General features: G+C 39.3%; 1 long non-coding RNA gene across 1 annotated transcript; it reads left to right on the forward strand.

Annotated features, from left to right (window-relative positions):
- The first annotated feature begins 12087 nt into the window (after positions 1–12087).
- On the forward strand, positions 12088–49938 carry LOC128638130 (uncharacterized). Its single transcript, XR_008399049.1, has 2 exons — positions 12088–12167; positions 49624–49938. It is a non-coding gene; the product is annotated as an uncharacterized LOC128638130 (long non-coding RNA).
- The last annotated feature ends 22151 nt before the right edge of the window (positions 49939–72089 follow it).

The following is a 72089-nucleotide window of genomic DNA, read 5'->3' on the forward strand; positions in this document are numbered from 1 at the left end:
TAAATGGACTTTCTAAAGATACCATTATTTTCATCATATCTTATCATTTACTTTAAAAAAATTTATAAAATATTAGGAAAAAATGGAAAAAAACACACTTTTTCTAACTTTGACCCCCACAATCTGTTACACATCTACAACCACCAAAAAACACCCATGCTAAATAGTTTCTAAATTTTGTCCTGAGTTTAGAAATACCCAATGTTTACATGTTCTTTGTTTTTTTTTGCAAGTTATAGGGCCATAAATACAAGTAGCACTTTGCTATTTCCAAACCATTTTTTTTCAAAATTAGCGCTAGTTACATTGGGACACTGATATCTGTCAGGAATCCCTGATTAACCCTTGACATGTATATATTTTTTTTTAGAAGACATCCCAAAGTATTGATCTAGGTCCATTTTGGTATATTTCATGCCACCATTTCACCACCAAATGCAATCAAATAAAAAAAATTGTTCACTTTTTCCCAAATATTTTCACAAACTAGGTTTCTCACTGAAATTATTTACAAACAACTTGTGCAATTATGGCATAAATGGTTGTAAATGCTTCTCTGGGATCCCCTTTGTTCAAAAATAGCAGAAATATAGGACTTTGGCGTTGCTTTTTGGTAATTAGAAGGCCGCTAAATGCCACTGCGCATCACACGTGTATTATGCCCAGCAGTGAAGGGGTTAATTAGGGAGCATGTAGGGAGCATCTAGGGTTAATTTTAGCTTTAGTGTAGTGTAGTAGACAACCCCAAGTATTGATCTAGGCCCATCTTGGTATATTTCATGCTACCATTTCACCGCTAAATGCGATCAAATAAAAAAAAACTTAAAATTTTTCACAATTTTAGGTTTCTCACTGAAATTATTTACAAACAACTTTTGCAAGTATGGCATAAATGATTGTAAATGCTTCTCTGGGATCCCCTTTGTTCAAAAATAGCAGACATATATGGCTTTGGCGTTGCTTTTTGGTAATTATAAGGCCGCTAAATGCCGCTGCGCACCACACGTGTATTATGCCCAGCAGTGCAGGGGTTAATTAGGTCATTTGTAGGGAGCTTGCAGGGTTAATTTTAGCTTTAGCGTAGAGATCAGCCTCCCACCTGACACATCACACCCCAGGATCCCTCCCAAATAGCTCTCTTCCCTCCCCCATCCCACAATTGTCCCCGCCATCTTAAGTACTGGCAGAAAGTCTGCCAGTACTAAAATAAAAGGTATATTTAAAATTTAAAAAAAAATTGTAAAGCATATTTACATATGCAGCTGTGTAGGATCCCCCCTTAGCCCCCAACCTCCCTGATCCCCCCCCAACAGCTCTCTAACCCTCCACCTCTACCTTACTGGGAGCCATCTTGGATACTGGCAGCTGTCTGCCAGTACCCTGTTTGCAAATACAAATGTTTTTTTTTTTGTTTTTTTTTTAAAAAAATCCATTTTTTCTGTAGTGTAGCTTCCCCCCCCACAGACAAATCCCCCACCCACTCCCAGATCCCTTAGATTTATTTTTGTTGGGGATTGTATCCCCCCTTACTGCCAGTTTTATATAATTAATTTGCTGTAGTGTAGCGGTTCCCACCCGCTCCCTCCCCGTGCACGCGCCCACCCACCGGCCCCCGTGCACGCGCGCGCTCCCGTGCGCGCGCCCAACAACCCCGCCCCCGATCTCGCCCCCCTCTCTCTTCAATTTGTCACCGATGGCCGCCCACCCGCCTCCCACGGTCAGCTCCCACCCACCAACGATTGCGGCCATCGATGCCGGTGCAGAGAGGGCCACAGAGTGGCTCTCTCTGCATCGGATGGGGGAAAAAGGTTATTGCAGGATGCCTCGATATCGAGGCATCACTGCAATAACCGTAAAGCGGCTGGAAGCGATCAGGATCGCTTCCAGCCGCTTTAATCCCCAAAGTCGTACAGGGTACGTCGCTGGTCTTTAAAGACCAGGTTGTGTGCGACGTACCCTGTACGACTCGTGTCGTTAAGGGGTTAAACCACTTTCCTACGGTGAAGTAGAAATAAAACAGCGGTTTGTAACTAGGAATGGGCAAATGCTTTGTAACATTTAAAAAATGAAACAAATTTTAACATATTTGTTTATTCGTTTCTAAGTTTGAATGGTAGTACAACATTCTAACATTTGTTTAATATAATAGTATTTCTACTGCTCTATTTAAATCGAATTATGCAATATTCAAATTAGAAAAATTTGAATCAATATATTTGTAATAGTATTTCTAATGCTCTCATTAAATGTAATATTCGAATTATGCAATATTTCAAATAGAAAAATTTGAGTCAAAATAGTTGTAATAGTTTTTTAATGCTCTTTTTGAATGTAATATTTAAATTATGCAATATTCAAAATAGAAAAATTTGAATCAATATATTTGTATCTATTATGTATCAATTTACTAAATTCCCTACCACATGATCTATCGCATTTCTGAATAGAATTTGTTAAATTGAATGGTACATTCAAAATTTCGAATGTGGATAAGTCGATCTAATTATGAACATTTGAAAGTAACATTCGAAAAGCGAAAATAACATTCGATTTCCAAATTTTAAAGGATTTTCATTCTTATCAACATTCGATTGTCCAAAACGACTGTCCACAGGACTACTTGTTCTACCAAGCAAGTTGCTCTTTCTAATTTACTTAATCAAATTTTCTTTGTTCGCTTGGTATCTTTTGTTGAAAGGCAAGGATGTAAGCTCAAGAGCATGCACATATCTGGACAGTATATGGCAGCAGCTTTGTAGCAATGTTATCCATTTAAAGAGCACTATTTCCTGCCATGTAGTGCTCCAGACACATATCTAGGTATCCCTTGAACAAAAAATATCATGGGAACAAAGCAAATTTGATAACAAAAGTAAATTGGAAACTCTTTTTAAAATTGTATGCTCTGTCTGAATCACAAAATATTTTTTTGGGGGTTTAATATGCCTTTAAGAAAATGTTTATTAATCATTTATATTAATAAGAAAATATTTATTAATCATGTATATTAATAAGAAAATGTTTATTAATCGTTTATATTAATAAGAAAATGTTTATTAATTGTGTATATTAATAAGAAAATGTTTATTAATCATGTATATTAATAAGAAAATGTTTATTAATCGTTTATATTAATAAGAAAATGTTTATTAATCATGTATATTAATAAGAAAATGTTTATTAATCATGTATATTAATAAGAAAATGTTTATTAATCGTGTATATTAATAAGAAAATGTTTATTAATTGTGTATATTAATAAGAAAATGTTTATTAATCATGTATATTAATAAGAAAATGTTTATTAATCGTGTATATTAATAAGAAAATGTTTATTAATCATGTATATTAATAAGAATTTTTTTATTAATCATGTATATTAATAAGAAAATGTTTATTAATCGTTTATATTAATAAGAAAATGTTTATTAATCGTGTATATTAATAAGAAAATGTTTATTAATCGTGTATATTAATAAGAAAATGTTTATTAATCGTGTATATTAATAAGAAAATGCTTATTAATCGTGTATATTAATAAGAAAATGTTTATTAATCGTGTATATTAATAAGAAAATGTTTATTAATCATGTATATTAATAAGAAAATATTTATTAATCATGTTTATTAATAAGAAAATAGGGGAAGTAACACTTACAATAATGAATACAAGAATTTATGTTTGCACTCAAAAGCAAAAAAAGCACATTTTATACCTGCTTTATGGAAATTTAAAACTTTATCTGCCTCTCCAAATAACTGAATCTTTTGTTGTTAAATGAACAGTAAATTCAAAATTACATTTTTGTGATTCAGATGCATTTTTAATAACTTTCCAATGAACTTACTTTTTCATATTTGCTTTGTTCTCTTGGTATCCTTCATTGAAACCCAGGTAGGCTCAGGATCATCACTGTACTACTAGAACCTAGTTGAACAAATCGGGTGAGCCAATGACAAAAGTCATATATGTGCAGCTACCAATTACCAGCTAGCTCTTAGTAATGCATTGTTGCTCCTAAGCCAATATTAGTATGCTTTTCAAGAAAGGAAACCAAAAGAACAAAGCACAGTTGGGAATAAAAGTTGCATGCTCTATCTAAATCATTAAAGTTTTGTTCCTAGTAAATTGGAAACATTTTTAAAAGAGCAGGGGGGTTCCCTGGTACAACAGTAAGCTATCTCAGTGCTTCTTAAAGGGATAGTAAACCACAATATTTTCTTTTATGATTCAGATAGAACATACAATTTTAAACACATTTGCAAATTACTTCTGTTATCGAATTTGCTTCATTCTCTTGTTATCCATTGCTGAAGGGACAGCATTGCACTACTGGCAGCTAGCTGAACACATCTAGTTAGCCAATCACAAGAGACAAATGTGTGCAGGCACCAATTAGCAGCAGCTCCCACTAGTGCATGGTATGTGCATATTCATTTTTTAACAAGGGTAACTAAGAGAACAAAGCAGATTTGAAAATAAAAGTGAATTTAAAAGTGTCTTAAAAAGGCATGTTCTATCTGAATCATGCAAGTTTAATTTTGACTTTCCTATCCCTTTAAACAGGGGGTCGGGCCCCACGGAGAGCTCCTTAAACATTTTTGAGAGTCCCTACAAGATTTGATCATTTACTAATAACATAGAGACAGGAGAGCAGGGGGGTTCCCTGGTACAACAGTAAGCTAAGTTGCAATAACTAAGCCAAACAGCAGTGAAGCAATTAGGTATAAAGGAATAAGAGGATGCTGTTGATATCGGGTTTTTCATAAATGTACATTGGGGTCGATTTATCAAGCTGCAGCGGACAGGGGCGCATAGCGGGCTGAAGTTCGCTGTTATTTTACATGGAAGGTTAGACATCCCCTCGCTTGCAATCCCGCCCCCTGCCTGTGCACAGCCAATCACGCATGGGCAGGAGCTGTCAGTTCTCCCGGTCAGACGAGACTGTTAAATACGGACTGCAGATTCTCTTGTGAGAACCTGCAGTCATAGGCAGGCGAATCGACCCCTTTGTGTTTGGCTAATTGTCTTCAACTCTTCACACAGCCTTCTTCATAAAGGAAAATGTATGCAAATACAGTTATTTGATTAATGTCATGGGACACCTGGGCTGTGTTCATATGTGTGTGTATGTGTATGAGTGTGTGTGTGTATGTGTGTTAGTGTGTGTGTATGAGTGTGTGTATTAAAAGTAGTAAAAATAGAGAGATAGCGCCTCATTGTGCAGATATCTCTATACAGTGTAAGGGTATAGTAAAAACCAAAAAGCAGGTACTCGCAAGCGGAGTGGCACTTTTCGTTAAAAAAGTGCAGACAAGCGGGCTGACATTTCCAGCAGTCAGTACGCTGACCAATGCAGTATGGTGTAGGTTTGTGGATGTCTCACGATCAGAGTGGCCTCCGGTAGAGCCCTGATGATGTTGGGAGCCGTACTCAGCAAGGTGCCTCTTTTACCCAGCCGGGATCAAATCCTCTTAAGCAATGGCCGATGGCCAATGTGAACTGTTAAAAGACTATTTTATCACGTCTCTTTGTATATAAAATGGGACACAGTCCAGACTGAGTGGTTAGGAAATATGTTTAATGGAGCTGAAAACGCGTTTCTCGGCCGTTAGCTCCTGGCCGTTTCATCAGATCAATTACATACATTGTTAAAAGGTACATTTAAAAAGGTGTGCGTGTCACCTGATTGGATAAGAAAAAAACAATGAGCACATTGGTAACATTGTTACAAGGAGACGATTTTGTTAAACATTTTTCTAAATGATTGAGAACAGGTAGCTAATACCAAAGGTACATCTATTAGTATCTTAGTACACTAATTTTTAATTGTCCTTACTTTTGGTGCACCCTATTTATATTTTGTACAACTATTTTTACAAAATATATACCCCCTTCCACATGAGAGTGTGTATGTATGAGTGACTGTGTGTGTATGTGTATGAGTGTGTATATGTGTGTTAGTGTGCGTGTGCATGAGTGAGTGTGTGTATGTGTGTGTGTTAGTGTATGAGTGTGTGTTAGTGTGTGTGTGCATGAGTGAGTGTGTGTGTATGTGTATGAGTGTGTGTATGTGTGTTAATACATGTATGTGTGTGTGTATGTGTATGAGTGTGTGTATGTATGTGAGTGTGTATGAGTGTGTGTGTGCATGAGTGAGTGAACGAGTCAGTGTGTGTGTATGTAAGAGTGAGTGTATTTGTGAGTGTTTTTGTTTATGAATTAGTAACATTTTTCCATATATTGCTTAGTTTGAGGTAGGCACAAAGCTAAAAAGGAGCCCCAATTTGAAAAAACTTAAAGGGACACTTAAGTCAAAATAAACTTTTATGATTCAGAAAGAACATGCAGTTTTAAGACACTTTCTATTTTACCTCCATTATCAAATTTTGCACAGTCTTTTTATATGCACACTTTCTGGGGAACAAGATCCTACTGAGCATGTGCACAAGCTTACAGGGTATATAGTCTGTGATTGGCTGATGTCTGTCACATGATACAGGGGGCTGGAAAATGGGAGAAATTTGTCAGAAAAAAATCTACTGCTTATTTGAAATTCAGAGTAGGTGTTAAATCATTGTCTTTTTATTATGCACTTGTTAATTATGCAATTCTACTGCATTGAGTGGTCCTTTAAGAAGCTCTGTTCTTTCTGAATCATAAAAGTTTACTTTTGATTTTACTGTCCCTTTAAAGAAAGAAGTCATTGGAAAGGACATGAAATCTCACTATATTTGTGCAGTGTATAGTACTGACATGGAAGGTTGGACACCCCTGAGTACATTTTTTCTACAAGCAAAACCTGTGAGACCCACACCTGTTTGTGCATGACCTCATAGCCCTTCTGTGAAAACAGCAAACACCAAATGTAAAACTGACCATTGCCACCAGTAACAATGTGGATCGACTGCAGATTTCAAAATCTCTTACCTCTTTCTACAACAGGGAGAAGAGAAGCAAGTTATATGACATATGCATGTTTAAAGCCATATTCAGTGTGAGATTAGTTTAAAGGGACAGTCTGATTAAAGGGACAGTAAAGTAAAAATTTAACTTTTGTGTTTAGGATAAAGCATACAATTTTAAACAACTTTTCAATTTATTTCTGTTATCAAATTTGCTTTGTCCTCTTGGAATCTTTTATTGAAGAGTATAACTAGGTAGGCTCATAAGGGCTCAGGAGTGTGCATGTGCAGACATCCCAACTCTCCTGGAAGGTCTGGGAGTCTCCCGTATTGAAAAAGCTGCTTCATGACACCTGCAAATTAAACACAATCTCCCAGAAATAGCGGTGCCAGAGAAAATCAAATTTGTGCCTGCACTTTCCATTTCTACTTCTAGGTGTCACTGTTCCATTATAGCTCAATGTAAATAGTTAAAGCGTTCCTCTCTATACATTCCTGATCTCTACTCTAGTGCAGTGCGAGGCAGCAGCAGACCTGGTATATATAGGTGAGATGTACTGACTCCCATACCTCATATTGTGCAGACTCCCATATCTCTATATTGTGCAGACTCCCATACCTCTATATTGTGCAGACTCCCATACTCTATAATGTGATAACATTTTCAACTATTTCATAATCAGAGCACTGAGGAATTCTGAATTGGAGTTGGGGGGCCTGGGGGGTACAATAGTGAGGTGGTACAGTGAGGTACTACACAGAGGTGGTATAGGGAGGTGGTACATTGAGGTACTATAGTGAGGTGGTACAGTGAGGTACTATACAGAGGTGGTACAATAAGGTACTATAATGAGGTGGTACAGTGAGGTACTATAGTGAGGTGGTACAGTGAGGTACTATATTGAGGTGGTGCAGTGAGGTACTATAGTGAGGTGATACAGTGAGGTACTATAATGAGGTGGTACATAGAGGTACTATACAGAGGTGGTACAGTGAGGTACTATAGTGAAGTGGTACAGTGAGGTACTATAATGAGGTGGTACAGTGAGGTACTATAGTGAGGTGGTACAGTGAGGTACTATATTGAGGTGGTGCAGTGAGGTACTATACAGAGGTGGTACAGTGAGATACTATACAGAGGTGGTACAGTGAGGTACTATACAGAGGTGGTACAGTGAGGTAATATACAGAGGTGGTACAGTGATGTACTATATAAAGGTGGTGCAGTAAGGTACTATATAGATGTGATACAGTGAGGTACTATATAGAGGTGGTACAGTGAGGTACTATTCAGATGTGGTACAGTTAGGTACTATACAGAGGTGGTACAGTGAGGTAATATACAGAGGTGGTACAGTGAGTTACTATACAGAGGTGGTACAGTGAGGTACTATACAGAGGTGGTACACTGAGGTACTATATAGAGGTGGTACAGTGAGGTACTATACAGAGGTGGTACAGTGAGGTACTATACAGAGGTAGTACAGTGAGGTGCTATACAGAGGTGGTACAGTGAGGTACTATAGTGAGGTTGGCATGCAGGGAGGTACTATAGTGAGGTGGTACAGTGAGGTACTATAGTGAGGTTGGCATGCAGTGAGGTACTATATAGAGGTGGTACAGTGAGGTACTATAGTGAGATACTATACAGAGGTAGTACAATGATGTACTATATATAGGTGGTACAGTGAGGTACTATATAGAAGTGGTACAGTGAGGTACTATAGTGAGGTTGGCATGCAGGGAGGTACTATAGTGAGGTGGTACAGTGAGGTACTATACAGAAGTAGTACAGTGAGGTACTATAGTGAGGTTGGCATGCAGTGAGGTACTATATAGAGGTGGTACAGTGAGGTAGTATATAGAGGTGGTACAGTGAGGTACTATAGTGAGATACTATACAGAGGTAGTACAATGATGTACTATATATAGGTGGTACAGTGAGGTACTATATAGAGGTGGTACAGTGAGGTACTATAGTGAGGTACTATACAGAGGTGGTACATTGAGGTACTATAGTGAGGTGGTACAGTGAGGTACTATACAGAGGTGGTACAGTGAGGTAATATACAGAGGTAGTACAGTGAGGTACTATAATGATGTGGTACAGTGAGGTACTATAGTGAGGTGGTACAGTGAGGTACTATACAGAGGTGGTACAGTGAGGTACTATACAGAGGTAGTACAGTGAGGTACTATACAGAGGTAGTACAGTAAGGTACTATACATAGGTGGTACAGTGAGGTAATATACAGAGGTGGTACAGTGAGATACTATAATGAGGTGGTACAGTGAGGTACTATACAGAGGTAGTACAGTAAGGTACTATACATAGGTGGTACAGTGAGGTACTATACAGAGGTGGTACAGTGAAGTACTATAGTGAGGTGGTACAGTGAGGTACTATAATGAGGTGGTGCAGTGAGGTACTATATTGAGGTGGTGCAGTGAGGTACTATACAGAGGTGGTACAGTGAGGTACTATACAGAGGTGGTAGAGTGAGGTACTATACAGAGGTGGTACAGTGAGGTACTATACAGAGGTGGTACAGTGAGGTAATATACAGAGGTGGTACAGTGATGTACTATATAAAGGTGGTACAGTAAGGTACTATATAGATGTGATACAGTGAGGTACTATATAGAGGTGGTACAGTGAGGTACTATTCAGATGTGATACAGTTAGGTACTATACAGAGGTGGTACAGTGAGTTACTATACAGAGGTGGTACAGTGAGGTACTATACAGAGGTGGTACACTGAGGTACTATATAGAGGTGGTACAGTGAGGTACTATATAAAGGTGGTACAGTGAGGTACTATACAGAGGTGGTACAGTGAGGTACTATACAGAGGTAGTACAGTGAGGTACTATACAGAGGTGGTACAGTGAGGTACTATAGTGAGGTTGGCATGCAGTGAGGTACTATAGTGAGGTACTATACAGAGGTAGTACAGTGAGGTACTATAGTGAGGTTGGCATGCAGTGAGGTACTATATAGAGGTGGTACAGTGAGGTACTATATAGAGGTGGTACAGTGAGGTACTATAGTGAGATACTATACAGAGGTAGTACAATGATGTACTATATATAGGTGGTACAGTGAGGTACTATATAGAGGTGGTACAGTGAGGTACTATAGTGAGGTACTATACAGAGGTGGTACATTGAGGTACTATAGTGAGGTGGTACAGTGAGGTACTATACAGATTTGGTACAGTGAGGTACTATACAGAGGTAGTACAGTGAGGTACTATAATGATGTGGTACAGTGAGGTACTATAGTGAGGTGGTACAGTGAGATACTATAGTGAGGTGGTACAGTGAGGTAATATACAGAGGTGGTACAGTGAGATACTATAATGAGGTGGTACAGTGAGGTACTATACAGAGGTGGTACAGTGAGGTACTATACAGAGGTAGTACAGTGAGGTACTATACAGAGGTAGTACAGTAAGGTACTATACATAGGTGGTACAGTGAGGTACTATACAGAGGTGGTACAGTTAGGTACTATACAGAGGTAGTACAGTGAGGTACTATACAGAGGTGGTACAGTGAGGTACTATAGTGAGGTACTATATAGAGGTGGTACAGTGAGGTACTATAGTGAGATACTATGCAGAGGTAGTACAATGATGTACTATATAGAGGTGGTACAGTGAGGTACTATACAGAGGTGGTACTTTGAGGTACTATAGTGAGGTGGTACAGTGAGGTACTATACAGAGGTGGTACAGTGAGGTACTATACAGAGGTAGTACAGTGAGGTACTATAATGAGGTGGTACAGTGAGGTACTATAGTGAGGTGGTACAGTAAGGTACTATATAGAGGTGGTACAGTGAGGTAATATACAGAGGTGGTACAGTGAGATACTATAATGAGGTGGTACAGTGAGGTACTATACAGAGGTGGTACAGTGAGGTACTATACAGAGGTAGTACAGTGAGGTACTATACAGAGGTAGTACAGTAAGGTACTATACATAGGCGGTACAGTGATGTACTATACAGAGGTGGTACAGTGAGGTACTATAGTGAGGTTGGCATGCAGTGAGGTAGTATAGTGAGGTTGGCAATCAGTGATGTACTATATAGAGGTAGTACAGTGAGGTACTATAGTGAGGTTGGCATGCAGTGAGGTAGTATAGTGAGGTTGGCATGCAGTGAGGTAGTATATAGAGGTAGTACAGTGAGGTACTATAGTGAGGTTGGCATGCAGTGAGGTAGTATAGTGAGGTTGGCATGCAGTGAGGTACTAAATAGAGGTAGTACAGTGAGGTACTATAGTGAGTTTGGCATGCAGTGAGGTAGTATAGTGACGTTGGCATGCAGTGAGGTACTATATAGAGGTAGTACAGTGAGGTACTATAGTGAGGTTGGTATTCAGTGAGGTAATATATTGAGTTTGGCATGCAGTGAGGTAGTATAGTGAGGTTGGCATGCAGTGAGGTACTATATAGAGGTAGTACAGTGAGGTACTATAGTGAGGTTGGTATTCAGTGAGGTAATATATTGAGTTTGGCATGCAGTGAGGTAGTATAGTGTGATGGTTAGTTAAATCTGCAATAAAGAGGTTTAGGTGTGAACCACAGCTGCTGAGAAATATGTAAGTGGTGTGATGTAGCAAGGATAATATGGGGAAGAAACATAAATTACATTCCATGTAATATGAAAACCCACATAATATCTCAGCTAGTTAATATATGGTAACAATGCTGCTATTATTTTAAGGCTGCTTCTTATGGTACTGTTCGCAACTTATGCAGCAAAAATAAAGACAACAAAATACCAGAGTGATTGCACTTATCAAGATATGATAAAGGTAAGTAAGGTTAAAGACAGTACCAGGAGGTACTAAGCAGAATTAACGGAATAAGGGAGAAGGCAAATGTCAGAGAAACTCCGTTAAATAAGAAGATATATCAGACACAAGATGTTCGTTGGTATTATGTACATAATATATATTTGCTTACTCATGAGTGTGGAGAAGAAGGTAGCAAGTTACCTAAGTAGAAGCACAGCGGCTGTAACAGGTCTGTTTGAGAGCGGAGACCCGAAGAAATGGTGGAGCTGCAGCGTGGTGATGGCGTGTGACATCACCGCAAGGAGTTCCGATGAGAGAAACAGCTGACAGGATCAGAGCGTACTCGGTTCAGTCTTACAGTGCTAGGACTAGAGAATCAGGAATTCACAAGAGAGGCTAAGGGAGGAGACTGTAGAATGATTACCACGGTCCAATACCAAGCACTGTGGAAGGTGAGAGGTGACTTTTTATAGAGCTGTAGAACATGTTTTGTTATTTAAAGGCACAGTAACTGATACAGAGGTATATATGTATAGCACTTGCAAGGAGATCATGACATATAGTGAGGTTGGCATGCAGTGAGGTAGTATAGTGAGGTTGGCATACAGTTAGGTACTATAGTAAGGTTGGCATGCAGTGAGGTAGTATAGTGAGGTTGGCATGCAGTCAGGTACTATAGTGAGGTTGGCATGCAGTGAGGTAGTATATAGAGGTATTACAGTGAGGTACTATAGTGAGGTTGGCATGCAGTGAGGTAGTATAGTGAGGTTGGCATGCAGTGAGGTAATATAGTGAGGTTGGCATGCAGTGAGGTAATATAGTGAGGTTGGCATACAGTGAGGTACTATAGTAAGGTTGGCATGCAGTGAGGTAGTATAGTGAGGTTGGCATGCAGTCAGGTACTATAGTGAGGTAGTATATAGAGGTATTACAGTGAGGTACTATAGTGAGGTTGGCATGCAGTGAGGTAGTATAGTGAGGTTGGCATGCAGTGAGGTAATATAGTGAGGTTGGCATGCAGTGAGGTAATATAGTGAGGTTGGCATACAGTGAGGTACTATAGTAAGGTTGGCATGCAGTGAGGTAGTATAGTGAGGTTGGCATGCAGTCAGGTACTATAGTGAGGTTGGCATGCAGTGAGGTAGTATATAGAGGTATTACAGTGAGGTACTATAGTGAGGTTGGCATGCAGTGAGGTAGTATAGTGAGGTTGGCATGCAGTGAGGTAATATAGTGAGGTTGGCATGCAGTGAGGTAATATAGTGAGGTTGGCATACAGTGAGGTACTATAGTAAGGTTGGCATGCAGTGAGGTAGTATAGTGAGGTTGGCATGCAGTCAGGTACTATAGTGAGGTAGTATATAGAGGTATTACAGTGAGGTACTATAGTGAGGTTGGCATGCAGTGAGGTAGTATAGTGAGGTTGGCATGCAGTGAGGTAATATAGTGAGGTTGGCATGCAGTGAGGTAATATAGTGAGGTTGGCATACAGTGAGGTACTATAGTAAGGTTGGCATGCAGTGAGGTAGTATAGTGAGGTTGGCATGCAGTCAGGTACTATAGTGAGGTTGGCATGCAGTGAGGTAGTATATAGAGGTATTACAGTGAGGTACTATAGTGAGGTTGGCATGCAGTGAGGTGGGCACCTCCCTGAAATTAGTTTTTGCAGGTTGGGAAGTCTGCGTGTGTCTTTAGTACTCTATGGCAGCAGTGTTTTGCAACATTATTTGTTACTTTGTTATACAATGTTGTATTGCGCTCAACTTGTAATACCAGCGCACATTTGCGTGTGCTGGTATTACTGAGTGGAGCGCAAATATCGCACTCGTGTAAGCGCTATTTTGCACTCCACTCGTAATCTGGCCCTATATATATATTAAAGGGACAGTCTAACCTTGGTCATCTTAAAGTCTCACTTTAGATTAAGCTGCACACAGCCTCCTGCACCTTTTCTATATCATGCAGCAGGAATGGTAAAAAAATATTTTAAAATGAATATAATTTCTGGTCACTTGACTGTACTGAAAAGGCTGCCAAGCTCATCCCACTGATGATATCATTATCTGGGCTGCATATGGCATCCAATCACAAAGGCTCACTAGTTACAAAAGACTCACTAGTTGGATTCAATAGACTGTCAGTGCTATTCAGCAGAGTGCATAGATGCAACACAGACCGTGATGTTATCAGTGGGATGAGCTTGGCAGCCATTTCAAACTGGCCAGATACAATATTCATTTTAAAATAACCTTTTTACTGTTCCTGCTGCATGATATAGAGAGGGTGCAGGAGGCTACATCTTAATCTAAGGTAAGACTTTAAGATGACTAAGGTGTAGACTGTTCCTTTAAGTGTGTAATAATAAACCAGCTGTGATTTTAATATTGCACTTATGTCACTTGCAACACTTCAAAGGATGACTATTGCCACAACATTTCAGTTCCTGATAGGGTTGTCAGGTGTTAGTCCAGTAAAATATCTTAAAAAATTAGTCACTTAACTGATGGAGTCTGATCTGAAATCTGACTCTGGCATATTGATGATAAACTTCCTTAGCTGTAGGTCTGATCAGAAGTCTGATATAGGCATATAACTGAAAGAGGATGTAGGCAATGGGGACTGTTCCAAAATCCAGCATGGAAGACAGTTGGCAAAGCTAGAAATAGCAAAACTTCAATAGGAAAGCCTGTTTGCATGTGCTGTAGGAGTGCTCCCCCTACTGGTAAAATGTTCACATACAAAATCTATAAACAAGATTACGCAATCTAGAGCTCTCATTTTAATGTGCTGTGAAGCAGCTGTGCGCTTTGCCTTCTAGAAGTGCCACCTTTTATATATATATATATATATATATATATATACTGTGTGTGTGTGTATATATATATATATATATATATATATATGGGGCTAGAATAATGCTTGAGTGCAACACAAAATAGCACTGGAAAATGTAACTCTCATATTTATACATATTAAGGCCTAGATTACAAGTGGAACGCTCTTGATAGTAGCAAAGGGTGTGTTACCCATATTTTGGCCCTGTGCTAACAATAACGCACAATCTGGTATTACAAGTCAATGGTAAAAAAAGTTTTAAGAGAGAATATTAGCATGGCTGAAATATATATATATATATATATATATATATATATATATATATATATATATATATATATATATATTCCAAATGACAGCATTCAGGGTGTTTGGTGAAATTAGAACATCAGGAACTCCAGGATTTTAAAGGTAAAAATAATCTTTATTAGTATATAAAGTTAAAATTCCAAAATAAGGGCACAGCACACACAACACTGTACACAGTGCATATATATATACACTAGCTGTTGCTCGTGGCTTCGCTCGCGTGGAGTTTGTGATTTGTAAAAAATAGTGAAAAACCTGACCACTCGCAATGACATGTGCCCTCACGTGTGTGCCCGTTCAGGTTGCACACTCGCTGACATGAACTTCTTGAGTTTTCGTTAATTCTCGGTGTTTCTCATAATGTAAATACCAATTTTCATATCTGTAACATCTTTGGTTTTTGAGATATAGGTATCCTCATAAATCACCCCTCTTTCGACCCCCCTTAAGTGAATGTTGGGGAAATCGTAAAACACGTGTTTCTTTATTTTTCAGGGAGAATCTAAATACCAATTTTCACGTCTGTAACATAATCGGTTTTTGAGATATAGGTATCCTTCTAAATCAGCACCCCTCTTTTCACCCCCCTTAAGTGGATTTTATTTTTGAGATATAGGTATCCTCATAAAAAAGTTCACCCCCCTTTTTCCCCCCCTTAGGGACGTAATTTCCAAAAATCCTTCCTTAGTGGGTGCCTATGTCATAAAAGCAACATGCCTTCCAAATTTCACATTCCTAGGTTAAACGGTTTGAGCTGGGCGTTGATGAGTCAGTCAGTCCTTTTTTTTTATATATATATATATATATATATATATATATATATATATATATATATATATATATATATATATATATATATATATATATATATATATATATATATATATATATATTATATATTCCTGCATACTCCTGCCCCTGCACACCCTTACTCCATTAACACCGCTGGTGACATCCACAATCATCCATTCCTTGCACACAGCGAACCTCAAATAAATGCTTCTTTAATTAATTCATGTTTACTTTATAGCAGTAAATTTCTGATGTTTCGGTCCCAAAGTCAGACCTTGATCAAAGTTACAAACAACTTATGGGAGAAACAACCCTGAGTTTTCTCACAACTGGTTCGCTATTTTAACTAAGTGCTCTCTGGATTTAAGGTTAATTGCTGTTAAGGAGGTGGGGAGGGGGATTAGCAGTTATTAGGGAAGATTCAAACATTTGAACAGCCTAATTTGATTGTACTTCTGGAGGATAAATCAGTTAATTGGTTAGAGAAGTTAACCACTGAAATAGATTAATTTATAGAGATAGAAGGTCAAAAATGTGATGTGCTTTTAAAATTGAAATAGAAGCATTTTTACAATATACTTCCAATATCAAAAATACTTCTAATAAAAATGATTACTGTTTCTGTGGCATATGCACATATCCTATGAGGACCTGTGCACCAGTATTTAAAAACCACACATTCTCAGAGGGTCAGCAGTAGCTTGTATGACACACATTACATCTTCAGAAGCAACACACACCACAGCCAACTAACTCTAAGCAGGCCTGGTATTTGAATACTGGTGCACAGGCCCGCACAGGATATGTGTGTATGATGCTAGAAAATAGTAATTACTTTTACTAGAAGCATTTTTGCTAATGGAAGTGCTTATACTTCAAACTGAAATGCATCCATGCACATTTCAATTTTGATCTTTCTATCCCTTTAAGAAAGATTTAAAGATGTTTAAAAAGAAGTTTTCAGAAGTTAAGAGATTATACTGAGCACAGGGTATATAGATAGTTAACAGGACAGGTTGACTAAGTTAGAGGAGGGGTGAAAGCACAGGGAATATATTAGAATTGCTGACACAAGCAACAGTAGTAGTAGTAGTGAGGGTGAAGAAATTATGCCCAGTAGCACTTCCCAGAAGTAGGTTTTTCATGGTGGTGCACAAAGCATAGATACAGGAAGGTCAGGAGGGGTGGCAGTAGGAACAGGATTAAGAAATGCTGAAAAAAGGGGGAACAAAAATAAATTAATAAAATTATGGAATTATTGGAAGACATAGATGTAGATACAAGTAACTTTTTGAGACCAGCTTTTCCTATAAGACCCATTTTATACTGCACACTGAAGGTACATAAAGATCTGGTAAGTTAATGAAGACCTCCACTATTAGATCTTTGACTTAGCGCACCTTTAAATTAGAGCACCAGCAGGAGTTATTCAGTGCACCAAGTTAGAAGTCAATTATGTAAGGGATTTAGCGCACCCACACTCTCTGACATACAGATGTTACCGCAACCTTGACTTTTGCTTTCAACTTGTTATATTAACACAAAAATAAAAGTTTATTTATTTAATCCCTTAAGCCACTAGGATGTAGGTACTACATCCCAGGGTAGTTTGCCTAGTGTACCCTGTAGATGTAGTACCTACTTCCTCCCTTCTGCCTCATGCTGCAGTCCATACAGGGCTGAAACGCGTAGATGACTTAACCTTTATTCAGCAGAGTGATCTAGTGATTTTTGCTTTTCACCCTTTAACATCACTGTGGCACTGACTGTTCACCTACATCGTTAAGTGTGGCAGAGTGAAGCTGACTGTGCTAATATACCTTCAAGCCATTATAATCATCCACTGGGGAGCCCACTACAGAAGTTATAAATTATACATTGAAGAAACTGGCCACAAGGAGGTAGATTTATAATATGTCGGATGGACATATGTATATCCGCTGTAGCAGACCATGTCCGCATGACATTGCTAAATGCTGACAGCATACACTGTCGGCATTTAACATTGCACAAGCATTTCTGGTGAAATGCTTGTGTAATGCAGCCCCCTGCACATTTGCGGCCAATCGTCCGCTAGCAGGGGGTGTCAATCATCCCAATTGTATCCGATCTGGATGATTGCAGTCTGCCACCACCTGGTTTTACGACCACTGCTTCTCAACTTAAAGGGACAGTCAAGTCCAAAAAAACTTTAATTTTTCAAATAGGGCATGTAATTTTAAACAACTTTCCAATTTACTTTTATCAACAATTTTGCTTTGTTCTCTTGGTATTCTAGTTGATAGCAAACCTAGGAAGGCACATATGATAATTTCTAAGCCCTTGAAGACTGCCTCTATTTTATTTACTTTTCACAGCAGGGGAGAGCTAGCTCATGTAGGCCATATAGATAGCATTGTGATCACGCCCGTGGCTAGTGGCAGACACTGCACTAATTGGCTAAAATGAAAGTCAATAGATAATAACTAAAAGTCATGTGATTAGGGGCGGTCAGAAGATGCTTAGATACAAGTTAGTCACAGAAGTAAAAAGTGTATTAATATAACAGTGTTGGTTTTGCAAAACTGGGGAATGTGTAATAAAGGGATTATCTATCTTTTTAAACAACAAAAATTCTGGTGTTGACTGTCCCTTTAAGTTTCAGGTGGACCTGAACCTTTGGGGGTAGGTTGCAGCATCCGCTGCTTGATAATTCTACCCCAAAGTGTTAAAAGGAGCCGGTAACATTTCTTAGAGGAACGTCCTCCCGTTGGCTGGTTACTAAGTATTAGGAAGAGCCGGTAACTACGTTTCAAAGAAGGCGTCCTTCTTTTGGCTGAAACAGGTGACGTGATCGAAGACATGCTCACAAACAGATTGTAACGATAGTGGACGAATAGCTGTACAGACCACTTCACATTCTAGCACATCAGCATTCTCCTTACACTACTTATAATGGAGCCATCATTCCTCACACTTTGTGAACACTTTGTTATCATATCCTAGACTTGTAAAACACTTCTGCACAAGAGAAAAACACTGAATATATAATAAAACACATGGATAGATATATAATAAAATACAGGATTAATTTTATTCTCTAGGGATAAAAGTTAGCCGTATAATGATTAAATGTGTGTGTCTGTGAAGCTAAAAAATGTTGAAAGTAAAAAAAAGTTTTTCTCATAAATTGAAAGAAAAAAACTTAAAAGATTAGCAGAAGAATCAAACTGAAACAGCTGCACAAAGAACTTTTCTACCAAAGACTGCTTCAGAAGAAGCAAATACATCAAAATGGTAAAATTTTGCAAATGTATGAAAAGAAGACTAAGTTGCTGCTTTGCAAATCTAATCAACTGAAGCTTCATTCTTAAAAACCCAAGAAGTGGAGACTGATCTAGTAGAATGAGCTGTGATCCTCTGAAGCGGGGACTGTCCCGCCTCCAAATAAGCTTTATGAATCAAAAGCTTCAACCAAGATGCCAAAGAAATGGCAGAAGTTTTCTGACATTTCCTAGAACCAGAGAAGATAACACATAGACTAGAAGTCTTCCTGAAATCTTTAGTAGCTTCAACATAATATGTCAAAGCTCTTACAACATCCAAAGAATGTAAAAATCTTTCAAGAGCATTTTTGGGATTAGGACACAAGGAAGGAACAACAATTTCCCTACTAATGTTGTTAGAATTCACAACCTTAGGAAGAAATTTAAACGAAGTCCGCAAAACAGCCTTATCCTGATGGAAAATCAGAAAAGGAGACTCACAAGAGAGGGCAGACAATTCGGAAACTCTTCTAGCTGAAGAGATAGCCAAAAGAAACAACACTTTCCAAGAAAGTAGTTTAAAGGGACAAAATAAACTTTCATGATTCAGATAGGGCATGTAAGTTTAAACAATTTTCCAATTTACTTTTATCACCAATTTTGCTTTGTTCTCTTGGTATTCTTAGTTGAAAGCTTATCCTAGGAGGTTCATATGCTAATTTCTAAGACAGTGCAGGCCGCCTCTTCTCTCAAGGCATTTTGACAGTTTTTCACCACTAGGGGATTTTAGTTCATGTGTGTCATATAGATAACACTGTACTCACGCACGTGGAGTCCCTATGAGCCAGCAATGATTGGCTAAAATGAATGTATTTCAAAAGAACTGAAATAAGGGGGGCGGATTGCAGAGGCTTAGATACAAGATAATCACAGAGGTTAAAAAGTGTATTTATATAATTGTGTTGGTTATGCAAAACTAGGTAATGGGTAATAAAGGGATTATCTATCTTTTAAAACAATAAAAATTCTTGTGTAGACTGAACCTTTAATATCCAAAGAATGCATAGGCTCAAAAGGAGGAGCCTGCAAAGTCTTCGAAACCAAATTAAGACTCCAAGGAGGAGAGATTGATTTGATAACAGGCTTGATACGAACCAAAGCCTGAACAAAACAGTGAATATCAGGAAGCTTAGCAATTTTTCTATGAAATAAAACAGAAAGAGCAGAGATTTGTCCATTCAAAGTACATGCAGACAAACCTTTATCCAAACCATCCTGAAGAAACTGAAAAAAAAGAAAAATTCTAGGAATTCTAAAAGAATGCCAGGAAAATTTATGAGAACATCATGAAATATAGGTCTTCCAAACTCAAAAATAAATCTTCCTTGAAACAAACTTACGAGCATGTAGCATAGTATTAATCACTGAGTCAGAGAAACCTCTATGACTAAGCACTACGTGTTCAATTTCCATACCTTCAAATTTAACGATTTGAGATCCTGATGGAAAAATGGCCCTTGAGACAGAAGGTCTGGTCTTAGAGGAAGTGGCTAAGGCTGGCAACTGGACATCCGAACAAGATCTGCATACCAAAACCTGTGAGGCCACGCTGGTGCTATCAGAAACACATACAATTGTTCCATAATGATCTTTGAGATCACTCTTGGAAGAAGCACTAGAGGCGGAAAGATATAAGCAGGTTAAAGCATTCACCATCTCCACCTGAGGATCCCTGGACCTGGACAGGTACCTGGGAAGTTTCTTGTTTAGATGAGAAGCCATCAGATCTATTTCTGGAAGACTCCACATCTTTACAATCTGACAAAATACATCCGGATGTAAGGTCTGATGGCTGAGATAATCCGCTTCCCAATTGTCTACACCTGGGATATGCACCGCAGAAATTAGTCGAGAGCTGGATTCTGCCCAAGAAAGTATCCAAGATACTTCTTTCATAGCTAGGGGACTGCAAGTCCCTCCCTGATGATTAACATAGGCCACAGTTGTGATATTGTCCATCTGAAAACAAATTAATTTTTGCTTGTAAATATACAAAATGTTAATTGTTGGATAAACCATATCTAGTCTGGAGGTCTTCGAATTATTTAATTTGAGTCCCTGTTTCTTCTAAAAATTCGTGTACATAAATAACTCCTAAAAGGAATAGTGGTAAACCATGCTAGGAAATCAGTATTTCCTATTAAGGGCAAACAAGTAGTGTATAAATTAGAAATACCTAACCATTTACACGTACACCTCCATGTTTGGAGGTTCAGCAAAGGGGGCAGAATCCTTCCATAGTTTATTGGCCTGTCTTACTGGCATATGTGGGAGCATAGTTAGAGACCAGGATGCCGCTAGTTCTTCTTCTAATGCCCATATTGTAAAGCGGCTTGCCTCACTTAACCAATCCAAAGAAAATTTACAAAGGGCCAACTAATTGTAAAGTTGTAAGTTGGGGAGACCCAATCCCCCTTGTTCTATCCAACTCACTAACTTTGGTGGGCCTATGCAATGTTTCTTCCCTCTCCAAATAAAGTTAAGGATTTTAGAATTCAAAAGATGTAAATCACTTTTCACCAAGAGAACCGGGAGCATCTAAAGAACTTATAGTAGCTTAATGAAAGCTGTTATTTTAATTAGATTCACTCTTCCTGACAGCAAAATTGGTAAGGGCTTCCAACTATCTAATTGTTCTATAATTTTATCAAGAAGGGGTCGGTAAATATAGGAATACCATAAATTAGGATTAAGTGATAATTTGATACCAGAGGCGTAACTAGAAACCACAGGGCCCAGGTGCAAGAATCTAAGAAGCACTCCCCCCCACCCAAAAAATTGAAATTTAATAAATATCTTCTTTTTTTAAAAAACATTTAACACAGAAAAAAAAATGTGGATCAGATTATATGTCTGCAAAAGGAGGTACCCTGTGCCCACAGTCTGTGAGATGGTCTGACCCCCTATTAGCTTGCTTGTGAGATCAGTGCAGCATGTGTAGTTCTCTAAGTGTGCTAGTTCATAAGTGTAGGGAGTTATAACAAGGGAAATATTATATATATATATAAAAGTCCAGTTATAGCTGCACTCACTCAGTCCAATAGCAACTGCCAGGGTGCTGCGTAGAAAACGTATAGCAATTTCTTTTATCCTTCCAAAGAATAAAAACACTGCACTCACCGGTATATACAAGCAAAGATCCAATTTAATCACATCACATTAGTATCAAAACATACAAATACCCCCAAACGTTTCGGTACTGGACTGGTACCTTTCATAATGGGTTTGAAATCCGTATCCAAATGTTCTCTTGGATACGGATTTCAAACCCATTGAGAAAGGTACCAGTCCGCTACCGAAACGTTTGGGGATATTTGTATGTTTTGTGATGTGATTAAATTGGATCTTTGCTTGTATATACCGGTGAGTGCAGCGTAATATATATATTATTATATACAGCAAAGTATACAGAACAGCAACTGGTATATTATTGGAACATATTTGGAACTCTGCTTACACTGCTCTCTATCTCCTCTCTCCACAGGTATGTGCATAGAACAGAATCCATTTTAACCCTGCATCTTACACTTTAACTGCCTTTCCCCCTACAATCTTTTATCTTTGGTATGTGCATAGAACATAATCCATGTTAACCCTGCATCTTACACTTTAACTGCCTTTCCCCCTACAATCTTTTATCTTTGGTATATGCATAGAACAGAATCCATTGTAACCCTGCATCTTACACTTTAACTGCCTTTCCCCCTACAATCTTTTATCTTTGGTATGTGCATAGAACAGAATCCATGTTAACCCTGCATCTTACACTTTAACTACCTTTCCCCCTACAATATTTTATCTTTGGTATGTGCATAGAACATAATCCATTTTAACCCTGCATCTTACACTTTAACTACCTTTCCCCCTACAATCTTTTATCTTTGGTATGTGTTTATTACCTTAAAATTTTGCTTTCTCTGTCTTCCACTTTGATAAGATAGGTGTCATATGCTTTGTCTGTTTAGGCCTTGTTTGATCCTGCAATAATTTATGACCTTTACTAATTAGAATCATGTGACTGTTATTACCTTTAAATTGAATACCCAAGCTTGTTACATCAAGCTTGCTTGTGAGATCAGTGCAGCATGTGCAGTTCTCAGAGGCCTAGATTTGGAGTTTGGCGGTAAAAGGTCTGTTAACGCTCCGCAGGCTTTTTTCTGGCCGCACCATAAAATTAACTCTGGTATCGAGAGTTCAAACAAATGCTGCGTTAGGCTCCAAAAAAGGAGCGTAGAGCATTTTTACCGCAAATGCAACTCTCGATACCAGAGTTGCTTACGGACGCGGCCGGCCTCAAAAACGTGCTCGTGCACGATTCTCCCATAGGAAACAATGGGGCTGTTTGAGCTGAAAAAAAACCTAACACCTGCAAAAAAGCAGCGTTCAGCTCCTAACGCAGCCCCATTGTTTCCTATGGGGAAACACTTCCTACGTCTGCACCTAACACTCTAACATGTACCCCGAGTCTAAACACCCCTAACCTTACACTTATTAACCCCTAATCTGCCGCCCCCGCTATCGCTGACCCCTGCATATTTTTTTTAACCCCTAATCTGCCGCTCCGTAAACCGCCGCAACCTACGTTATCCCTATGTACCCCTAATCTGCTGCCCTAACATCGCCGACCCCTATATTATATTTATTAACCCCTAATCTGCCCCCCTCAACGTCGCCGACACCTGCCTACACTTATTAACCCCTAATCTGCCGAGCGGACCTGAGCGCTACTATAATAAAGTTATTAACCCCTAATCCGCCTCACTAACCCTATCATAAATAGTATTAACCCCTAATCTGCCCTCCCTAACATCGCCGACACCTACCTTCAATTATTAACCCCTAATCTTCCGATCGGAGCTCACCGCTATTCTAATAAATGGATTAACCCCTAAAGCTAAGTCTAACCCTAACACTAACACCCCCCTAAGTTAAATATAATTTTTATCTAACGAAATAAATTAACTCTTATTAAATAACTTATTCCTATTTAAAGCTAAATACTTACCTGTAAAATAAACCCTAATATAGCTACAATATAAATTATAATTATATTATAGCTATTTTAGGATTAATATTTATTTTACAGGCAACTTTGTAATTATTTTAACCAGGTACAATAGCTATTAAATAGTTAAGAACTATTTAATAGTTACCTAGTTAAAATAATAACAAAATTACCTGTAAAATAAATCCTAACCTAAGATATAATTAAACCTAACACTACCCTATCAATAAATTAATTAAATAAACTACCTACAATTACCTACAATTAACCTAACACTACACTATCAATAAATTAATTAAACACAATTGCTACAAATAAATACAATTAAATAAACTAGCTAAAGTACAAAAAATAAAAAAGAACTAAGTTACAGAAAATAAAAAAATATTTACAAACATAAGAAAAATATTACAACAATTTTAAACTAATTACACCTACTCTAAGCCCCCTAATAAAATAACAAAGCCCCCCAAAATAAAAAATTCCCTACCCTATTCTAAATTAAAAAAGTTACAAGCTCTTTTACCTTACCAGCCCTGAACAGGGCCCTTTCCGGGGCATGCCCCAAGAATTTCAGCTCTTTTGCCTGTAAAAAAAAACATACAATACCCCCCCCCCCAACATTACAACCCACCACCCACATACCCCTAATCTAACCCAAACCCCCCTTAAATAAACCTAACACTAATCCCCTGAAGATCTTCCTACCTTGTCTTCACCATCCAGGTATCACCGATCCGTCCTGGCTCCAAGATCTTCATCCAACCCAAGCGGGGGTTGGCGATCCATCATCCGGTGCTGAAGAGGTCCAGAAGAGGCTCCAAAGTCTTCCTCCTATCCGGCAAGAAGAGGACATCCGGACCGGCAAACATCTTCTCCAAGCGGCATCTTCGATCTTCTTCCATCCGGAGCGAAGCGGCAGGATCCTGAAGACCTCCAGCGCGGAACATCCATCCGGACCGACGACTGAACGACGAATGACTGTTCCTTTAAGGGACGTCATCCAAGATGGCGTCCCTCGAATTCCGATTGGCTGATAGGATTCTATCAGCCAATCGGAATTAAGGTAGGAATTTTCTGATTGGCTGATGGAATCAGCCAATCAGAATCAAGTTCAATCCGATTGGCTGATCCAATCAGCCAATCAGATTGAGCTTGCATTCTATTGGCTGTTCCGATCAGCCAATAGAATGCAAGCTCAATCTGATTGGCTGATTGGATCGGCCAATCGGATTGAACTAGATTCTGATTGGCTGATTCTATCAGCCAATCAGAAAATTCCTACCTTAATTCCGATTGGCTGATAGAATCCTATCAGCCAATCGGAATTCGAGGGACGCCATCTTGGATGACGTCCCTTAAAGGAACAGTCATTCGTCGTTCAGTCGTCGGTCCGGATGGATGTTCCGCGCTGGAGGTCTTCAGGATCCTGCCGCTTCGCTCCGGATGGAAGAAGATCGAAGATGCCGCTTGGAGAAGATGTTTGCCGGTCCGGATGTCCTCTTCTTGCTGGATAGGAGGAAGACTTTGGAGCCTCTTCTGGACCTCTTCAGCACCGGATTATGGATCGCCAACCCCCGCTTGGGTTGGATGAAGATCTTGGAGCCAGGACGGATCGGTGATACCTGGATGGTGAAGACAAGGTAGGAAGATCTTCAGGGGATTAGTGTTAGGTTTATTTAAGGGGGGTTTGGGTTAGATTAGGGGTATGTGGGTGGTGGGTTGTAATGTTGGGGGGGGGTATTGTATGTTTTTTTTTACAGGCAAAAGAGCTGAAATTCTTGGGGCATGCCCCGCAAAGGGCCCTGTTCAGGGCTGGTAAGGTAAAAGAGCTTGTAACTTTTTTAATTTAGAATAGGGTAGGGAATTTTTTATTTTGGGGGGCTTTGTTATTTTATTAGGGGGCTTAGAGTAGGTGTAATTAGTTTAAAATTGTTGTAATATTTTTCTTATGTTTGTAAATATTTTTTTATTTTCTGTAACTTAGTTCTTTTTTATTTTTTGTACTTTAGCTAGTTTATTTAATTGTATTTATTTGTAGGAATTGTGTTTAATTAATTTATTGATAGTGTAGTGTTAGGTTAATTGTAGGTAATTGTAGGTAGTTTATTTAATTATTTTATTGATAGGGTAGTGTTAGGTTTAATTATAACTTAGGTTAGGATTTATTTTACAGGTAAATTTGTTATTATTTTAACTAGGTAACTATTAAATAGTTCTTAACTATTTAATAGCTATTGTACCTGGTTAAAATAATTACAAAGTTGCCTGTAAAATAAATATTAATCCTAAAATAGCTATAATATAATTATAATTTATATTGTAGCTATATTAGGATTTATTTTACAGGTAAGTATTTAGCTTTAAATAGGAATCATTTATTTAATAAGAGTTAATTTATTTCGTTAGATGTAAATTATATTTAACTTAGGGGGGTGTTAGTGTTAGGGTTAGACTTAGCTTTAGGGGTTAATCCATTTATTAGAATAGCGGTGAGCTCCGATCGGAAGATTAGGGGTTAATAATTGAAGGTAGGTGTCGGCGATGTTAGGGAGGGCAGATTAGGGGTTAATACTATTTATGATAGGGTTAGTGAGGCGGATTAGGGGTTAATAACTTTATTATATTAGCGCTCAGGTCCGCTCGGCAGATTAGGAGTTAATAAGTGTAGGCAGGTGTCGGCGACGTTGTGGGGGGCAGATTAGGGGTTAATAAATATAATATAGGGGTCGGCGGTGTTAGGGGTAGCAGATTAGGGGTACATAGGGATAACGTAGGTGGCGGCGCTTTGCGGTCGGAAGATTAGGGGTTAATTATTTTAAGTAGCTGGCGGCGATGTTGTGGGGGGCAGGTTAGGGGTTAATAAATATAATACAGGGGTCGGCGGGGTTAGGGGCAGCAGATTAGGGGTACATAAATATAACGTAGGTGGCGGTCGGCAGATTAGGGGTTAAAAATTTTAATCGAGTGTCGGCGATGTGGGGGGGCCTCGGTTTAGGGGTACATAGGTAGTTTATGGGTGTTAGTGTACTTTAGGGTACAGTAGTTAAGAGCTTTATGAACCGGCGTTAGCCAGAAAGCTCTTAACTCCTGCTATTTTCAGGCGGCTGGAATCTTGTCGTTAGAGCTCTAACGCTCACTTCAGAAACGACTCTAAATACCGGCGTTAGGAAGATCCCATTGAAAAGATAGGATACGCAAATGGCGTAGGGGGATCTGCGGTATGGAAAAGTCGCGGCTGAAAAGTGAGCGTTAGACCCTTTAATCACTGACTCCAAATACCGGCGGTAGCCTAAAACCAGCGTTAGGAGCCTCTAACGCTGGTTTTCACGGCTAACGCCAAACTCCAAATCTAGGCCTAAGTGTGCTAGTTCATAAGTGTAGGGAGTTATAGCAAGGGAGTTAGACAAAGGAGTGGACAACAGAAATAAGTACTTTCATATCACCAAACTGCACAAATGCTACACTTTCTAACGTCTGCATTAACCTTTTCCTCCCTTTCCTTAACGTCACAGCTCTTCCTTTCACAAACAGCACACATACAATTCATATTTCTCCTTCTCTTCTACCTTCCCCCCTCTGCAACACACATGAACTCTATTCCTATCTCACATCCCTCAGCCAGCCATTCTTCACTGATCCTAAACTTAAACACTCGCATATAACACATTCTCATCTCCTTTCGTTCACCACCTTTCTTCTTCTTGCAGCTGGGGATGTCTTGCCTAACCCAGGTCCACCCTCTGCTTCCATCAGATCACTATGCCAAATAACACCTCATATACCTTGCCCACGTAACCCTCAAAACCTCATTAACTGCACCTCTGTTAGCACACCCCAATTCTCGTGTGCCCTTTGGAATGCACGCTTTGTATGCAATAAGCTTACATCTATTCACAACCTATTTATCTCACGTTCACTTAATCTGTTAGCCCAAACTGAAACTTGGCTTTCCTCCTCCAACACAACTGCTGTAGCCTCTCTTGCCTATGGCGGCCTGCACTTCAGTCACACTCCCAGGCCAGGAGACAAACAAGGAGGGGGAGTAGGAATTCTCCTGTCTCCACACAGTACCTTTCACTGCATTCCTTTACCCCCTCTCTTTCCTTTTCATCTTTTGAAGTTCATGCTATCCGCATCTTCTCCACTCTGGCTCTTCGTGTTGCAGTTATTTATCAGCCCCTGGCCCAGCATCACAATTTCTGGACCACTTTGAAGCCTGGCTTCCACATTTTCTCTCTTCTAATGTCCCATCTCTCATCTTAGAGGACTTCAACATACCCATTGATAATCCTAACATGCCTGCTACCTCTAAACTTCTATCCCTCACCACCTCTTTTGGCCTGTCCCAGTGGACAACATCTCCAACCCACTGTGAAGGCAACTCAATAGACCTGGTCTTCACTAATCTCTGTGCCGTTTCCAACTTCCTTAACTTCCACTTTACTCTCTCTGACCACCATCTACTAACTTTCTCTTTTACTCTACCTGCTACATCTTTGCAAGCCCCCAAGAACCTGCTACCTTACAGGAATTTAAAGACTTGGATCTCACAGACTTTTCCGCGCAACTGAATCCTCTGCTTTCTGACATTTCATCCCTCTCTGGCCCAAACCTCGTTGCTTTACAGTACAATTCGGCACTAAAATCAACACTTGACATAGCTGCATCCTCCACTGTTCGTCGAACATCAATCACTTAACGGCAACCGTGGCACACCAAACAGACTAGATATCTTCAGCGATGTTCACGTGCTGCTGAACGGCAGTGGAGGAAATCACGCACCTGTGCTGATTTCTGGCATTATAAATTCATCCTTAAGTCCTACAACTCTGCGCTCAGCCTGGCCAAACAAGTCTATTTTTCCTCCCTTGTGTCATCTCATGCATCCAACCCCAGAAAGCTGTTCTCAACCTTTAACTCCCTTCTACATCCGCCTGCACCCCCGCCCACTACCAACATCACTGCTCAGATTATTGCTGATCACTTCAAAAATAAAATTGACACCATTAGGAAAGAGATCTGCACCTCACACCCTTCAAACCCAGCAATCCTACTTACCCCTTCTATTAACAAAAATCTATGCTACTTCCCCCCTGTAACAGAGGAAGAAGTCTCTGTACTCCTATCCTTGGCTCATCTCACAACCTGCCCACTTGACCCTATTCCTTCACAACTTCTTCCCTCTCTCTCTGCTTCACTAACCCCTGCCCTAACTCATCTCTTTAACCAATCTCTCACCGCTGGCACATTTCCGGATACATTCAAGCATGCGTCAATCATACCAATCCTAAAAAAGCCCTCGCTTGACCCCTCCACCCCTTCTAACTATTGACTGGTCTCCTTACTTCCCTTTGCTTCAAAATTATTGGAACGACTGGTCTACAATCGGCTAACTCAATTTCTCACAACTAACTCTTTACTTGATCCACTACAATCTGGTTTCCACCCTAAACACTCAACAGAAACTGCTCTTGCTAAAGTAACAAATGACCTGTTATCAGCTAAAGCAAAAGGCCACTACTCCTTACTAATTTTTCTTGACCTATCCGCTGCTTTTGACACAGTCGACCATCCTCTCCTCCTAAAAATACTACATTAATTTGGCATCCGAGACACAGCCCTCTCCTAGTTTGCCTCATATCTCTCAAACTGCTCGTTTTCAGTTTCCTTTAACAACATATCTTGCGATCCTATGCCTCTCTCAGTTGGAGTACCGCAAGGCTCTGTCTTGGGTCCCTTGCTTTTCTTTCTCTATACATCCTCCCTTAGAAAACTTATAGCCTCCTTTGGATTCCAGTACCACTTATATGCTGATAATACCCAAATCTATCTTTCCTCTCCTGATATCTCTTCCTCTTTACTCAACCAGATTTTCAACTGCCTCTCTGCAATTTACTCTTGGATGTCTTCACACTACCTCCAACTCAATCTGTCCAAAACGGAGCTGCTTCTTATTCTCCCCTCTTCAAGACATCCAACACCTGACATTTCTCTGACAGATGGAGACTCTATTCTCAACACCTCACCCCAGGTTCGCTGTCTTGGGGGTCACACTAGACTCAAAGCTCACATTCAACCGACATATACAAGTGCTTACCAAATCCTGCTGTTCACACCTACGCAACATTTCCAGAATTCGTCCCTTCCTTACTCAAAAAACGACAAAAATACTTATTCATTTGCTCATTTTGTCCCGCATTGATTATTGCAACCGACTCCTAAATGGCCTTCCAAAACACCGCCTCTCCTCCCTCCAATCTATTATGAATGCTTCAGCTAGACTCATCCACCTAAGTCGCCGATCTACATCAGCGATTCTGCTCTGCCAGTCTCTACACTGGTTCCCCATACACTCCAGAATACAGTTTAAAGTATTAACCCTAACTTACAAAGCACTAAACTGTCAAACCTCTGTCAACCTCTGACCTATGTCTCTCCACTCCTGTTATCTCTACGTCCCACTCCCGCCTCCAAGACTTCGCACGTGCGGCTCCTGTCCTCTGGAACTCTCTACCCCACTCCATAAGACTGTCTCCAACCTTGTATAGCTTTAGACGCTCCTTGAAAACCCACCTATTCAGAGAGGCGTACCATATCTTCTCCATCCCTCATCCGAACCAAAATAATACATGAACTGCCTGACTTACTACTGCAACTACAACTGATGTAACAAGCTACCCCAACCTTATGTCTCTGCACCCTAAACCTGTAGACTGTGAGCTCTCCGGAGAAGGCCCCTCTTCCTCCTGTACCAGATTTGTTTAGTTTTATGTTTCGTATTTTTATCAAAAATGTTGTCATTGTATACCCCTATCATTATACCCAGCGCTAAGGAATTTGGCGTTGCTATACAAATATAGTGATACTGTTTAACCCACCTGCACTGTATATAGTGAGTTAGTGACACAGTCTGTAATCTGCCGGTGAGATGGCTGGCCTAACCCTACCCACCCCAATACTTTATAAAGTGACCACAGTAGTCTGTGACATGGTAATCCTGAATTATTATGTACTTTTGGAAGTTCTACTGTACATGAATACCAGGTGGTGTCATTGGCGCCTATTTATCAAGCTCTGAATGGAGCTTGAGGGCCCGTGTTTCTGGCGAGCCTGCAGGCTCGCCAGAAAAAGCTGTTATAAAGCAGTGGTCTAAAGACCGCTGCTCCATAACCCTGTCCGCCTGATCTGAGCAGGCGGACAGACATCACCGCAATTCAATCCGATTGAGTAAGATCGGGTTGATTGACACCCGATTGGGTCTGCAGGGGGCAGCGTTGCACCAGCAGCTCACAAGAGCTGCTGGTGCAATGCTGAATATGGAGAGCGTATTGCTCTCCGCATTCAGCGATGCCTGTCGGACCTGATCCGCACTGTCGGATAAGGTCCGACAGACATTTGATAAATATCCCCTATTATCTTTTATAAAGGACCCATTTTATTTACTTTGTCTATTTTCAGGTACGTAGGAATTAGAAAGTAAAGTCAAAATTAAAATTCCATGATTTAGATAGAGCATGACATTTTAAAAATAACTTTCTAAGTTCCTTCCAGTTTACTGCGCACTCCTGAGTCTACCTGGCTTTACTCTTGAACAAAGGATACCAAGATAATGAAGCACATTTGATAACAGAAATAATTTGAAAAGTTTTTTTTTTTTATTTTGTTGTATACATGCCTTAACACAGATGTATTTTCTATAAATAAACCTGCAGATCTCCGTCAGAAGACTAGCACTGCCCTGTGACATTTAAATAGTAATTTTAAAGATTTAGCAAATTGTTTTGTACCCAAAAGCTTAATGTAGTAAGTTAAACATGTATTACGTTATAGAGTAATACACAAAATATTTAGAAATAAAGTATTTGGGAAAATGTTTTAATTTTTTTTTTTAAGCTGGGCCCCCTACCCGTGGTAGTCCTGCCCCGTTGCAGCATAAAGGTGAGAGACAATTTGACTTAGTGCATGTCTAATAGATTTATACTCATTGCTTTTATTAAGTTTTTTTACAGTTCATGCCAAAAATGCAATAGTAGCAAAATATGTAGAAATAAAATATTTGGACAGGAACAGATGATGTCCCCATATAAATCATGAATAAATTATTTTTTCCTAGCAGGTAGGGTAGAGAAATGATGAACAGGAAGTCAACAGACTGAGTGAATACAGCAGTTTCCAGCCTCAGATAACTAGGCTGCTATATATATCACTTACCAACAAATAGTGTATACAACACAAACATCCTACATAACCTTCCCTGTACCAGTGCTCTCACATTTTGCATGATCATTTCAATTTGAGAGATCGGTACCCATGTTCCTCCCGCTGCAAGTGAAACCAGGAATTTTCCCGCTATGCGACTGGACTGCCCCAAACCCACCAATAGCACACTCAACCCCACTTTTCCCATGACTGATCTTACTCATGACACACCCTAACAGGTCCTTTACCCATCTGTGCTACAATGTCTACTTTCACTTAACCTGGTTACTCCCAGCCTTCTAGTCCCAGATACAAGCTGGGAAATGTTGGTAGTTATGTTTCTCCTTAAAAAGTCCATCTGCTTGTTCTTGTGAATTGCAACCTCTTTTTTGCTAGCCCTTATGGTATTTTTATAATCTATAACAGACATCATGTGATTCAGAGACTATAGCATGATGATCACTTTATAGCTATAGGGACATAGCAATACATTTCTATAGTGAGAGATAAAAAAATCTTTTTAAAGTAGTCAGATCCCCAAAACTCAGCTGAAATATGGTTATCCCATAATATGGTCTGATGCCTTCTGTGTGGCTAAAAGAGCTGCCATACTTCTTAGATTCCTGCTTAGCAAGCACTGATGCATAGTCCCCTTTTTCAAATAACTTGGGCATTTCAGTCTATTAACAGGGGGAGTTTGGACAGACATATATATGTTATTATATATATATGTGTTTAGTTGACATCTTATACACTTATCACTCAGTATGGATAACGTGTCAATATCCTGAGGGGTCCCCTTTTGGATCCAGATTCTGGGCACTGCATTCTGTCTCCTTTCGCATTGCTGTGTGAATCTTCTACATCTCCACATGCTGATATCACAGGAACCAGGAGGTCCCCTGCTAAAGCAGGAAGTCCCTTTGTTTGTGAGTCTGTGGCTGCAGGGTTTTTTGAAAGCCCATATCTCATCTCTCAGAATACTTAAAGGGACAAGAGTTCCCTTATTTCAAATGAGGGGTCAAGTGATCCTCTAACAAGTGGAGGGTGAGGGGATAGGGGATCATCCTGGTAAACATCACTTTAAGTGCATCTGCTGTTTTTTTGACAATCAACTGCATTTTACAGGTACAAGAGACCCCCTCATCTGAAAGAGATGGGTTGCATGCCACTGTAAAATTATCAAAAATCTGCAGTGTTTAAAGTGTTTTTACCCTGAGCAAGAGGGGTACACTAATGGGGCCCCTGTTTGTATTAGAGGGACAAATTACGGGGCCTATCTATCTAGCTACGTATGGAGCTTGACGCCCCGTGTTTCTGGCAAGCCTTCAGACTAAAGACCACTGCTCCATAACCTGTCCGCCTGCTCTGAGGAGGCGGACAGACATTGCCGCAATTTAACCCGATCGAATACGATCGGGTTGATTGATACCCCCTTGCTAGCGGCCGATTGGCCGCGAATCTGCAGGGGGTGGCGTTGCACCAGCAGTTCACTGCTGATGCAATGCTGAATGCGGATGCGGAGAGCATATTGCTCTCCGCATTCAGTGAGGTCTGTCGGACATGATCCGCAATGTCGGATCATGTCCGTCAGGCCTTTCATAAATAGGCCCCTATATGTTCATTTAAAAGGGGAGACTCCCCTTTCTTTCATGTAAGTGGCAAGAGTCAATGAGCTAGTGACGTATGGGATATACATTCCTACCAGGAGGGGGCAAAATTTCCCAAACCTCAAAATGCCTATAAATACACCTCCCACTTCACTTATACCTCAGTTTTACAAACTTTGCCTCCTTTGGAGGTGGTGAAGCAAGATGGGCTTGATTTCTTCTGTGAAAGGTGCTTCTAAGCATTTTGAAGCCCAATTCCTCTCAAAGTACAGTGTTTGTCTGAGGGATGTGAAGGGAGTATTGCCTGATGATAATGTTTTTGCCTATGGAAAATTTATTCTAGGGCTCACTGTAAATCAGTCGCAGGGATTGATCTGCTGCCTCCCTTTACAGATCGACATTCTACTCCTCTACCATTACCTCTACTGATATGTTTCAGTACTGGTTTGGCTGTCTGCTATATTTGGATGGGTGTCTTCTGGTAAGTATATATTATTTTTAAGACACTCTTAGCTATGTTTGGCATTTTATATCATAAAGTTTTTAATATATATTGCATATATTTGCCATGAGTCAGGTCTGTGTATATTTCCCTTTGCAGTCTGACAGTTTCAGCATGGAGAATATGTTTATGGGAGAATTTAGGTATTTTTTTCTTACCTGGGGTGTGGAGTCTGTTATTCAAAATTTTCGTGGGCAAACTAGGTTCGCGATGACGCAAAATGCTACTCTTTATTGCATTATTTTTGGCGTGAAGTTGCGCCTGCCGTGATGAGAGTCAAGTAATTTCTTGCGTCTTTGTTAACGCAATTTTTTTTGGCGCGAAGTCCAGCCTGTTATGACGCAAGTTGTGTCATTTCATTGTGAAAGCTTTGGCGCCAAAAGTTTTTACCTCTGCATTTGAGGCATCTTTGTTTGCGTCATTCTTGGGGCCAACATTTGTTATATCAAGTCTCTCCCTCTTTTGCTTGCTGCTCTCATTTGTTTATAAATGTTTATGATGTTTGCTTTTGATTTTACTTTTGTATAAGAATTTTATCATAAGCTTTTTTTCCCATTCCTGAAACTGCTATTTTGAGGAAATTGGATATTTTGTTTAAATGTTATTTTTTCTTTTTTTGTTTCATTTTGCAAGATGTCTCAAACTGATCCTGCCTCTGATACTACTGTAGGCACTAAGCTGCATGAACACAATTCTACCAAAGCTAAGTGTGTTTGTTGTAAATTAGCTGATCTTATTTCTTCAGCTCAAATATGTGGCACTTGTTATGACAAATTATTACATGCTGATAATGTTTCTATAATACAAATACATCTACTGTTATTCCTTCACAGTCTAATGTGCATGATATTCCTGCAGATATGAAAAATTATATTGCTGCAGCCATAGAGAAGGCTATGACTGCTACTCCACCTTCAAATAAACGTAAAATGTCTTTCCAAACTTCTCATAAATCTGATGAAATTTGTATTGACCGACAGCATACTGAAGTTTCCTCTGCTGATGAGGATCTCACTGTCTCAGAGGATCCTGCATCAGAGACTGAAATTAAGAAATCTTTTTTTTTTTTTTAAAGATTGAATATATTCGTTCTTTATTAAAGGAAGTATTGTTTACTTTGGGTATTGAGGAGTCTAGTCCTCTTGATGATAAAACTAGTAATCGTTTGAATTCTGTTTTTAAAACTTCTGAGGTTGCTCCTGAAGTTTTTCCTATTCCAGATGCTATCTCTAATATGATTACTAAAGAATGGTCTTCATGAGTTAGACGGAGCATGCAATGTGAAACAACTTTCTAATTTGCTTTGTTCTCTTTGTATCCTTTGCTATTTTTCATCCAGTTGTCTCAAGGGCCGTTTTTCCATCAGGATCTCAAATCTCTAAATTTGAAGGCATGCAAATTGAACGCTTAGTGCTTAGTTATAGAGGTTTCTCTGACTCAGTGATTAGCACTATGATATAGGCTCGTAAGTCTGTTTAAAGGAAGATTTATCATCAGGTTTGGAAAACCTATATTTCATGGTGTTCCACTCATGATTATTCTTGGCATTCTTTCAGAATTCCTAGGATTATACAGTTTCTTCCGGATGGTTTGGATAAAGGGTTGTCTGCAAATACTTTGAAAGAACAAATCTCTGCTCTTTCTGTCTTATTTCATAGAAAGATTGCTAAGCTTCCTGATATGCATTGTTTTGTTCGGGTTTTGATTCATATCAAACCTGTTATTACATTTATTTCTCCTCCTTGGAGTCTAAATTTGGTGTTGAAGATTTTACAGGCTCTGCCTTTTGAGCCTATGCATTTTCTGGATATTAAATTACTTTCTTGGAAAGAGTTATTTCTTTTGGCTATCTCTTCTGCTAGAAGAGTTTCTGAGTTGTCTGTTCTCTCTTGCGAGTCTCCTTATCTGATTTTCCATCAAGATAAAGCTGTTTTGCGGACTTCATTTAAATTTTTGCCTTAAGTTGTGAATTCAAACAACATTAATAGGGAAATTGTTTTCCTTCCTTGTGTCCTAAATCCCAAGAATACTCTTGAAAAGTCTTTACATTCTTTGGATGTGGTAAGAGTTTGGAATATTATGTTGAGGCTACTAAAGATTTCAGAAAGACTTCTAGTCTATTTGTTATTTTTTCTGGTTCCAAGAAAGGGCAGAAAGCCTCTGCCATTTCTCTGGCATCTTGGTTGAAACTTTTGATTCACAAAGCTTATTTGGAGGTGGGACAGTCTCCACCTCAGCGAATTACAGCTCATTCTACTAGATCAGTTGCCACTTCTTGGGCTTTCAAGAATGAAGCTTCAGTTGATCAAATTTGCAAAGCAGCAACTTGGTCTTCTTTGCATACATTTACTAAATTTTACCATTTTGATGTGTTTGCTTCTTCGGAAGCAGCCTTTGGTAGAAAGGTTCTTCAGGCAGCTGTCTCAGTTTGATTCTAGTGCCTTTGATTTGAGTTTTTTGAAACTTTTAAGAAAACTTAATAATTAGTTTTTTTGGATTTAATTTCTCAGCAGATATAGCTGTTTTCTTTTGCATGATGTACCGAGTCCACGGATTCATCCTAACTTGTGGGATATTGTCCTTCCTGACAGGAAGTAGCAAAAAGAGCACCACAGCAGAGCTGTCTATATAGCTCCCCTCTTAGCTCCACCCCCCAGTCATTCTCTTTGCTGGCTCTAAGCAGGAAGAATAAAGAGAAGAGGTGTTAAACTGTTAGTTTTATTTTATCTTCAATCACGGTCAATATCACGACTGTGGCTTATATCAATCATCAGGGCGGAACAAAGAGTTCCTTAGCGATGATAGAGGTCTCAAGGATAATCCAATGGGCAGAGGCTCACTCTTGCCATCTGTCAGCGATGTATATCCCAGGTGTAGAGAACTGGGAGGAAGATTTTCTAAGTCGTCAGACTTTTCATCCGGGGGAGTTGGAACTCCATCCGGAGGTGTTTGCTCAGCTGGTTCGGCTATGGGGCACACCAGAGTTGGATCTGATGGTGTCTCGTCAGAACGCCAAACTTCCTCGTTACAGCTCCAGGTCAAGGGATCCTCAGGCTGTAATGATAGATGCTCTAGCAGTACCCTGGTCGTTCAACCTGGCTTATGTGTTTCCACCTTTCCCTCTCCTTCCACGTCTGATTGCCAGAATCAAACAGGAGAGAGCATCAGTGATTTTGATAGGACCTGCATGGCCACGCAGGACTTGGTATGAAGACCTGGTGGACATGTCATCCCTTCCACCATGGTCTCTGCCATTGAGACAGGACCTTCTGATTCAAGGTCCATTCTAGCATCCAAATCTAATTTCTCTGCAACTGACTGCTTGGAGATTGAACGCTTGATTCTATCAAAGCGGGGTTTCTCTGAGTCAGTCATAAATACCTTGATTCAGGCTCGAAAGCCTGTTACCAGGAAAATTTATCATAAGATATGGCGTAAATATCTTTTTTGGTGCAAATCCAAAGGCTTCTCCTGGAGTAAAATCAGGATTCCTAGGATTTTGTCTTTTCTCCAAGAGGGAATGGAGAAAGGATTATCAGCTAGTTCCCTAAAGGTACAGATATCTGCACTGTCTATTTTGTTGCACAAACGTCTGGCAGATGTTCCAGAGGTTCAGGCTTTTTGTCAGGCTTTAGTTAGAATTAAGCCTGTGTTTAAACCTATTGCTCCGCCATGGAGTCTAAATTTTGTTCTTTTATCTTGGAAAGTTTTGTTCCTAGTTGCTATCTCTTCAGCTCGAAGAGTTTCTGAACTATCTGCATTGCAATGTGACTCTCCTTATCTTGTGTTCCATGCTGTTAAGGTGGTTTTGCGTACCAAGCCTGGGTTCCTACCTAAGGTTGTTACTAACAGGAATATCAATCAAGAAATTGTTGTTCCTTCTCTGTGTCCTAATCCTTCTTGTAAGAAGGAACGTCTGTTGCACAACTTGGACGTGGTTCGTGCTTTGAAATTTTATTTGAAGGCAACCAAAGATTTTCGTCAAACATCTTCTTTGTTTGTTGTCTATTCTGGAAAGCGTAGGGGTCAAAAGGCTACGGGACTTCTCTTTCCTTTTGGCTGAAAAGCATCATCCGTTTGGCTTATGAGACTGCTGGACAGCAGCCTCCTGAAAGGATTACAGCTCATTCTACCAGAGCGGTAGCTTCCACATGGGCTTTTAAAAATGATGCTTCTGTTGAACAGATTTGTAAGGCTGCGACTTGGTCGTCGCTTCATACCTTTTCAAAATGTTATAAATTTGATACTTTTGCTTCTTCTGAGGCTATTTTTGGGAGAAAGGTTTTGCAAGCAGTGGTGCCTTCCGTTTAGGTTCCTGTCTTGTCCCTCCCTTCATCCGTGTCTTAAAGCTTTGGTATTGGTATCCCACAAGTTAGGATGAATCCGTGGACTCGGTAAATCATGCAAAAGAAAACAAAATTTATGCTTACCTGATACATTTCTTTCTTTTGCGATGTACCGAGTCCACGGCCCGCCCTGTCTATTCAAGACTGATAGTATTGTTTTATGTAAACTTCAGTCACCTCTGCACCTTATAGTTTCTCCTTTCCTTTCTTGGCCTTCGGTCGAATGACTGGGGGGTGGAGTTAAGGGGGGAGCTATATAGACAGCTCTGCTGTGGTGCTCTCTTTGCTACTTCCTGTCAGGAAGGACAATATCCCACAAGTTAGGATGAATCCGTGGACTCGGTACATCGCAAAAGAAAGAAATTTATCAGGTAAGCATACATTCTGTTTTTATTTTATCCCTCCCTCTCTAGTGACCCGTGGACTTCCACAACTTGGGTATTATATCCCATACGTCACTAGCTCATGGACTTTTGCCATTTACATGAAAGAAAACATAATTTATGTAAGAACCTACCTGATAAATTCATTTCTTTCATAGTGGCAAGAGTCCATGAGACCCACCCTATTTTTTTGGTGGTTATGATTTTTTTGTATAAAGCACATTATTTTTCCAGTTCCTCTTTTTGTATGCTTTTTACTCCTTTTTTTACACCTCACTACTTGGCTATACATTAAACTGAGTTATGAGTGAGGTGGGAGGTGTATTTATAGGCATTTTGAGGTTTGGGAAACTTTGCCCCCTCCTGGTAGGAATGAATTTATCAGGTAAATTCTTACATAAATTATGTTTTTTCAAATAAGGGGTCAGTTGTCCCTCAAAGATAAAGCTACTCCACTGGAAACCAGTTAATTTCTAGAAATGGGACAGGGGGCTTTGTTCTTACCCTCTCTCACCACATAATACTGGAACATATTAAAATAATATTTTCATGCATTAACCATTCAAATTTTCAAGGATTAACATTATGTTTAACACATGGCAAACTGTAGTTTCAAGGTTTTCGGGAAAGATGCATTTAAGGTATTTGAATACATTCAGTTTGAATACTACTATTTTACACTATTCATTGTAAGTGAACCTAACAAAATTATCCTAAAAGTTTAAGGTATTCAAATTATATTCAGAAATCCTATTTATGAAAAAATGGAATCCCCATTGGTACATCAAAGGATTATGTAACTGAAATCTTTGATTTTAATAGAAAATCGGTTCAAAATTATTTAAACTAGTGTCTTGTCCCATCTCCAAGCAGTGTAAATCAACCAATTTGCCACCTAGAAGGGAATGCCAGTTGTTTAGACCCAAAATTATATAAACCAATCCCTAATCTGTGGTTAATCCAGATAAAAGCAGTTTATGTAAATATAATGAGGCACAAACGACTAAACACAGCTCTAACATGGGTGTGAAATGGTTCAGCAGTAAAACGGTTAACATTGGCTGTTTACTTGCATTTTTTTCAATTATCCAACAATATCATATAATTTTGTGTGCAATTAATAATTTAAAGGGACGTGGAACCCCAAATATTTCTTTCATTATTTAGATTGATTCAGGAGCTAAGAGCTAGCTGGTGATTGGTAGCTGCCCATATATGCTTCTTGTAATTGTCTTACAGATGTGTTTAGCTAGCTCCTAGTAGTTCATTGATGCTCTTTCAAGAAAGGATGATAAGAGAATTAAGAAAAATTGATAATAGAAGTAAATTTGAAAGTTGTTTACAAATGTATGCTCTATATCACTGGTTTTCAAACCTGTCCTCAGACCTCCCTAACAGGCCAGGTTTTCAGGATTACCTTGGCTGAAAGCAGGTAAAATAACCATGTTTACTAATCAGCTGATTATTTCACTTGTGCTTCAGTTCAGTTATCTTCACAATCTGGCCTGTTAGGGAGGTCTGAGGATAGATTTGAAAACCAGTGCTCTCTCTCTCTCAATCATGAAAGAAACAAAATGGGTTTAATATCCCTTTAATAATATAATCATATAATAGGTTTAAATATTTATTTACTTATGTACAACATTCATAGTTTTAAAGCAATATTTCACTATGTCTAAATAAGAAAGACATTTATCCAGAATGTGAACCAATTATACACAAACATTTTATAAAATTGAAGAAAGAGAATATTGCAGTTTTTTTTTCCCATAAGAAAGACTAACTCTAAGGGGCACATCTATCAAGCTCCGTATGGAGCTTGAAGCCCCGTATTTTTGGCGAGCCTGCAGACTCGCCAGAAACGCAAGTTATGGAGCAGTGGTCTGAAGACCGCTGCTCCATAAACTGTCCGCCTGCTCTGAGGAGGCGGACAGACATTGCCACAAATTAACCCGATCGAGTATGATCGGGTTGATTGACAACCCCCTGCTGGCGGCCAATTGGCCGCGAATTTGCAGGGGGCGGAGTTGCACCAGCAGCTTAAATGCTGAATGCAGAGAGCGTATTGCTCTCCGCATTCAGTGAGGTCTGTCAGACATGATCTGCTGATCGCATCATGTCGGACAGGCATTTAATAAATATGCCCCTAACTCTAAATCTATCTAAATTAGGCTTGAATCTAAAAGGATGTGCATGTTTGTGCACAATGTATCCCTTGGGACAGATAACTCAATTCCTACCACTCTCTAGCCAATGACACACTCTATAAGAATGAAAACAAAAAGCATAATTTTCATAAAAAGGCCTTCATATAAAAAACTTTTTTTTAATGTCTCTTTTTGATTCATCAAAGAATAAAATTACTTGAATCACCCTTTAACATAGTACATATCAGCTGTTTAACCACATAATAGCTAGATTTGTAATGATTTTTCAAAGAGATTGGAATGGCTTTGAACTTGAAAACTCAATCAAAAGCTATTTAAAGCTTTCATGACTAGTGTGATAGGCCAGCGTTTCTCAAACAGTGTACAAGCGATGTGGTCTTTTCGCAATCAATTTCCATTGCGCAGGTATTACAAGTCTTGAAAAATTGCGATTGCGCGCGCATTCTCCTTTTACACAACTATCCTTTCTGCACTCGAAGAGCTGTAGTTAATGCTTTTCGGCAACAAAAAAGTTTCACAAAGCACTTCAAAAATACATTACAAAGTACAGTTACACTCATATTAACACTGTCTAATAAAAATGATTTGAAAAAAAAAAAATATTGCACACAAAAGTTGTAAAAGCACAAAGGTACGAGATCTCAGGTGTTAAAAAAAAAAGCAGACGCAGGGATTTTGCATTGACATACATATACATACACATAGAGAAACATGGATTTATATGTATAGAGATATGTTTAACTATTGAGATTGAGATAATGAAAAGATTTTACATTACAATCTTATGCATATTAAAGGGACACTGTACTCAAAAATTTAATTTCGTGATTCAGATTGAGCATGAAATTTTAAGCAACTTTCTAATTTACTCCTATTATCAAATTTTCTTCATTCTCTTGGTATCTTTATTTGAAATGCAAGAATGTAAGTTTAGATGCCGGCCCATTTTTGGTGAACCTTGCTGATTGGTGGATAAATTCATCCATCAATAAAAAGTGCTGGCCAGAGTACTGAAACCAAAAAAAAGCTTATATGCCTTCTTTTTCAAATAATGATAGCAAGAGAACGAAGAAAAATTGATAATAGGAGTAAATTAGAAAGTTGCTTAAAATTGCATGCTCTTTCTGAATTACAAATGAACAAATTTGGGTTCAGTGTCCCTTTAAACAATATTTCAGAGGGATTTTAAAACAGCTATTCCCATATAGATTTCGAGATATCTAGACATATATAGATTCATATACATATCTTGCAATAAATAGATATATCAGTCCAAATATTATCAAATATATAAAGAAATATTAATTTAGCAATAAATAGAACATATTCCGTTGTGAAAACATTTTTGTAATATGAAATATTTACATTTTTATGTACACTTTTCAAGGAGAATACGTCATGGGCTTTGCTCAACATATTAGGGATTTTGTGTGTTTTTTTCTATTTTACTTCTCCATTGACTATGGGGAATATGTGAACGCGTATGCGATTTAGCGGTTTGCATTATGAGGCTTAACGTGCGAGCAAAATATGTTATTTTGCACTTTGTAATACCTGCGCAACTCCAAATGCGAAAAAGCCATAACGAGTACTATGTTTTCACAACCGATTTGCTGTACGACTTGTAATCTTGCCCAAAGATAGTTATGAATATTTTAAATTCCAATATTCTTTACATAGAAGATATGTTTTTTTTTATTTTCAAATACAAATTTATATATATATATATATATATATATATATATATATACCGGTAAGTAATTTTTGTAAAATATATATCTATACCTATATATCTAAAAATATATATATAGGAATATATTTTTCAAAATACTAAGAACATTTGCCACTATGTGAATATTATTGGAATGTAAAATATTTCCAGTAAATACACAGTAAACACAATATAAAATATTAAAAATTATTTTAGGGGCGGAGCCTACAGCTGTTACGGCAGGACGTGTATGTGAAGAACTCCTGGACTCAATCATCCTTTTTAGAAGTATTTTCTAAATTTCACCTACTTTTTTCTGACATACTTATCTATAACACCTTGTCTGACTAGTGAGGAGTCTGAGAATATCTAGCATAAAACGGACCTGCCTATGTTCCTCAGCTAACTCCACAGAGACCAGCCACGGGGTCGAGAGGCCTTACTTGTAAGCCTGATTGTCTGTGTTGTTGGGGCTGCCGTGTTCATACCCCCCCCAGGACCCTGGGTTAGCAAACCAGTTCAGTTGTAACTGGCCAATTCTATATTATTTACAATCATTTGCTGTAAGATCGTATTGACAAGCGACCTGGAAATGACCGCAGCAACCATTATGGAACTCACTAAGCTCCTAGACCTTCATCAAGCGACCCTTATGGCATCTCTAACAGAAGCCTTTAATTCTCTCCGTATGGCTGCACATCAGGCGAGTAACAGAGCCACGCTCAATACAGAGCCCCATGTGAGGGAAAATGACACCCGGTCCCAGAACCTATGGAGGCCTCTAAAATCCTACAACCAGCCAGTTGATAGTGAGGTGATAATAGAGGTAGCTCCACAGTCATATAAAGAAACCGTTGCATTAGCTCCTTTGAATGCTCCGGTGTAGATTGTTCTACTCGACTATGGAGACAGTTTGATAGACTATGCTCTAAAAGAGACACTTGTTGCCGAGATAAGCGGTGCTCCTAACGACGGTTATGCTCCCCGTGTGGTACCTTTGGGACCCCCAGTTTTGCCACCAACAAGATCGAATTGCTACACTACAGAGATCTTGACGGTCCCTAAGATACTTGATTATACCTCCATAACCGAAACACCTACCAGCGAGCCGGCCAGACATAGTTCTACCAGAACTAATCTCCAATCCGAGGTCAGTAGAAACGGCGGTTTCACAGCCCACACGGCAACCCAGAGTATGAAAGAGCTACGGGTTGTCCTCCTGCAGATGAGCGATGACCGCATTTTGCTACTAGACTCGAGAGTAAGAAACAGTAAGTGGGGATACATGAAAAGTTTCTGTTCCGCTGTGTCACAACAGAACTGGGACCCCAGTGGTTAATTATGCTATGCAACGCTGCCCGTAGCCATACTTCCACAGTATTATTTAACTCAGTATGAGCTTGATAGACCTACTGTAACACCCCAGTTTCTAAGAGCTCAGTGGTCTTTTGTTTTATTTTGTTGGCATTGGGCTGGAATAAAATGACGAACAGCGCAGCAGTATGTTGCTTTCTTCTCCCGTATACTTTATGAACTTGCCTCACGTCATTCATGGAACAGTCTACTACTTGCTGTATAACATAGACCTTACTTCATGGATCGCACAGGACTTACATTGAGGACTATGGACATTCAGTTGGTAGACACTAAAGTGTGTTCTTCTCCCCAATAATGTTAGAACTAATGTGTGTTTAATTACTATGGCTAATTTTCGGCTCACTACTTTAGCTGACACATATTTTTGAATGATTTCCCCTCTACACACCAATATCTGTTGCCGTGCTGCTAGCGGCGGAAGCACCGGGGCTTCAAAAGATTTATCTGCGAGGGCTTCTCTCCTTATCTCTACTTTAATACAGAAAACATCTGTTTTTAATCACCTCTGTGCTTCTTTAACCCCTACCTTCCATTTTACATGTTGATCCTGGAACTCATAGTTCAGCTGCAAATATTTACAGTATGTGTCAGATAATTAATCCTTATCTGTAGAGCACGTATCCCCCTATGAAAAGATATACTGCAACATTTAGTAACTTTGATTTCAAATGTAATACATGCTTGACTATATTAGAGAGCAGTTTCTCCAAGTTACCCTATGTCTAGTATGTTAGGTGTATTGGTGTGCTGTTATATGTATGATTATCTACTAAGACACTGACCCCATGTAAGTTACTGTAGATTCACAATAGGTTTTAAGCACCTTACACTAGAATACTATATTGATCTTAGGTTCTGCACACTCAATTTCACTGACAGTGATCATAAAGAAGAAAAAACAACGGAAGAAAAGGGAAATTGGGTTTGTTATTCCCCTCCCAGAGAGCACTATCTCATATTACCCTCCATCTACATTTTAGTTTATCAAGGTGATAACGTTTATTTCATATTACTTAGTTGTTTTGCATTATATATTATGTAGGCTACTATTCTGTGTAATCTATATACTAAGCTCAAGAGTGACCTTTTATACTCATAAGTTATTTTATGTTCCACAAAGTCACTCTGTGATACTACATAAACAAAACTTTGAAAATATGCACCAAGCTGGGATCCAAAAGTGGTCCCTTATCTTTCACTTGCCTTCTTTTAAGTTGAGTTAAGACAAGTTAGGGTCAAAAGAGTGACCCATAATACCATTTAGAAGGTTCCTTTAATATATGTATATAAAACTGAGGTTTACATGTTTAGTGTTTCCTTGGCTTTACAGGCTGAGAACTTGATTTTTAAAATAATCTTAAAAATCTTGTAACCTTATGAGCTTTGTTTGCATATTCTACTTACCTTTTCTTGTTCTAACAGCACATGCATGATATCATTATAACATAGTATATATATTCATGACTGTATACGTGGATTGTATTGTGGTATTTGCCTGTAATGTCCCTTATATTGCTAACCTCAATAAAAATTAAAAAAACAAAAATAAAAATGATTTTAAATGGTTTTGGTTATGGCTGTGTGGTGCGAGAACCTGATCTAGAATTAAATATGAATGGTGTGCGCACATGAAGCACAGTGTTGGTCTTGGACCTGGTACACTTGCACCATTAGATTTTTTACAATAGATAAGTATTTGTTTACCATAGAAAACAAGCATAAAGAAATCTGATTAAAAAGATAGAAAAAACAATAAATACACAGTATAGCATAAATTATTTGCAGTTAGGATTCCCATGAGTCTTCATAACCATTGCTGTTCTGTATGTGGTGAGACATGTCTGAATAAGTCCACATTACCAAGTAATTTTAAAAAGACATCTCAATAAGTCATTCATCCCTGTAATCGTTATAAAAATATATATTGTAATAGAATTTAAATATAGGCAATGTAGTGTAAAGTTTACACTGTAATGTGTAAAATACTATACATTTATGGTTAATTACAAAAGAGTCTAGCATTAAGAACAATTGTGCTAATACAGAAAGTTGCATTGCCAAGTGTTCCACAGTCTCAAAAACATTTAAGAACCACTGTGATAGACCTAGGGATGGGCGAATGTTTCTAAAAATTCGAAATTTAAAACTAATTTTTATACATTTATTCATTCAAATCAAATTTCGAAGGTTTATATAACATTCTACCATTCTATTTTAAAATTTTCGTTTTCGAATTTTTCAATAACATTCAAAAATATTTGTTCGAATAATAGAATGTTTAGCTATGTATTTTATATCACATTCAATTTCAAAATGTAATATTCAAATTTGAATGCTACATTTGAATTTGAATGTAACATTCAATTTTGAAATAGTCTAATAATGTGTTTTATAAAATGTAATATTCAAATTCTAATGGCACATTCAAATTTGAAATAGTATTTCTGATCTACAACTGTGTTGTATAAATGTAATATTCGAATTCGAATGTCACATTCAAACTCGAATGTAGCATTCGAATTTGAAATGTTTTATAAATGTAATATTCAAATTGGAAAACTGTAAATAACATTCATTAAAGGAATTTTTAAGAATATTCGTTCTTATCAACATTCAATTATGTAAATTGAATTTCTACAATAACATTCACTCTAACATTCAAATTCAAATATAAACTAATTTGCCCATCCCTAGATACAGATTCAACTTCTGATAATGGCCTTTAAATAAGTAAAATATTATTTCTGATAGTTTTGGAAGGAAGTTTAAAATGCCTGCATTCTGCCGCATAACCAATAGATGGAACTCTCCATTCATGGTCCACAAATCCTGTTCATTTTAAGGAATCTCTTGTGGAAATCAAGAATTGGAGTTTGAATTCTTAACAAATGTAAGCACAAAACAGGTATTAAAATATTGGGAAATATTAAAAACGTGTACAAACATTTCTTAACCATTCACATTATCTCTAACACTTTGTCAATCTGCAGTTACAAAACTACAGGTTTTCTTTAAAAACTGTTTCTTTAGACAAGTACATTTAATGTATAAAATGCTACTTTTATCTTGATAGCAAAAGTATTTTAATATTTTTATAGCGGAAATACAACATGCTATTATTTTACTCCAGAGATCCTTAAATGTTTTTCACTGGGAACCCCTTTTTATATTGGAATTTTTTTGAGTGACCCCGATTATTGTAATATATTGTAATATAGCCCAAACAAAAAAGACCTTGTCAGACAGGTATACATTTTTTTTTGTTAACATCAATATGCCACACAAGTGAGGGGGATATTAACAAAAATAAATAAATAAATTCAACTTTAAAACTTACGTAGCCATTACTAATCACTAACGGTTAGACTCATTGGGCTTCATTTATCAAGCAGTGAAAGCTGCTTTGGAGGACCATTGTTCACCTGAAATGGAAATTAAGAAGCAGCAGTAATAAGACCGCTGCTCCTTAACCTGTCCGCCACCTTTTAGGGATGATTGACAGGCCCTGCTCAATTGTATATATGAGTATGTGGGTGTACACATACATATGAGCATACACATGTACACATCCACACACATACTGCACATATACCTATTTGAGCCCTTCCAAGTATAACACCTTGTCATATACCATTTAAATCAATGTTAAATATTTTTTTATTAATTATAAACCCATATTTTACATTGTATTTTATTATATTTTACATCTGAGGAAGCGCATGAGAGCATGCGCAAAACATGTCAGATAGTATGAAGCTGCTGTACCTATCTACTACCTGCTGAATATAAACACTACTGACATTGGCTACCAGTCCGGAATCTTTGTCTCTTTCTTCAGTCTATTTTACATGTGTTTTGTTATGATTTGTTTTCATGATTCAGGCAGAACATGTGATTTTAAACAACTTTGCAATCTGCTTCTATCATCTAAATTGCTTCTTTTTCCTGGTGTCCTTAGTTGAAAAGCATATCTTAGGTAGGCTTAGGAGCAGCAATGCATTACTGGGAGTTAGCTACTGATTGTTGGCTACTCAAAAATGCCTCTTTTCATTGGTTCACCAGATGTCTTCAGATAGCTCCCAGTAGTGCATAGCTGCTCCTTCAAAAAAGAAAATGAAGCAAATTGGATAAAATAAGTAAATTGGAAAGCAGCTTAAAATCTCATGCTCTATTTGAATCATGAAAAATAAGAAAAAGAAAATGGTGGGTTTCATGTCCCTTTAAGAAAGCAGCATACTCAGAGCTGCCATACCAACTGCGCCAAAGAAAGCGGCTGAGAGAGAGGAAAAAAGTTCCTCTCTGGCACATAGTAGGAAGAGGACCGTGCCCTTCATGCAGGGCTTTATATCAGGTAGTATAGCACCTTCCCAAACTTGCAACAAAGTAACTTCCCTACTCACTCACATTCCTCAGGGTTTTAACACTTAAAGGGACATGAAACCCACATTTTTTTCTTTCATGATTTAGAAAGAGAATGCAATTTTAAACATTTTTCTAATTTACTTTTATTATCTAATTTGTTTAATTATCTTGATATTCTTTGCTGAAAAGCATATCTAGATATGCTCAGTAGCTGCTGATTGGTTGCTGCACATAGAAGCCTCGTGTGATTGGCTCACCCATGTGCATTGCTTTTTCTACAACTAAGGATATCTAAAAAATTAAGCAAAATAAATAATATAAGTGAATTGGAATGCTGTTTAAATTTGTATTCTCTATCTGAATCATGAAAGAAAGATTTTGGGTTTAGTGGCCCTTTAAAGGGATTCTAAACCCAAATGTTTTCTTTAATGATTCAAATAAAGCAGTATCACTTTTTCTTTGTTCTCTTGCTATCTTTATTTAAAAAGCAGGAATGTAAAGCTTAGGAGCCGGCCTATTTTTTATTCAGAACATGGGTTACGCTTGCTTATTGGTGGCTAAATGTAGCTACCAATAAACAAGCACTGTCCAGAGTGCTGAACCTAAAATGGGCCGGCTACTAAGCTTTAGTTTCCTACTTTTTAAATAAAATAGCAAGAGAACAAAGAAAATTTGATATTAGGAGTAAATTAAAAAGTTGCTTAAAATTGCATGCTCTATCTGAATCATGAAAGAAAAAAAGCGGGGTTTCGTATCCCTTTAAGTGTACTTCAGATCCACAAGGGATCCTCCACTGGCATTTCAAATGCAACAGCTTTTTCTACTTTAAAAAAACAATTTTAGCCTGCATCTGTTTATCAAAGCTGAAGGTTTATCACTTGCTCAGTTCACATTTCAATAAAAACTCCTGTTTCTTTTAGTTCTTGTGAATTTAGATTTTTCTATTTTATAATTTACTAGTCAGAGCATTTTTACTAATTCAAATTACATCTCTCCTTTAGATTTTGGAATGGAAGACGAACATTTCATCTGAGTCATCATACAATATTTTCCCATGAATACTGTGATGGATTGGAAACAGCTAAAAAAATGGAAGTTTTAAAAACAGAGACCAGACCAGCAGCATCTTAATATCATGGATGTGATGCCCCCTAAACAAACACTTTTGAAGGAGCAACACCTGATGTATAAACAACAGACAGCTCAAAATGATCGGGTCCAATCCAAAATGGGATGAAATATTTGTTAAGTGTTAAGTCCATCAAGAAATAAAAAATGTTACACGTTCCAGTGAAAATAAAAAATCAATTTGAAGAGCTCTTACATCTGAATCGTGTTGCAACACAAATATTAAAGCACTAGGCGATAAGCCTGGTCATAGAGCAGTTTATTTAAAATGGCTGAAAAAAATAAACAAAATTATCAAAATTAAAACAAAAACCCCAATCTAACACTCCTATAAAAATAACCCCCCTAAATAAAAACACCTCCTAATCTAACAATAAACTACCAATAGCCCTTAAAAGGGCCTTTTGTAGGGCATTGCCCTAAGTTAAACAGCTCTTTTACCTAAAAAAATACAAAGTACCCCCTAAAAGTAAACCCCCCAACCCACCCAACCCATCAAAATAAAAAAAACTAAGTCTAAAAAACCTAAGTTACCCATTGCCCCTAAAGGGACATTTGTATGGGCATTGCCTTTAAAAGGGCAATCAGCTCTTTTGCTGCCCATTCAAAAAAACCAAACCCTAATCTAAATAAAAAACACCCCAAAAAATAAAAAAAAGTCTAGCCCGAAATAGGTACTCACAGTTCCTGAAGTTCGGCGGTGAAAGTCTTCTTCAAGGTGGCAAAATCTTCATCCAGGGCGGGGACATCTATCTTCATCCGGAGGGAAGGCTGCATGGAGCAGAGGTGACCGCTGAGCAGGACTGGCGATCTCGGAGCAGGACCGGTGTTCTAAAATTTGTCTGGAGCCATAAAAATTCCGCTGTTGGAGTTGTGTGGCACTAACTGCGCATGCGCAAGAGGCCCAACCTCGCAAAATCAGCTGTTTAATTCGAAGCAAAGGGTCGAGGAATATGGGCATTTGACTAACTTTGCATACACAAACACGCGGCCCAACTGCTCAGGATCTGCTAAATGCTACAGAGGGTCCAGGATTTCTACAGGCGAGTCAGCTTCAGTGCGCATGCGGGCGCTGCCATAAAATTAAAAACAAACATACAATTTTAAAAAATATAATAAAATATATGAAGCCAAAATTATCCATAGGCACAGTATAAGGTGCATTACATTAAACAACTTCATGTAACAGAAATGTTATGGTTGTTTTTCTGATGATGTTTACTGAGTAGTATACAGTGTATTGTACGATCCAGACTGTGTACCCCCTGAGTCTAGACAACCATTACATTTTGTGGGGCCACATGACACTGTTACATAAAGTAGTTTAATGGAATGCGCCCTATACTGTACCCATTGATAATTTGGGCTTCACATATTGTATTATATTTTTAAAAATTATATGTTTGTTTTTAATTTTACATCAGCGCCGGGTTGCGCACTGAAGCTGACTCGCTTGTAAAAATCCTGGACCCTCTGATGCATTTAGCAAATCGTGTGCAGTCTGGCCGCGTGTTTGAACATGCACAGTTAGTCAAATGCCCATAGAATTCCTCAACCCTTTGCTTTGACTTATACAGCTGGGTTGGGCCTCTTGCGCATGCGTAGTGAGTGCCACACGCCTCCAACAGCTGATGTCACGTCACCGAAAGTGACGCGGGTCTGGAATTTTTATGTGACCAGACAAATTTTAGAACACCGGCATGGAGGATCCTCTTCATGCAGTCACCGCGTCATACTGAATATTGAAAGCAAGGTACCCCATTTAGGTACCTTGCATTCCTATTGGCTAACATTTTTGAATTCAGGCAATAGGATGAGAGCTACTGAAATCCTATTGACTGTTCAAATCAGCCAATAGGATTTCAATAGCTCTCATCCTATTGGCTGATTTGAACATTTCAGCCAATAGGAATGCAAGGTACCCCAATATAAATGGGGTACCTTGCATTCAATCTTCAGTGTGCAGTGGCGACTGCATGAAGAGGAACCTCCAGGCCGGATCTGCTCCGCGATCGCCGGTCCTGCTCCGTGGTCATCTCTGCTCCGCCCCGGCTTCGCTCCGGCGGTACCTATTTCGGGGTTAGACTTAGTTTTTTTTTAGGTTTTTTTTTGGGTGGGTTTTTTTTAGATTAGAGATTTTTTTATGTTTTAATGGGTAGCAAAAGACCTGATTGCCCATATAAATGCCCCTTTAAAGGCAATGGGTAGCTTAGGTTTTTTTAGACTTAGGTTTTTTATTTTGGGAAGTTGTGTGGGTGGGGGTGGGTTACTTTTAGGGTGTAATTAGTACTTTATTTAGGTTAAAGGAGCTGATTACTTTAGGGCAATGCTCTACAAAAGGCCCTTTTAAGGGCTATTGGTAATTTAGTGTTAGTGGGTTTTTTTTTAGATTAGGGCTTTTTTATTTTAATGGGCAGCAAAAGATCTGATTGCCCTTTTAAGGGCAATGCCCATACAAATGCCCCTTTAGGGGCAATGGGAAGCTTAGGTTTTTTTAGACTTAGGTTTTATATTTTGGGGGCTAGGGGTTTTAAGGGCTATTGGTAGTTTAGTGATAGATTATGGGGTGCTTTTATTTTGGGGGGCTTTTTTATAGAGGTATTAGTTTAGGTTTAAAACATTTTTCTTTTTCAAGATACGATGAGTCCACGGATTTCATCCTTACTTGTGGGATATCGCCTCCTGGTCAGCAGGAGGAGGCAAAGAGCACCACAGCAGAGCTGTATAAATAGCTCCTCCCTTCCCTCCCAACCCAGTCATTCTCTTTACCTGTGTTAGTAAGATAGGAGATGGCAAAGGGAGATGTTAGTAAAGATTCTTCAATCAAGTGTTTATTATTTTTAAAGTAGTGCCTCTGAGTGCTACTTTGTGCTGGGGTGTAGCCTAGACCAGATCAGTCTCTTCAGTAAAAAGAGAAGCATTTGGTGGCTTTAAAGCAATAGGAACTGGTGGGACATAATTCTCACTGCGCTTCCTATACATATTTGCTGCCCTATTCCAGATAGCCTAAGCACTTTTAACTCAGGCTGATCTTTGTCCACAGGGCTATGGGAGGGAGAGGACCTCTGAAAACCTGCTGGACTGCCATGCTATCGCACAGCTTTCATGGTAAGTGCTGACTTTTTTATTCTGGGTCTGAAACCAAGAGAAATATTTTTTTTCCATAACCGACTTAGCTAAGGAGACGTCACCTAGGGTGAATGGTGTAGTTTCCTACTTAACTAAGAGATCTGCTATTTTTTACAGTGAATAGTTAGATTCCCAAGGGTTATCTGGATGAAAATTGGGAAAGGGGAGTTCACCAGGGCGTCCAATAGTATCTAGCAGTGTATTTTATTACCGTCTTTAGTGCAACAGTATTTCGGGTTGATGCGTTGTCTGATGCTTTTAAGTCGGAAACTCATCTGAATAAGATCCAGGATAGGATAAAGGCTGTCAATTGTCCAGTTCCTTTATTTCACCTTCTTTCCTTGAAGTTTTTAAAGGGAGCGTAGGTTTCAGGTTTCTCTGTTCCAGCTCTCTGAGCACATGCCTTGTTTTACAGATTTAGATCTAAGTCTAAATTTTTAACGATTCATTCAAGAAGGCCTTGTAGGAACCTGGCTTGATGAAGATGATTTCTTCTGTTTTTAAAAAAAAATTAAAAAAAATAAAATAAGAAAAATAGTTTCAAGGATTCACAGTGGACTGGTTTCTGATTTCAAGATTCTCTGCAGACCAGTTAAAAGAGTGGCGTTCTTACTTTGTGTAGGAGACCTGCTTTCCATGGGAGTGCTTGGCCTGTTCCGATACAGGAGCAGGATTTTTGTTTAAATCTGTTGGTAGTTCCCAAAGAGAGAGGGAACATTCAGACGAAAAGATAAAGGAAGGCGCCAACATAGTGCGGTTACCAATGAGATGGGACACGCTTAGCAAATATACCAAATACTCACAGGATGAAAGACACTTGAGAAGTGTCACAGGTGCCTCCTGGACTCTCAGAGTTGTCCAGCTAACTCCCACTCCACTGTGTTATAAAATCAATGAGACTTTATTTACACAACGTTTCTCGGTCTGTACGTGACCGTTTCCTCAGGTGCATAAGTGTATAATGAAACACATAAAAACCACGAACTTATAACAAATAGTACAGCGTCTCCAAATGCGGCTTTATAAACTGTGCGGGCTATTTGTTATTACCGCACTGGGTAATTTCCCATTACACTTGCAACTTTGGAGGTGTGTAACTACAAGCACCTCATTGGATAGTTTACGCCAATGGAACTCCCAGCATGGGGACACACCCACGTACATGCGCAGTATGCATTTGGAGACGCTGTACTATTTGTTATAAGTTCGTGGTTTTTATGTGTTTCATTATACACTTATGCACCTGAGGAAACGGTCACGTACAGACCGAGAAACGTTGTGTAAATAAAGTCTCATTGATTTTATAACTGCAGCCACGAACTTTCTTTTTTTGACATCTTTATTGGCAATATTGTAGTTTGTCATCACTATACAAACCACCTTTTGCCTTGCTGTATTACTCCCCCTCGGAGAGTACGGATCTGAATTGGATATCTGTATTTGGGGAAACCGCAAGTGAGTCCTTTTGGAACATTGGCTGGGAGCCAGGACCACCAGCGTAGCCATCCTAATTGACAGAGACAAGCGGAACCTTACCACCACAGTGGAGTGGGAGTTAGCTGGACAACTCTGAGAGTCCAGGAGGCACCTGTGACACTTCTCAAGTGTCTTTCATCCTGTGAGTATTTGGTATATTTGCTAAGCGTGTCCCATCTCATTGGTAACCGCACTATGTTGGCGCCTTCTTTTATCATTTTTTCTATATAGTATCCACCCCTGGGTCACCAACAGGGATCGTTTGGAGAAGAGCTTGCCTACTGTGATTTGGACATTACGCACACTATTTATGTAAAATTTTGAACTTTGATTATTGGGACTATTGCACTATATCATTGAATCTATTAATGATTCTACCATATTGCTGTGCTTATCACCTATATTGCCTTGCAGTTTTATTACCTTATTAATTTAGGGTGTTCGCTGCTAAGACAACACTGTATCACGTTATCACTATCACTATTTAGGAATAACTCATTTGTTTTCTATTTTGATCGGGATTTTTTTATAACGATCTGCATCTGATAGTTATTTACATTTAGATTTTTTATAACACTGTGATTTTGTTTCACTGTCATATCGACATTAGATTATCAGACCGTTGGCGCACTAATTATACACTATTACATTTTTGAACATTCAGACGTATCTTAGTGTCCCACGATGGCTTAGTGGTAAACTTTGTTGCCTTCAAAGCTGAAGGTCAAGAGTTTGAATCCAGCTGGGACTAGATGCTGCTTACAGCTAGTGCCCTTTCACTGATGGGTTACAAATCGCCTCGCCTAAATCATGATTTGCAGGCAACCAAATTTACAGACCTTTCATCTGGGAGAGTGGGAACTCCATCCGGAAATGTTTTCAAGCCTGATTCTCAGATGGGGTCAGCTGGAGTTGGATTTTATGGTGCCTCGTCAGAATGCCAAACTTCCGAGATATGGGTCCAGGGATTCCGGCCCGAGCTGTTGTCTGCCTTGGCAGTTCCTTGGTCTTTCAGCCTAGCATATGTATTCCCTCTGTTTGCTCTTCTTCCCCGGGTGATTGCTCGAATCAAACAGGAGAGAGCATTTGTGATCCTCATTGCCCTTGCGTGGCCTCGCAGGATTTGGTATGCCGATCTGGTGGACATGTCATCTCGACCACCGTGGCAGCTTCCATTAAGGAAGGCTTTTCTCGATACCAGACAGATAGCTCAGCATGCTAAGGCACTGTGGCTGAGCTCTGTAGCAACCTAAGGGTTGCTGGTTCGATCCCCGGTGAGGTCCACTCAGCCTTTCTTCTTTCTGAGTTCGATAAAATGGGCAGCGCCTTGAAACCCTTACGGGTGATTAGCCGTGCTTTACAAGTACCCAATACATACATATTTTCAGGGTCCCTTACATCATCCGAATATAGTTTCTCTGCAACTTGGAGATTGAACGCTTCATTTTATTCAAGCAAGGTTTTACTGATTGGGTCATAGATACTTTGATTCCGGCACATGAGCCGGTTACTAGGAAAATTTTCCATAAAATATCTTCTTGGTGTGAATCCAAGGGCTACTCATGGAGTAGGGTTAGGATTCCTAGGATTTTTTGTCTTTTCTCCAAGAAGGATTGGAGAAAGTGTTATCAGCAAGTTCCTTAACGGGACAGGTCTCTGCTTTATCTATTTTGTTACATAAAGCGGTTGGCAGATGTTCCAGATGTACATTCTTTTGTCAGGCTCTGACTAGAATCAGATCTGTGTTTAGATCGCTTGCTCCTCCTTGGAGTTTGAATTTAGTTCTTGGAGTTCTTCAAGGGGTTCCGTTTGAACCTATGCATTCCGTAGAATTTTTTCTTTCTGGTTGCTATTTCTTCTGCTCGAAGTGTATCTAAGTTTTCGGCATTACAATATGATTCCCCTTACCTTATTTTTCATTTGGATAAGATAGTGTTACGTTCTAGACCTGGGTCTTTCCCTAAGGTTGTTTCGAACAGGAATGTTGATCGGGAGATTGTCATTCCATCCTTGTGTCCTAATCCTTCTTCTCAGAAGGGACATCTGTTGAACCATTTAGATGTGGTTCATGCTTTAAAGTTCTACTTCCAAGCGACTAAGGATTTTTGAAAATCGTCTTCTTTGTTTGTTATTTTTTCTGAGAGACGTAGGGGTCAGAAAGCTAAGGCTACCTTTCTGTCTTTTTGGCTGAAGAATATCATCCATTTTGCGTATGCGACTGCTGGTGAGCGGCCTCCTGAATGGATTACAGCTCTTTCCACTAGGGATGTTGCTTCCTCATGGGCATTCAAACAATGATGCTTCTGTTGAACTGATTTGCAAGGCTGTGACTTGGTCGTTTCTTCACACTTTTTCCAAATTTTACAAATTTGATGTCTTTGCCTCAACTGAGGCTGTTTTTGGGAGAAAAGTTCTTCAAGCAGTGGTGCCTTCCGTTTAGGTTTCCTGTCTTGTCCCTCCTGTTTCATCCGTGTACTATAGCTTTGGTATTGTATCCCACAAGTAAGGATGAAATCCGTGGACTCATCGTATCTTGAAAAAGAAAAGGAAATTTATGCTTACCTGATTTTTTATACGATGAGTCCACGGCCCTCCCTGTTCTATGAGACAGGTTCTTTGATTTTTGTTAAACTTCAGACACCTCTGCACCTTGGCTTTTCCTTTCTCTTCCTAACTTCGGTCGAATGACTGGGTTGGGAGGGAAGGGAGGAGCTATTTATACAGCTCTGCTGTGGTGCTCTTTGCCTCCTCCTGCTGACCAGGAGGCGATATCCCACAAGTAAGGATGAAATCCGTGGACTCATCGTATCGAAAAAGAAATACATTTATCAGGTAAGCATAAATTTCCTTTATTTTGGATAATTACGTTTATTTTTTTTGTAATGTTAGATGTTTTGTAATAGTTTTTTTTTATTTAATCTTAAATCTTGTAAAATAATTTATTAATTTAGTTAAATTTAATTTAGGTTAGGGGGCTTAGTCATTAGATTGATTTTTTTTTGCGTGGTGGGGGTTTGGCGGTTTAGGGGTAAATATTGTAATTAGGTAGTTGGCGTTGTGGAGGTTTTTGCAGTTTAGGGGTTAATAGTGTTGTAATTAGGTAGTTTATATTGTGGGGGTTTGGCGGTTTAAGGGTTAATGTTTAAATTTGCGGATTAGGGGTTAATTACTTTATTATTTTGCGATGTGGGGATTGGCGGTTTAGTGGTACATTTTGCGCATGCGTTAGGTGTTTGTTAATATTTCTTGCGGGTGTTTAGGTGTTTTTTGTTAATACTTTGTGCGGGTGGTTAGGTTTTTTTTGTTAATACTTTGTGCGGGCGGTTAGTTTTTTTTAAATTATTTTTTGTGGTTGGTTAGGGTTTTTTTGTTAATACTTTGTGCGGGCATTTATGGTTTTTTTGTTAATACTTCATGCAGGTGGTTAGGTTTTTTGTTAATATTTTGTGCGGGCGGTTAGTATATTTTTGGTTAAATGCTTCTTTTGGCTGCGTGCGCAGCCTACATTCTTTTTGCTGCACGCGTAAATGACGACGGCAACGAACGAGATTATAGTATAGATAGCAAGTTTATCTGGTAATCCCTTCTTTTCTTTTTATTTAAATTTCAAAAGAAAAATAAAATACAAAAACAAGTATATAGATTATAAATAGATTATAATAGATATATAGATTATAAACAGATAAATCAGTTACAACATGTAGGGCTAGATTACAAGTGGATCGCTAATCATCACTCTTGCGCTTATGTGCTCGACTTTGGCTTTTTGTGCACATCGGATACCGCACGTATTACAAGATGAAAGTAAAACGCTTTTGCTTGTACGCTCACCCAAATATCGAAAGTATGGTGGTATAGTGGATAGGACCTAATCCATGGGGGTCGGCTCTTTCTTTCCACCCAGCACAGCACCCCGGGGGAGGGAGTCTTCAAGATATGGGAGTCCAGTGCCACCCAGGCTTTATTTTCAGCGTTACGGTGCCAATCTAGTATTCTTTGCAAGCATTTTGCTTTATAGTACATCTCAATGTTAGGGAGTCCCAATCCCCCTTCCTGTGTGGTTCTATACATTGTGGATTTAATGATTCTCGGTTTAATTCTGTCCCAAATGTAGTTATTTAACAATTTCTGTAGCTTATTGCGGAATAAGATAGGTAGTGCGATTGGCACCGTTTGGAGCATATAAAGAATTTTGGGCAACACAGTCATTTTCACTGCCTGTATACGTCCCCACCACGAGATCGATTTGTCATTCCACCTATTTAGGTCTTTAGTTAGCTCATTGTATAGGTTTTGGTAATTTTTAGCAAACAAGGTACTAAGCCTGGGCGACAGGTAGATCCCCAGATACTTGATGGCTTTTTTTTGTGGTATGAATGGGCACTTTTTTAATAATTCCGAGTATTGTTTTCTTGACATAGAGATGTTTAAAATTTCAGATTTTTGATCATTTAGAAGGAAATTAGAAAACACCCCAAACTCTTCAAACTCCCTCAACACTGCTGGGATAGACTCTGTGGGGTTAGACAGTGTGAGCAACACATCGTCTGCGTATAGTGACAATTTATAATTATTTTGTCCAATTTTGATGCCTGAGATTTGCTCGTTTTGTCTAATTTTTTGGGCCAGGATCTCCATGCTCAACACAAATAGAAGGGGGGACAAAGGACATCCCTGTCGGGTTCCATTCTGGATGAAAAATTTATCTGATAAAATATTGTTTGCTTTTACTTGGGCTGAGGGGTTTTGGTACAAGCTAAAGATTCTTTTTATAATAATTTCCCCAAATCCCATTTTGCATAGAGTTGCTTGCAAAAAGCTCCAATCTAAGCGATTGAACGCTTTTTCAGCATCAGCGGAGACAACCACCATTCCTAATTTATTAATTTTAGCATAGTCAATTAATTGTAGTGTTCTAATGGTGTTGTCTCTTGCTTCTCTCCCTGGGACAAAACCTGCTTGGTCAAGGTGAATAATCTGGGGTAGCATTTTATTTATACGTCCTGCTAAAATTTTTGCGTAAAGTTTGAGATGTAATGATATGGGTCTATAATTACTTGGTAAATTAGTTTGTTTATTTGGCTTGGGGAGCACCGGAATGTATGCTTCCAGACATTCTGCTGGGAAGCTACCCACCTCATCAATATGTTGGAAAGCTTTTAGTAGGTGAGGTGCAATTAGTGCTTTGTATGTCTTATAATAATCATTTGAATATCCATCTGGGCCTGGGCTCTTATTGTTGGGTAGTGTCTCTATAGCTTTTAAGACTTCTTGCAGTGTAAATGGGGAGTCTAGGGTGTCAGCCTCTTGTGTGGAGATTTTTGGGACATCTACTGAGTCTAAGTATTGGCTTAAGGAGCATAGATTCTCTGGTTTTCCTTGCGTTGCTATGTTATATAGTTTGGCGTAGTAATCCCCAAATACATTCGCTATTTTTTTTGGTTCTGTCTCTATCTGTCCCTTATCATTATCTATTTTAAAAATGTGGGCCTGATACCTTTTTTTTGCTAAAGTTTTCGCCAACCATGTACCTGCTTTATTGTTATTATGGAAATACAATTTTTTTAGATAAAATGCCTTGTTGTTAGCATCCCTTTGTAGGTGTTGCCGAAAGGCTGACCTAGCTCCACAAACCAACTGCGTAAGTTTATCATCTGCAGGATCGAGTTTATGTCTCTGGTCTGCTAGCTTTAAAGCAGAGAGTAATTTTTTATACTCTGTGTCATATTGTTTATGTAGGGTTGCTCTTTGTTTAATTAGTTCTCCCCTAATAGTAGCTTTATGTGCTAACCTATTGTTAATCTTATTTGTGTCCGAGGAGGTGTTGTGCCGGAAAAATTCTGTGATGTGTTCCGCTATATGTTGTTTGATAAGTGGGTTGTGCAGTAAGGCGGAGTCCAAACGCCACAGAGGTTTGCGTGAGGGCATTGAGGGCCATCCAAGTTCCAGCGTGATAGATGCATGGTCCGACCATGATATCGGCAGTATCTCTGTATCTGTGGCATTGGCTATATGATTATGATCCAATAGCCAATAGTCTATTCTGGAATAGGAGTGACCTGGATGTGAATAAAAGGTATAGCTCCGTGTTCTGGGATGGTGTAACCTCCAGACATCTATTAATAAGAGAGTATCTAATTTTTGGGTAATGCATGCCCTATTTCTCTGAGTTATTTGACTCTTTCCTGTGGAGCAATCTATAAGGGGGTTCAGTGTGATATTGAAATCTCCGCCCACTATTACTACACCTTTCTGCATTTCTCCTAGTTTAGCTAAAGCTTTATTATAAAAACAGTTTTGGTTTATGTTGGGCGCGTATATGTTCATTAAGGTTAGCTGAGTGTTGTATAGTGTACCCACTAATATCAGGATCCTACCATCTTCATCTGAAAATTGATCTATAATTTGAAATGGGACATCTTTACTTATTAAAATACCAACCCCATTCTTTTTTTTGGGATTTGAGTTGAATATTTGTTGGGTGTAGATTTTGGAATAGAGTGTTGGTTCTTTATGTTTGGGGAAATGGGTTTCTTGTAGAAACACTATTGATCCTTGTGATTTTTTAAACCATGCCATTGCAATTGACCTTTTGGTAGGGGAGTTCAGACCTTTACAGTTTTGTGAAATCAACTTTATATCATGAGACATTAACTAGTAATTTAGTCTGCTTTAGTTCTTTGCTAAACATTAATTCTATCCAGTGGGCAGTACAATAATACCTTTCAAGTGACAGTGACCAACAATATAAAAAATTCAAACATGTCATGGTAACCATATATGACAATATTAACATTTGAACTATAATTATCAATACCATCCTCTCAATGGAGAGATAAAAAAACAAAGAAAAGGTTAGGGGGATCCAAAGACCTCTATGGGTCTAGACACAGTTAGGGGAACAGAGTGTGAACAATACATTTATCACATATGCATATCATTCTACTATTTTTTATTTTTTTATTTTTTTTATTTAGTAATATATCTTTAACTTTTCAGAGCACTTCTTAGGCAAATAGTCAGCAAGCTCTGTTAATTTTATTAACACGCTAAAGCTGCAAAATCTATTGACTTTACTGTAATATAGGTGCCATATGATAGCCTTTATTTATTGCTCAGTCTTTAGTGATTCAGTTCAATGTCTGTCTCTCAGATGGTTCCGAGCAACGTAAGAAAAGTAACAACAAATGGTATTACCTGATCAGATGAGAGACGTCCTCACCAAGCCTTAGATTGTCCAAAATTTCACTTCTGGTTTTTGGTTTTCTCTGTAATGTCAAGATTCTAAATGCTGAACGACAAATCAGCCTTCATCAGATTCATGAACTATTGATGATTCACCTGTAGCAGGGGTCCTTGGGCGTTTTCGCTGGACTGTCTGCCAACGTGGTCTTTGCTGTAGTGGGTTGGTAGTTGCAGGTGTTTTTGATTCATGTATGGACGGTAAGGATGGCTGTGTGATTCCCAGTTGAGTACAGAAGTCTTCCAAATCCTCTATTGATTTGTAGACATAAATGCGATTGTTTTTTAGCACTGCAGTGAGCTGGTTTTATGTGCTTGTGCACGATTTCCCCACAGACATAAATGGGGAGAGCCGGCTGAAAAAAAGCCTAACACCTGCAATAAAGCAGCGTAAAGCTCCGTAACGCAGCGCCACTAAAGTCTATGGGGAAACAAAAATTATGTTTACACCTAACACCCTAACATAAACCACGAGTCTAAACACCCCTAATCTGCTGCCCCTGATATCGCCGACACCTACATTACACTTATTAACCCCTAATCTGATGCCCCTGACATCGCCGACACCTACATTACACTTATTAACCCCTGATCTGCTGCCCCTGACATCGCCGCCACTTACATTACATTTATTAACCCCTAATCTGCCGCCCCAGACACCGCCGCCACCTACATTATACTTATTAACCCCTAATCTGCTGTCCCCAATGTCGCCGCCACCTACATTACACTTATTAACCCCTAATCTGCCACCCCCAATGTCGCCGCCACCTACCTACACTTATTAACCCCTAATCTGCTGCCCCCAATGTCGCCGCCACCTACATTACAGTTATACACCCCTAATCTGCCACCCCTGACATCGCCGCCATGGCTTTTTGTGTACATCGGATACCGCATGTATTAAAAGATGAAAGGAAAACGCTTTTGCTTACACGCTAACCCAATGTGCGCAAAAAAGACAAAGGGGCCAAATTATCAAGCGGCGGGTGGACATGATTCACTGTGGCGACATTGTGCGCATGCGTTAGGTGTTTGTTAATATTTCTTGCGGGTGTTTAGGTGTTTTTTGTTAATACTTTGTGCGGGTGGTTAGGTGTTTTTTGTTAATACTTCGTGCGGGCTGTGAGTTTTTTTGTTAAAACTTTGTGCGGGCAGTTAGGTTTTTTTTGTTAATACTTTGTGCGGGCGGTTAGGTTTTTTTTGTTAATACTTTGTGCGGGCGGTTAGGTTTTTTTTGTTAATACTTTGTGCAGGCGGTTAGGTTTTTTTTTAATTATTTTTTGTGGTCGGTTAGGTTTTTTTTGTTAATACTTTGTGCAGGCATTTATGTTTTTTTTGTTAATACTTCATGCAGGTGGTTAGGTTTTTTGTTAATATTTTGTGCAGGCGGTTAGTATATTTTTGGTTAAATGCTTCTTTTGGCTGCGTGCACAGCCTACATTCTTTTTGCTGCACGCGTAAATGACAACGGCGACAAACGAGATTATAGTATAGATAGCAAGTTTATCTGGTAATCCCTTCTTTTCTTTTTATTTAAATTTCAAAAGAAAAATAAAATACAAAAACAAGTATATAGATTATAAACAGATAAATCAGTTACAACATGTAGGGCTAGATTACAAGTGGATCGCTAATCATCACTCTTGCGCTTATGTGCTCGACTTTGGCTTTTTGTGCACATCGGATACCGCACGTATTACAAGATGAAAGTAAAACGCTTTTGCTTGTACGCTAACCCAATGTGCGCAAAAAAGACGAAGGGGCCAAATTATCAAGCGGCGGGTGGACATGATTCACTGTGGCGAATCATGTCCTCCCGACATCACATGTCCTCCAGAAATGCTTGAGCAATGTCACCCCCTGCACATCTTACGACCGCTGCTTCTTAACAAGGGCATGTAATTTTAAACAACTTTCCAATTTCCATTTATCACCAATGTTGCTTTGTTATCTTGGTATTCTTAGTTGAAAGCTAAACCTAGGAAGGCTCACATGATAATTTATAAGCCCTTGAATGCCGCCTCTTATCAAATGCTTTTTTATTTGCTTTTCACAACAGGGGAGAGCTAGTTCATGTAAACCATATAGATAACATTGTGATCACGCCCGTGGATTGTGGCAGACACTGCACTAATTGGCTAAAATGAAAGTCAATAGATAATTAATAAAATGTCATGTGAGCAGAGGGCTTAGATACAAGGTAATCACAGAGGTTAAAAGTATATCAATATGGCAGTGTTGGTTATGCAAAACTGGGGAATGGTTAATAAAGGGATTATCTATCTTTTAAAACAACAAAAAGTCTGGTGTTGACTGTCCCTTTAAGTTTCCGGTGACCCTTTAGTATTCTTAAGGCGTGTTATTGAAATATTACATATAAAATATTTAAAAAAATTAATACAAATTATTAAAAATGATTAAACATAATGTAAAATATATAGACATATTCTATAGATTATTTAGAATATTTTACAGTATAATCATTTTTATAAATTTTTCAAATATTTTATATGTAATATTTCAATAACACACCTTAAAGTGAATGTAAATCATATGCTTTCTAATGAACATTATTAATTCCTAATATACTTGCAATGTAAACCGCAATATTTATTTTGGAAAATAAGCATCTGGTGATATTATAATTTAATTTATAATTTATCTACGTCTTGAACGCCAACTCCTCCCATCCTTGACTTCCGGTATTGCTTATAAAGCAGTCCCTCCGCGCTCCCGAGGAGACAACAATTTGCGCATGCGTTTTGAAACAGCTGTTAATATGCGCCGCAATCCCTAATAAAGTTATTAACCCCTAAACCGCCGCTCCCGGACACCGCCGCAATCTACCTTAGCTACCCCGGCGCCATCTACCCCATCTACCCCGCCGCCATCTTCCTTAGCTACCCCGCCGCCATCTACCCCATCTACCCCGCTGACATCTACCCCATCTACCCCGCCGACATATACCCCATCTACCCCGGCGCCATCTACCCCGCCGCCATCTACCCCATCTACCCCGCCGCCATCTACCTTAGCTACCCCGCCGCCATCTACCTTAGCTACCCTGCCACCATCTACCCCATCTACCCCGCCGACATATACCCCATCTACCCCGCCGCCATCTACCCCATCTACCCCGCCACCATCTACCTTAGCTACCCCGCCGCCATCTACCTTAGCTACCCTGCCACCATCTACCCCATCTACCCCGCCGACATCTACCCCATCTACCCCGCCGATATCTACTCCATCTACCCCACCGCCATCTACCCCGCCGACATCTACCCCATCTACCCCGCTGACATCTACCCCGCCCCGACATCTACCCCATCTACCCCACCGCCATCTACCTTAGCTACTCCGCCGCCATCTACCTTAGCTACCCCACCGCCATCTACCTTAGCTACCCCGCCGCCATCTACCCCATCTACCCCGCCGCTATCTACCCCATCTACTCCGCCGCCATCTACCTTAGCTACCCCACCGCCATCTACCCCGCCGACATCTACCCCATCTACCCCGCCGCCATCTACCCCGCCGCCATCTACCTTAGCTACCCCGCCGCCATCTACCCCATCTACCCCGCAGACATCTACCCCATCTACCCCGCCACCATCTACCCTACCGCCATCTACCTTAGCTACCCCGCCGCCATCTACCTTACCTACCCCGCCGCCATCTACCCCATCTACCCCGCCGCCATCTACCCCATCTACCCCGCCGCTATCTACCCCATCTACCCCGCCGCCATCTACCCCGCCGCCATCTACCTTAGCTACCCCGCCACCATCTACCTTACCTACCCCGCCGCCATCTACCCCATCTACCCCATCTACCCCGCCGCTATCTACCCCATCTACCCCGCCGTCATCTACCTTAGCTACCCCACCGCCATCTACCTTAGCTACCCCACCTCCATCTACCTTAGCTACCCCACCACCATCTACCTTAGCTACCCCACCGCCATCTACCTTAGCTACCCCACCGCCATCTACCTTAGCTACCCCGCGCCATCTACCCCGCCGCTATCTACCCTAGCTACCCACCGCCATCTACCTTACCTACCACCTAAAGTGAGCTCCTACCCCGCCGCCATCTATTTTAAAAATATTAACCCCTAATGTAATCCCCCTACACCGCCGCCTGCTATATTAACTATATTAACCCTAATTATATTAGGGTTAATATAGTTAATATCGTTATTATATATAGTATAATAACCCTATCTAACTCTAACATCCCTAACTAAATTCTTATTAAAATATATCTAATTTATATTAATATTATTAATTACAATATTCCTATTTAAATCTAAATACTTACCTATAAAATAAACCCTAAGATAGCTACAATATAATTAATAATTACATTGTAGCGATTTTAGGGTTTATATTTATTTTACAGGCAACTTTGTATTTATTTTAACTAGGTACAATAGCTATTAAATAGTTATTTACTATTTAATAGCTACCTAGTTAAAATAATTACCAATTTACCTGTAAAATAAATCCTAACCTAAGTTACAAATACACCTACACTATCAATAAATTAAATAAACTACAAATTTCTAAACTAAAATACAATAAAATAAACTAAACTAAATTACCAAAAACAAACAAACACTAAATTACAAAAAATAAAAAAAAATTACAAGATTTTTAAGCTAATTACACCTATTCTAAGCCCCCTAATAAAATAATAAAGCCCCCCAAAATAAAAAAATTCCCTGCCTTATTCTAAATTAAAAAAGTTCAAAGCTCTTTTACCTTACCAGCCCTTAAAAGGACCTTTAGCGGGGCATGCCCCAAAGAAAACTGCTCTTTTGCCTGTAAAGATAAACACAATACCACCCCCCAACATTACAACCCACCACCCACATACCCCTATTCTAAACCCACCCAAACCCCCCTTAAAAAAAACTAACACTACCCCCCTGAAGATCTCCCTACCTTGTATTCACCCAGCCGGGCAGAACATCCGATCCGGGCAATGTCTTCAATCAAGCGGCAAAGAAGTCTTCTTCCATCCGGCGATGTCTTCAATGAAGCGGAAAAGAAGTCTTCTTCCATCCAGGCGAACTCTTCTTCCATCCGGCGATGTCTTCAAGCAAAGCTGCATCTTCAATCCTCTTTCTTCGCTCCTCCACCGCGGAGCATCCATCCGGCATGAAGACTAAACGAGGAATGATGTACCTTTAAATGACGTCATTCAAGATGGCGTCCGTCAAATTCCGATTGGCTGGTAGGATTCTATCAGCCAATCGGAATTCGATGGACGCCATCTTGGATGACGTCATTTAAAGGTACATCATTCCTCGTTTAGTCTTCGTGCCGGATGGATGCTCCGCGGCGGAGGAGCGAAGAAAGAAGATTGAAGATGCCACTTTGCTTGAAGACATCGCCGGATGGAAGAAGAGTTTGCCTGGATGGAAGAAGACTTCTTTGCCGCTTGATTGAAGATATCGCCGGATGGAAGAAGACTTCTTTTCCGCTTGATTGAAGACATCGCCCGGATCGAATGAAGAGTTCTGCCCGGCTGGGTGAATACAAGGTAGGGAGATCTTCAGGGGGGTAGTGTTAGGTTTTTTTAAGGGGGGTTTGGGTGGGTTTAGAATAGGGGTATGTGGGTGGTGGGTTGTAATGGTGGTATTGTGTTTATCTTTACAGGCAAAAGAGCAGTTTTCTTTGGGGCATGCCCCGCTAAAGGCCCTTTTAAGGGCTGGTAAGGTAAAAGAGCTTTGAACTTTTTAAATTTAGAATAGGGCAGGGAAATTTTTTTATTTTGGGGGGCTTTATTATTTTATTAGGGGGCTTAGAATAGGTGTAATTAGCTTAAAAATCTTGTAATTTTTTTTAGTTTTTGTAATTTAGTGTTTGTTTTTTTTTGTAATTTAGTTTTGTTTAATTTATTGTATTTTAGTTTAGATATTTGTAGTTTCTTTAATTTATTGATAGTGTAGGCGTATTTGTAACTTAGGTTAGGATTTATTTTACAGGTAAATTGGTAATTATTTTAACTAGGTAGCTATTAAATAGTAAATAACTATTTAATAGCTATTGTACCTAGTTAAAATAAATACAAAGTTGCCTGTTAAATAAATATAAACCCTAAAATCGCTACAATGTAATTATTAATTACATTGTAGCTATTTTAGGGTTTATTTTATAGGTAAGTATTTAGATTTAAATAGGAATATTATAATTAATAATATTAATATTAATTAGATTTTATTTTAATAAAAATTCAGTTAGGGATGTTAGAGTTAGATAGGGTTATTATACTATATATAATATAATATAATTAGGGTTAATATAGTTAATATAGCTGGCGGCGGTGTAGGGGGATTAAATTAGGGGTTAATATTTTTAAAATAGATGGCGGAGGGGTAGGTAAGGTAGATGGCGGCGGGGTAGGTAAGGTAGATAGCGGCGTGGTAGGTGGGGTAGATGGCGGCGGGGTAGGTGGGGTAGATGGCGGCGGGGTAGATGGCGGCGGGGTAGCTAAGGTAGATGGCGGCGGGGTAGATGGGGTAGATGGCGGCGGGGTAGCTAAGGTAGATGGCGGCGGGTAGGTAAGGTAGATGGCAGCGGGGTAGATGGGGTAGATGGTCGGCGGGGTAGGTAAGGTAGATGGCGGCAGGGTAGGTAAGGTAAATGGCGGTGGGGTAGCTAAGGTAGATGGCGGTGGGTAGATGGCGGTGGGGTAACTAAGGTAGATGGCGGTGGGGTAGCTAAGGTAGATGGCGGTGGGGTAGCTAAGGTAGATGGCGGCGGGGTAGATGGTGGCGGGGTAGCTAAGGTAGATGGCGGCGGGGTAGCTAAGGTAGATGGCGGCGGGTAGGTAAGGTAGATGGCGGCGGGGTAGATGGGGTAGATGGCGGCGGGGTAGGTAAGGTAGATAGTGGCGGGGTAGATGGCGGTGGGGTAGCTAAGGTAGATGGCGGCGGGGTAGATGGGGTAGATGTCGGCGGGGTAGGTAAGGTAGATAGCGGCGGGGTAGATGGCGGTGGGGTAGCTAAGTTAGATGGCGGCGGGGTAGATGGCGGCGGGGTAGCTAAGGAAGATGGCGGCGGGGTAGATGGGGTAGATGGCGGTGGGGTAGCTAAGGTAGATGGCGGCGGTTTAGGGGTTAATAACTTTATTAGGTAGCGGAGGGGTCCGGGAGCGGCGGTTTAGGGGTTAAACACTTTATTAGGGATTGCGGCGGGGGATCGCGGACCGCGGTTGACAGGTAGATAGACATTGCGCATGCGTTAGGTGTTCGGAATTGTTTACGCATGCGCTACATGTGAACGAGCATGGATTGTCAATGACGATTTGTTAGGGAACGCATGCACAGTTTGATCGCGTTACGTGTGCAAAAAGGGGCTGGACGCCACGGGGTATGAGCTATAATTCGTTAAGGGCAATGTCAATCAAATTAGATACGAGGGACAAGATGGCGGGCGGAGGAAGAAAGTAAGCGAAGTAGGGTTATAAATCCTTCGATTATGGTTTTAGTCTTAAATTATAAAAAAATGATGAATTAAACTAACGTTTATTTTAGGTAATTAACAAGATGAGGAAGAGTGGTGAACGTGACTTGACATTCACTTTAAGAATACTGTTTTTATGTGCGAAAACCTGACCATGTGAAAATGTAAATTGAGAAACATGATGTACAAAAGGCATATTTTACATTCCTATGTTCTTCACATACGGCTAGATTACGAGTTTTGCATTATGAGCGTCGCCGTACTAACTTGCAAGTTATTGTCACCGCTCACTTACCTACAGCGCTGGTATTACAGGTTTTTATAAACCCGCCGTTAGCAGGCAATATTGCATTGTAAAGAAAAATTGAGTTCCATACCGCACTCCAAAACCAGCACTGCGGTGAGCTGGTTTTACGTGCTCGTGCACGATTTCCCCATAGACATAAATGGGGAGAGCCAGCTGAAAAAAAGCCTAACACCTGCAATAAAGCAGCGTAAAAATCCGTAGCACAGCCCCACTAAAGTCTATGGGGAAACAAAAGTTATGTTTACACCTAACACCCTAACATAAACCCCGAGTCTAAACACCCCTAATCTGCTGCCCCTGATATCGCTGACACCTACATTACACTTATTAACCCCTAATCTGCTGCCTCTGACATCGCCGACACCTACATTACACTTATTAACCCCTGATCTGCTGCCCCTGACATCGCCGCCACTTACATTACATTTATTAACCCCTAATCTGCCGCCCCCGCCGCCACCTACATTATACTTATTAACCCCTAATCTGCCGCCCCCAATGTCACCACCACCTACATTACACTTATTAACCCCTAATATGCCACCCCCAATGTCGCCGCCACCTACATTACAGTTATACACCCCTAATCTGCCACCCCCGACATCGCCGCCACCTACCTACACTTATTAACCCCTAATATGCCGCCCCCAATGTCGCCGACACCTACATTAGTTATTAACCCCTAATCTGCTGCCCCCAACGTCGCTGCCACTATACTAAAGTTATTAACCCCTAAATCTAACCCTAACACCCACTAACTTTAATATAATTAAAATAAATCTAATTAAAAATTCCTATCATTCACTAAATAATTCCTATTTAAAACTAAATACTTACCTTACCTAAGATAGCTACAATATAATAATAGTTACATTGTAGCTAGTTTAGGTTTTATTTTTATTTCACAGCTAAGTTTGTATTTATTTTAACTAGGTAGACTAGTTAGTAAATAGTTATTAACTATTTAATAACTACCTAGCTAAAATAAATACAAATTTACCTAACCCGTCTTACACTAACACCTAACCTTACACTACAATTAAATAAATTACATTAATTAAATACAATTAACTAAATTACAAAAAACAAACAAACACTAAATTACACAAAATAAAAAATAAATTATCAGATATTTAAACTAATTACACCTAATCTAATAGCCCTATAAAAATAAAAAAGCCCCCAAAATTAAAAAAAAACCTAGCCTAAACTAAACTACCAATAGCCCTTAAAAGGGCCTTTTGCGGGGCATTGCCCTAAAGAAATCAGCTCTTTAACCTGTAAAAAAAAAATACAAACAACCCCCCAACAATAAAACCCACCACCCACACAACCAACCCCCCAAATAAAAACCTAACTAAAAACACCTAAGCTCCCCATTGCCCTTAAAAGGGCATTTGTATGTGCATTGCCCTTAAAAGGGCATTTAGCTCTTTTTCCACCCAAACCCTAATCTAAAAATAAAACCCACTCAATAAACCCTTAAAAAACCTAACACTAACCCCGAAGATCCACTTACAGTTTTTGAAGACCCGACATCCTTCTTCAACGAAGCAGCAAGAAGTCCTCATCCAAGCTGGCAGAAGTCTTCATCCAAGTGGCCGAAGTCTTCATCCAAGCCGGCAGAAGTCTTCATCCAGATGGCATCTTCTATCTTTATCCATCCACACAGAGCGGCTCCATCTTCAAGACATCTGGCGTGGAGCATCCTCTTCAATCGACGTCTTCTTGCAGAATGAAGGTTCCTTTAAATGACGTCATCCAAGATGGCATCCCTTGAATTCCGATTGGCTGATAGAATTCTATCAGCCAATCGGAATTCAAGGGATGCCATCTTGGATGATGTCATTTAAAGGAACCTTCATTCTGCAAGAAGACGTTGATTGAAGAGGATGTTCCGCGCCGGATGTCTTGAAGATGGACCAGCTCCGCGCCGGATGGATGAAGATAGAAGATGCCGTCTGGATGACGACTTCTGCTGGCTTCGTTGAGGACTTCTTGCCACTTGGATGAAGACTTCTCCCAGCTTCGTTGAGGATGGATGCCGGGTCTTCAAAAACAGTTAGTGGATCTTCGGGGGTTAGTGTTAGTTTTTTTAAGGGTTTATTGGGTGGGGTTTTTTTTAGATTAGGGTTTGGGTGGAAAAAGAGCTAAATGCCCTTTTAAGGGCAATGCCTATACAAATGCCCTTTTCAGGGCAATGGGGAGCTTAGGATTTTTTAGTTAGGTTTTTATTTGGGGGGTTGGTTGTGTGGGTGGTGGCTTTTACTGTTGTGGGGTTGTTTGTATTATTTTTTTACAGATAAAAGAGCTAATTTATTTGGGGCAATGCCCCGCAAAAGGCCCTTTTAAGGGATATTGGTAGTTAAGTTTAGGCTAGGATTTTTGTTATTTTTTTTGGGGGGGGGGTTATTATTTTGATAGGCTATTAGATTAGGTGTAATTAGTTTAAATATCTGATAATTTATTTTTTATTTTGTGTAATTTAGTGTTTGTTTTTTTGTAATTTAGTTAATTGTATTTCATTAATGTAATTTATTTAATTGTAGTGTAAGGTTAGGTGTTAGTGTAAGACAGGTTAGGTTTTATTTTACAGGTAAATTTGTATTTATTTTAGCTAGGTAGTTAGTAAATAGTTAACTATTTAGTAACTAGTCTACCTAGTTAAAAAAAATACAAACTTAGCTGTGAAATTAAAATAAAACCTT

The sequence above is a fragment of the Bombina bombina genome, chromosome 8 (assembly GCF_027579735.1).
Source record: "Bombina bombina isolate aBomBom1 chromosome 8, aBomBom1.pri, whole genome shotgun sequence".
Classification (NCBI taxonomy): Eukaryota; Metazoa; Chordata; class Amphibia; order Anura; family Bombinatoridae; genus Bombina; species Bombina bombina.